Source organism: Nesoenas mayeri (genome assembly GCF_963082525.1).
Source record: "Nesoenas mayeri genome assembly, chromosome: 5".
NCBI lineage: Eukaryota > Metazoa > Chordata > Aves > Columbiformes > Columbidae > Nesoenas > Nesoenas mayeri.
The window spans coordinates 22,071,729-22,143,817 of record NC_137548.1 but is presented as its reverse complement, the minus strand read 5'-3'; the positions used below and the strand labels follow the sequence as shown (position 1 = coordinate 22,143,817).

At 39.1% G+C, this 72,089-nt stretch overlaps 1 protein-coding gene across 3 annotated transcripts; it reads right to left on the bottom strand.

Annotated features, from left to right (window-relative positions):
* Positions 1 to 21,369: 21,369 nt before the first annotated feature.
* SEL1L (SEL1L adaptor subunit of SYVN1 ubiquitin ligase) lies at positions 21,370 to 56,102 on the bottom strand. 3 transcript variants are annotated; one of them, XM_080345785.1, is made up of 21 exons: positions 55,912 to 56,102; positions 48,438 to 48,475; positions 47,866 to 48,088; positions 44,700 to 44,867; positions 43,979 to 44,084; positions 41,691 to 41,853; positions 39,982 to 40,035; positions 39,848 to 39,907; positions 39,170 to 39,251; positions 38,729 to 38,883; positions 37,912 to 37,968; positions 36,878 to 36,946; positions 35,519 to 35,596; positions 34,433 to 34,495; positions 33,591 to 33,678; positions 33,179 to 33,327; positions 32,446 to 32,611; positions 30,659 to 30,733; positions 29,395 to 29,567; positions 26,297 to 26,425; positions 21,370 to 25,381 (listed from the first exon to the last, which is right to left on the bottom strand). In XM_080345785.1, the coding sequence occupies exons 1-21, from the start codon at positions 56,000 to 56,002 to the stop codon at positions 25,178 to 25,180; spliced, it is 2,391 nt and encodes a 796-aa protein (XP_080201911.1). In that variant the 5' UTR covers positions 56,003 to 56,102; the 3' UTR covers positions 21,370 to 25,177. The 3 variants fall into 3 exon arrangements, with proteins under 3 accessions (XP_080201911.1, XP_080201912.1, XP_080201913.1); XM_080345786.1 differs by having other exon boundaries at positions 30,659 to 30,730; XM_080345787.1 differs by lacking the exons at positions 21,370 to 25,381; positions 26,297 to 26,425 and adding an exon at positions 28,034 to 28,076.
* Positions 56,103 to 72,089: the final 15,987 nt, after the last annotated feature.

Genomic DNA, 72,089 nt, shown 5'->3' with positions numbered 1-72,089 from the left:
AGGCCATGCCTTAGAAATACTTCATGGGTTCCAGATGCCACATAACGACAGCTAATCAGACAAGAGACTATTTAGAGCAATTAAAAACCTGATACTGAAGGAAAATTGTACAGCTTCTTCCTTCTCTTGCTTGTACTCCCAAGAGCTTGAGAAATTAGAAAGTCACTGTAGAAGAGTAGCAATACGGAAAAAGAATGGGAATATTTTTTTTTCTTACAATTAGAAGTAATGTATAACAGGCAGAAACTAATGGAGCATGCCAGACAAAATGTTTGGCAGTGATAGGTCACATCCCAGTCACACTGGGAAAGCAGAAGCACTATATTTCAGGACTCTAAATATAGCTTGCTGTGGGTCCACAATGCATTCACAGCGTAACTGAAGCCTCCAGTCATGTAATTGCATTAAAACTTGAAGGATTTTTTTCCCAAACTGCCAGCCTTCCAGTGAAAACTAGAATCTGAGGTAAAGATCAGACAAATACTTCTCTTACCACACTGCTTTAAAACTAAACTGGGAAAAGATCACAGGAAATAGGCAACAGGCCAATTTATTTAGCAGATCATTTGCACCTCTAAAATATGGGGTTTTTTTACAGTCAGTATTGCACAAGTAGGAGAAAAATAAGCAAAACCCTAATATAAGGGTTTGACTATCCAAGGGTTAGGCTAATTCGGAATCTCTTTACAGATCAGGTTTTTATTTGTTCAATGAAATTCTGTGGGTAACAGCAGTAGGCAATAAGAAATGTAAGTGCAGTAAGGAGGGATTGGTAGCATCCCCTTAGGAGAGCATAGGTGCATGGCCCTTACTGCTCTGCCTTGTCTTCCGAAGGCCTTCAGCAGGCAAAACCCCAGAACAGGACCCTGATCCCAGAGCCTCCACACCCAACCATTACATGTCACAGACTTTCTCCACTTCAGGATGGTGAATCTGTAATAGTCGCAACTATTGCACAGTGTAATGCTACAACAAGTGATGGTCCAAATCCATAGTACAGAGAGGGAACTGGGTTGAAAAACTGGTTTCTTCTTTTAAGTCTGAAAAAGTGAATCATACAAGAAACATGTGGTGCTCCCACTGAGCACCCTGGTTTACACATCTGATATCAATGCTTTCATATGTTCTTGCCTACACTGTGCATAGACAAACTAGCCAGATGTATTCCATTCAGCAAACCCTCCAAAAGCCATTGTACATTATTCGCTGTTGTGAGGATTATCAAGTCATCGTCTTCAAGTTACCTCGCTGATGCAAAAAACATAATGCTCTATTATTAATCACCCTTGAACCAACTATGTCATTGCAGCCCAACATCACTGAAGGCAGCAGCACTCAAGAGGCAAATACAGATCACAAAGCCCTGCCTGTACCTATCCTTCTTCCAGACTGGGATTAGTGACAAGTAAAACAGGGAAGTGAGTAAGTAATTGTAAATTTACTGGAATATTGTGCTGGATAAGAAACACTATTCTGGTAAATGCACATCCTGACTTGTATGACGTGCCATCCTGTTCTGCCAGGTACTAACATTCCAGCATTGCAACAAATTACTGCTTTACCAGTACTCACTGTTAAACTCAAAAACTGAACCTACCTCCATTAGTAAAAGGAGAGCCAGCATAATTCTTCCTGCACCTCAGGGCTGGTTTCAATTTCACAGCTCATGTGACAGTTTATGCTAAAAGTTAGGTGAAAAAAATGTAATTGAAAACGGTGAGTATAATTAGTTGCCATCAATCAGTATTGGTTTATCTCATTTTGGACTATGAAAGCTGGGGGGTGGGGGAAGCACTGAAGCCTCAAACACTAGCCACATTCAAGACCAGGCAGAAACTGGATTCTGCAGACAGAGATGCTTCACTGTAGGCTGTACGCCTACAGAGAGGATGGGCATTCATCTAGCTGAGCTGTGAGTGCGCACAGAATGGGAGAACAGATTCAGACTGAGGGAAAAACATAGAATCCAACTGTGAAAGCATCAGGAGACAAGGACCATTGAGGAACTGATGCAGTCCTGAAAGAAAGCAAAGAAGTTTTCCTGTGCTGACTGTTGGCTCAAAAGGGAAATAGGAACACTGAGCAAGAAAGCCATCTTCTGTTCAAGCCTCCTCTGTATTTCCATATAGCTAAAAACTATATACATAAATAACTTCTATATAGCTATACTGCTATGTAACATCTTTTGTAACTTCTAAGCTGTATCGGCATCACCTTTCCAAGGAACAGAGTTTAAAATAAGATTTTCACTATAGGGGAAATCCTGTTTGATGGTTATATATAAAAGCAGTCCTAAAACATGAGGCTGTCTCCCAGTTTAAGGAATTCCTGCTTGATTCTTTAAAGTGAGACAAAAAACAATACTCTGAAAGAGGTATCCCAGGGTACAAGTCTGTCCTGGCAGAAAATTCCTTGGATGATCCAACTGGTCTTTCCTCATTTCTAGTGTCTGGAGAGACAATTAAGATTATGCAACTTAGTGTGATGCTAGGACACTACAGCCCTTCAGGGCAACCCACAAATATCACATTTGCTGTCACTCTCTTATTTTAGACACTCTAAATATAGGCCCATTAGACTCGATGGTGCTGTTTATCTAGTGTGACTACCCCTGTTTCAAGAGAATGAAAATCAATTCTGGAAAAAAAAAGATGCTTGAGCAAAGACTGAATTTAAAGGGACTCAGTATTTTATATACTATTACAAAAAATTCCTATATATAAAGTAGAAACAAAGATCTTGACAAGTCAAATTCACACATAGTACAAAGTAGTGTTTACATCACTATAGCCTAATAAATTTATGTTTAATTGTGTTTTTCTAATTGTCAAAACATGAAATAACACATGGTATACTAGCATGATGTAGAATAGAGGGTATGAGAAAATCCTGCAATTTTTTATGTTGCTTGGGTTTGGGTTTATTGGGTTTTTTGGTTTGTTTTTACTAACACAAACTAATAAGCAGTGTTAGCAAAAATAAAACATGTTTCAGGGGAGAAAAAAAAGCTGCCATTTTGTAGTATCTCTGTCAGCAGGTCCATACTTAGACAGTAGGGTCCATTAGGTGACAGCAGAGGTATAATTCATTCCTTGGTGTTGTTTACTCACCTCTGGAAGTTCGCAGGGAACACAGCACAAGAGGTGGATTTCGTCTAGTGCAAAAGAGTAGAGCCTTTTGCTGACAATGAAGTTGAGAGTACTCTGTGCTCTGATTTCTAACTACCGATGCTTTGGCATTGTCTGGTTTGGCAAGCAGTGGCTGCTCATCCTTACAGCACTGCCCCTTTGATCGGCAGCTGTGCCTGTGCGACAGCAGGTGACCTGCTGCCTGCCAGAAGGAGAAGCCAAGACACAATGCCATCTATCTGCATGAGATCATGTAAGTGCCACAGGAGCACACGGTGAGAGGTGGATCCCTGTGGCATATGGAGGCAGCAAACCACTCATATTTTATTAGGCTCGGTATTTTGCTGAGGAAACTACAAGTGGATCCACTGCGAGTCTGAATACCAACAGGGGGAAGAAGGACCAGCTGCACCTCCTGCTCAACAGCATCAAATGTTTAATACCAGCCTTCTTGTATGGCTTCCGTGAGATGCTCATCTTTTAATCTGACCATGAAGTCCAGTAACAAAGCATTCAGGGTGTTGACAAATAGGTGCTATTATACACTGAAATTTATAGGAATCAGCTCCCACAGTGTGGCAGAGTCTCTGGCTTCACAGTGCTTAGAATGGCTCAAACAGTCATTGCACTGATGCATTTGTGAGGCTATCAGCCAGGATGCCTGGCTTGAGCCAGTGGTACACAAATGCAGTAGGTGTATGTACTTCTATGTGGTATACACAGCAACTAAACAAACTGCTATTTATAGGCACATGAAAAAATCTCCAGCTTTCACACAGAAATAGGAACGTGATTTGATCTTTCAAAATTCCATGTTTTGAGGATATAGAATAATCCACATGGCTACACCAAATCAATACTTTAAAAAAGAAAACAAAACAAAACAAAACCAACCAACCAAACAAAACCTACAGTGAGACATTTAACTATTCTTTCCTTCTCAGACAACTGACTCCTCAGTCAACTGACTCCTCAGTTTCAAATACCAGACATTTGTTTTATCATTAAACCACGTAAAGTTTAGCTGCATTAGGTGACCAGCCATTCTATATATCTAGAAGTATGTTCTACTTACCTACACTTCCAAATCATGCATGCAGGAGCTAAAAGATGAAAGTCACATGGTGACACAAGTGACATCACCAACACACTCAGCTCTCAACTGGACTTTGGTAACACAATATTTTGCCTCCCAAATATTTAGGCAAGAATTTCATTCATGTTACATTCCTGGGTGCTGTCTGACATTATGTAGCCCAAAGGTAATTTTCTTTAAAGGAAGGCATAGGGTCTGATTTATGACGTGGTTTGTGTTATCTGAGTGCTTTAGTAGAGCAACAGTGTAAAAAAAAAAAAAAGTACGTATGTATATATAAATATATAAAACCAACCCCAAACTCTCTCCACTCAAGCCCCTAGAAGTGACAGGATTACTGTTGCCTTGAAGACTCCGGGTTCTGGTCAGGAAAACAAAGCAGAATAATCTTAATGCAGACTTCACTCCATCAAGAAATCACTATAAAGCACTGCAGACATGGAGGTGGATGCTGGGCACTCAGATAATACTAGCAAGGCCTTTATTCATTAAAAGGTTTGGAATCTGCACGTTATCCTCTATGCAGTCCCTCTTAGGTGCCACCGCTGGCAGTGCGGGGTGTTTGGCAGCCCAGCTGCTTGCTGACCTTTCTCTGTTGTGGCCATGGAGGTAACGCAGCCAGATCCCCCCGCCTCCCCTCCCAACCTCCCGCAGACACCAGCAACCGTGGGCATTCCGCTCCTCAGCCCACAACACGTCTCAGCTGCACAGCATTATGATATGTGGAAATACCAGTTCCAGGCAACATCAACACAGTGCTGCAGCTCTCTTGCCAGCTCTGAGGAAGCTGAGTCCAGCCAACTTTTGGCAAAGGCTGCCCCACTCAGTGGACCAGTTTTGAAAGTGGGATGCAGACATGTAGATTTTAGAATATTTGAGATATTTACCTTCCTCTTTTATTGAGGCACAGACCCTCAAAGGGAAGAGGACTATCTGTTTCTGTCACCAGGACTGGCAGTGACTCACTGTGGCAGAACTGTAAATCTGACACCACCATAATTCACAAAGACACAAACAAAAGCTTGTTACAAGCTACTGAAAATTAGAAAAATGTCATTTTTTTAGGACAAAGTTCCTGGAAAAAAGGGATTAAAATTTGAAAGCTAGTGGCTGTTTCAGTGTCACAGAAGAGCCTCACGTGGCTGTTTAGAGCTGCAGCTCCCAAACGTCTGCAGCCACCCTCCATCAGTCTTAGCTCCAAGCGTTTTCATATTGGATTGAATATAGGGAGCATTCGCAATCTTTTCTGGTAAAGGGTGAATGCTGGTGCCAAACTCTGAATCCACATGAAGTGTGGTAAACTAATACAGCTGTCTCCATTCAGAGAGACTTGAACAATGAAACTGCAGAGGCTGGAGATGACTGACTTAGGAGGGGAAAGCCCAGATCTGCCCAATCTATTCTACCTCCATTTTACCCCCTTTGAGATTCTGGCAGTGAATACCCCCCCAAATTCCATACACCTATCAGCTGAGAACTTATTTCTTATGCTGAACTCATGTACCTTATAATTTGAGAACACACACTTGATGTTGCCACCATATATAATTTTTATATATGGGATGTAATTTTTAGCCAGGCAAGTATCTGAACTCTGGTGAACTGGAAACAGGAGCATTTCTGGTGGTAATTTTCTGTCCTCAGAAGCAGCTAGCAGTTAAACAGCAACTAATCATTAAACTTCATATGCCAAATTCTTCCCCACAGCTGTTCCATTGAAACTACTTCATAAGAAAATAAGCTGGCCTTGTGCTGTGGAGCTTGACCAGCTCAAGTTTCAGTTATGCAGCTAGTAATACTTTTTATCTTCAAAAACGCTTAGTGGTGCTTTTTCCACGTGTTTCCATCATCCGAACAACCACAAAACCAGCATGCAGTTCTATAAAATGGTACCTTCTGTTCACAAGAGGCCTCTGATTTTGAGGGAAAGAGAACAAAATTACTATATTGTATACCCACTGCCACACCACCCCCATTTTCAAAAGCAAATTAAAGATAATTCATTTCACAGCTGGCAAACCCAAGTGCCCACAGACAGAATTAGTTTCTATAAATATTCATATTTATAAATGCCAACTAAAACTTGGCCTAAAAGAGTGTAACAAAACAAGAAACACAGCTCAGCAAGAAGTCACAGTTTCTCTCCAACTCACCAGGCAGGTCTGCTGCCCATGAACCAGGAGCTCCGCTTTCCATCTCAGCCCCAGAGCACACTGCCTGCTCCTTGAATAGCAGGATAGTTTTGTACTACTAGAGCACCTTCATGGGAATCCGAAGCATTCAGCTGAGTTTTGTCCTCTGTTTCCAGCCAAAGGAACTGCGCTGAGACAGTTAAGTTACCTTAAATGCGATGTGATTCATCTTGCTTTATTAACTCTGGTCACCCAGAGTTAGACATGTGAGATAGTCACCTGATGCTCTGTTTACAGTCAATAGAAGGAACACAACACCTCCAGAGGATCCTTCCTCTGATCTATTTTAAAACGAGGTGAATTCCCTTCTAGAAAGCCGGTGGCAACTAACTTAGGCTTGCATGTCTTTTTCATGCCTAAATTAGGGCAACTGAATCATGGCCAAAAATAATATTGTACCAATACTCAATTTCCCCTTTCACTGATACACTGTCTCTGTGTAGATCAGTCCCGATTGCATGTGCACATACACACATTCACTTCCAGGACACTTTTCCAAGCTGCTTTTTGGCTCCTTCCTTCATCACTTCTAAGGCTGCTATTTGTTTCTTTCCAGGACTCTTTCCTAGGAGTTTCACCAAGTTTGTCTTTGCAGAGGGATATGTCTGCAATAAAGCTTAAAAGCCACATTTAATATCCAAGATAAATTACTTTGTAAAATAAAGCACATTAGTAGGGCCACAATTTGTCTATTTCACCTTCCCTGTCAGTATCAAACACAAAACTGCCTCACCCTGTAAAGAATGAATAAGAGGCACTTCAGCAGTGGTTTGATGCTCAGAGACTTATTTCTAATTTTGTATGAATGTGCTTGAGCGATATGAGATGAAACCACTAAGCACTGATTTTAAAGTAAGGGCACAACTCATCAAGATGTTCACGTAGCACGGCCACTTCAGTAAATAAAAGTGTAAAATTCAAGAAGGTGTTGTACTTATTTCTAGACATGTCACTGCAGTGGACTGATAAACTTCAGTATATCACTGCTGAGAAAGTATTTTCAACATTTTAGGAAATAATTTACTATCAGAAAATTACCTATTGAAGGATTTTCAGGATGAGTGAGGGCAAAAGCTCTGTAATTTTAAGGCTCCATTTCACCAACTGTATATCTACTGAATTGATGTTTGAGAAACCTATACATTTCAGTAACCATCTTCCGACAATACTATTTTCTACTAATAAAGCACTATTTGTTTCTATAGCTATCTAAGGGACACATCTTCTCTTAACTTTTTTAACATTAGGCTATCACATTTGTATTTTCCCCTCATAGTTTTCTGTAAATAGATACTTAGGATTATGTTATATTTAATTAACTGAAAACAAGTTGCTCCAGATGCTATATCCTAAGTTTAGACTATCAAGCACTGTAAAGCCCCATCAATAGGAGCAGAGCCATAGACTGAAATACTTGGCATTAAGGGCACAGCTTTCACACCACTTTTTTGTGGCTTTTTACTTCCAATTATCTCTAATCTGACCCTGTGGACTGAATTTGCATTAGCACTTGGAGCACAGTCAATGAGTGCCTGGAGGTCTGGCTCAAAGAAACCAAACAAAACCAGTTTATGTACTCTGCGATGCAAACTGAAGTGCAATAATTGCAGACGATCAGGACACTTATTTCAAAAGTGCATTCCTGTCCTAACTAATCCACTAACATATTTGCAGACATAGTTTTTCAGAAAATAAGGGAACACCAATGCTTGCCCCTGGTATCTCCACAGGACCACACTTTCCCAGGCTTTTTCAGTCTCGATCTTTGAAATTTTATGCCCTTAAATTATGGAAGAAATAGGACCTTTCACACTCGTCACCTTATTTGTACATCTAAAAAACAAACAGTGAAAACTGACCACAGAAGTCAATAGGGCATTTGTAACCCCTACCTGGGAAGCAATCTTATCCATACAGACACCTTCAGATGGATCTCTGGCCCTATTTGAGATCCTGTCAAAACTTTCACTGTCTATAAGAAGCAAATATTTAACCCCTAACGATTGCAGATGTATGAGCTGAGCTGTAAGGCTTCTAGTTGTACTTCAAAGGACTCAAATTCATCTGGTCACTATTACAGCCATAATCCTGAAGACAACACATGCTCATACCCAGCACATACAGAGATAGTCATTCCTTCCTTGAGGTTAACCGCTTGGAAGTTATTACATTCATTAGCAGAACTTGCAACTCTTTAAGAAACCATCCAGCATGGTTAGACTCCAAAGAAAATGCATTAAGAAATCAGAGGACAAAAAAAAAGAAAACTAGTTTTGCCATTGAGGACTTCACAGATTTTAATTTTTATAATGCAACTAATAGTGCAGACAGATTGCCCAAGGACTGCCTTCTTTCCTTGCTGACTGCAGAGACAGCTTAAGTCATTAGATTAGATACGTCCAACTTTAGGATGGCCAAGATCACATTAGAAGATTGCTTCTATCATTTGAATCCTTTTAGATCTATAGCTTATTTCCTGATTGTTTTTCCTTCTACTATCAAAGAGAAAGCTAACATACTATTGAAAAGCTTCTGACTGAGGCCAAAAAATTTACTTTCTGCCTGCCCTTAGGAACAGGGCTTTTCAACAATTTAAAATTCTCTTATTTTGTTAGCTGATTGGCAAAAAGCATTGACAGGTGCTCTGTACAAAGCCTAAGTGCAATACTTGGGTTAAAAGCTGCAGGAGGACATGGTACTAACAGAAGCAGAGTGTCAGAGCAGGAGATCTACAAGCTCTGAACTTGTAGCTGCTGCCACCTTGGCAACTGCCTCGCTGACTGGAAAAGCCATCTCTTCTACAAGGGCAACAGAAGCCTTGCAGAGCACATCATCTTGAGAGATTTGTAACACGCATAAATACCATTTCTCATCTTCATTTGCTGATGCCAGACTTGAGACAGCTGAAAATCAAGAACTCTATAAACATGATGTATTTAGCCCACTCACAATATGGTTTTAACCCCCACACAGTCTGGGTTTCTCAACCAGGCAACTGTACCAGCTGCCAGTTCTCAACAAGAAAGCTGGGAAGGCAGCAAACCAAGGGCTCAAGATGGGGACCTGGCCACTGCTGAGATGTAGCTGTTGCTTTTTAACCTTGTGTCCCTTGGGCTGTTGCCTAAACCAAACTCAGAGCAGGGTACTAATTATGCAACTGATGTAATGGGGTATCAAAGCAGCTCATGTAAAGGAGAGACATGCAGTTAAAGACCAAACTATGTTGTTAACTCATGAATCATAAGAGAGGATAACTAGTCAAAATTGCAATATAGTGCAACTTGTGAGAGAAAAAAAAAAATATCTGAACTTTTCTCTTATTGAGATGTTTAATGGTCATGCTCTTGACAGCATTAATATTATAAAAATAATTCAAAAGCTACAATTACAAAAGAGCAGCCATCACTAAACTTGCCAGCTGTATTCCTATATCTATGGAAAAAGGTAGTTTAGGTCTGCTTGGGAGTTATTGCTACTTGCTTTGTGCTTGAGATCTCCATAGGAATATAATGAAAAGCCTTTAATGGTATACGTAAACGTATACCTGAAAAAAACATGATATAACAGATTAAACGTAATTCTTAGCAAATACCACTTTATGTTGTAATCAATCAAAAATTTATTGGAGAAGAGGGAACCTAACCATTTGGAAACTACAGGCTTAGGAAAGTCCTATGCATTGCATAACCCATATAATATATCTCACTGGAGACCAGGAAACTGCTCTTCAGGCTTATTTGTGATAACACAAACTTCATTTGATAATATAAACCTGTTTATCTGGAAAATCTCAAGGCAAAGTCCAGATCTCACTTGTCTGTGTAACACAAGGTATGTTTCAGTCATCTTGGCAGAGAAAACAAAAAAGAAATCAGTCACATGCCACAATGAGTGAACATAAACATTTTGCAATCAACCGGTTGTTTGAAATTTACTTGCCCAAACTAGTAAGTTTATAAAAGACACGTTTCACAGAAGACAAGAATGGTTCATAGCTGATTCACAAGTAAGAAAGAAAATGTTTGCCAAATTTCTGCCTTGACAAATACTAAAAATGCCCCTCAAGCCAATAATGTGAAGTTTTTCTAAGGATAATTCCCAGCGAAAGGCCCAACTAAGTACAGGAAGATGTGAGCTGAAAAGCATCACCTGCTTTAGTCAGGCAATCGAGCATTTTTTTAAACTTGTTTCTCTCTGAAAAACTGAAGTCTCAAAAAGGATTAAACCACAGGACAAAAATCAGAAAAATTTATTATGGCCAATTAGTCAACACAACAACTAACGAAAAATGGAGCTACAGTACAGAAAGGATATTAAACACATGAGCTACACAAATGTGCAGGGAAGGGGCTGACTGGTCACATATCAACACAAAAATCCACGCTGCATGGAAACAGATAATTTGAGGTTTTTTTAACCTATAATTTATGTAGTGTATTCAAGCGAGACGACAGAAAGATGAGTGGTGATCTCTCTTTGCCTTTCAATATCTTAACCACAGAAAAACATTTCAAAATCAGCACAATTCGGCATATTCAAGAAAGGAAAAATCCAAAACATGAGTAATTGCACAGAGCAGCTGAGGGGTAGGTGGATACAAGCAGCTTCCACATGCTGCTGTTAATGACTCATTAACCCTTCCGCAGCCGCTGGTGCTCGCACGGGAACACAGCGTGCATTATCCCAGCTAACAGAGGAGCGCACTCATTTGGGAGGAGATGGCTGGGGGGTTGCTAGGATGCCTGTCACAACCAGCCGTCATTGTAAACATCCAGGAAGGAGGGTGTAAGGACCAAGGAGGGCCAGGTTGAAACATGGTCCCGGTGGTTCCGGCTGGGAGCGGTGCCAAGAGCCCCGGCCAGGGACTGGGGCTGGAGGACGGAGGGAAAACTTCAGCCCCGCTGGGGCTGCACCTGGGGACGACCCCTCGGGCCGAGCCGCAGAGAAGGAAAAGCTGCAGCGAACGCACCGAGGGGAAGGCAGCAGCTCCAGCTCCGCCAGCAGGACCACCTGCCTTGGGCTCCAGTTTCCCCGGCTCCGGTTTCTGGGTGTCCTCAGCCCGCCGCTGCGGTAGCGCTGCCCGCAGACGCGCTGCCCCTTCCCCAGCCGCCAGCGAGAGCGCGGGGACGCGCACCCTCCTCCCCGCGGGGGCCGAGCCGGGCGGCCCCGGGCACGCAGCTCTCCCCGGCCTGCGCTCGCTGCGGGCTGCGCGGCCGCCCCCCGGCTCCCGTCAGGTCTCGGACATACCTGCCGCCGGCGGCCCGGGCGCTCCGCGGGGCAACGGTGCCGCCGCCCGCGCTGGCGGACAGCGCGCTGAGGGGAGGGGAGGCGGCGGGGCGGCCCGGGCCCGCCCCCCCGGGGCAGCGGCAGCGCGGGGCCGCCGCCATTGGGCGCTCCCAGGCGGCGGGGGGGACCGCGGCGCCGCATTGGCCGGGGGCGCTCGGGCCGGGCCCGCCCCGCGGGGCCGCGCTGCTCCCGGTGCGAGCTGCAGCCGGCGGGGGCAGCTGGCGGTGCGGCCGCAGAGGGGACGGGGCGAGGGGCTGAAACACGCGGTTTTCTCTTTTCCCGGAATTCGCGCATTTAAATATCTTCATGGCCTGTTTTTAAATACGATTCAAAGTCAACGCACAACGCGGTTACCTACTTGAGGGGTAACCTCCTCTTACAGAAACGCAAAAGTAAATGTAAACGTGTAGGTAAAAAATGTAATACAATAAATCACTCTGATCAGGGTCATTCGGCTGGCATTCTTAAATGCATAAATGTGAGGAGTTATTTGTAACTGATGATTCTGATAACAATTAATAAGTGTCCCAATGCTTTTGTTAGACCGGGATGAATTTCAAAGATCAGCAAATATCCCCCCTTCCCCCGTTATGTATTAATCAGGACTGATAAAGCTAAATGCAATACCAATGAACCGACTTGTTTTTAAGCTCTTAAGTTGTAGTAGCATTACAGACATAATAATATAAATTAAAACATTAATCTTACTTCTGCCTTTAAAGATTTCAGATCGCAATTTGCATATTCAAATGTCTGTAGGAAGGCTTTCATTTCTAACCCTATACCACAACTGCAAGGCTGCTAACGAAAGGCAAGTTATGGAAAAGGAGGAGGCGCCCCACACTCAGCAAGGTGAGCGCTCTGGGTACCTGTGCACCCAGCAGCAGAGTCAGGGCTCTGCAGAGCTGAGGAACTGACAAGACACCAAAGAGCTTCCCAGAAAATGGAACCTTTCAAACTGAGAAATGTTAATTACCTTAACATTTGCATTAAATGTTATCATAGCGGCCGTAATTAGTATTTGGGACTCGCTAAATATATATATATATATATATTTTTTTTTACACAAGTTTAACTCTTCTGCAGGTGAACTAACAGTTTTTAAAGTGCTCTTGTGAAACACAGGGCAAATCTCAACTAAAAAGATAACCAGGCAATTATGAGAACTTACGTTACACTTGGCAGTTTGGCATATCTGGGTCACCTGATTTTGCCTTGAAGGAGCTTTCAAAGCAGTTTGGAGGTTTACCATGGGCAGACACTACTCTGCAGACATGCATTAAAACGTACATCGCCTCTCAAAGCAAAAAAACAAAGCCCCTGCGATGCAGGGCTGGGGGCGGGGAACGTCCTCCGGCACAAAGCGTTGACACGAGCGCCGGCTAGAGGTGGTGGGGAGAAAATACCACGGAAAACAACACACAACGCGAACATTTCCAAACAGCATTTGCCGATCATGCCTGCTCTTCTCCAGCAGTATAAAATACCCATTTCCCAAACAAAACTAGCCATGAAAAATATGTTTAGTTGCACATACTGCCCGTGGACCAAGGTGGATTTAGGCTGGTAGCCACGCTCATGTACATGTGTGAAGGTTAATCACAGCAAGGACATTGGCTAGCTCTGCTCAGGTACAACTGGTGTCTTTGTTTCTTCTCATAATTGATTTTTGAGCCTGAGGAACTCAGATTAGTTTTCTAATTATTTCCCTCTATCTTCAATAAATCCAGGATCCAGACGTCATTGACCTCTGATGTACTGGCCTGGGAGAGACCCTGACTAGAAAAAGACTCCAAGGCCATCAATCCTTTCCTGGTTTTGGTCAAGTCCTGAACACCCTTTTTTTTTTTTTTTCCCTTTTTCTTTTCCTCCATTGTTTTCTGAACAACAGCATCAGGCTCAGCCATTAGGGAGGAACTTTTCACAGCTGTACTATGAGCCTATAGTCAAAAAGGCAGCTACAAATGCAACCAAGAAGAGTCCAACAGTGGCAGTGTCTGCCATTGCCCTTGCTCAAGTCCACAGCATTAATTTCATCAATCAGGTTGTAATGGAGACTCAGCACCAGAAATATGTTATGTTTCCCTCCTTGCTGTCCTTTACTTGCCTTTAGAAGGTTTAAAGGTTGATGAAAAGGGTATTTCTTAATTTAAAACTTTATTAAAAGAAGAAGGCTTGCATATAACATATTGCTTTTTTAAGCACTTTTCCTTCTTAAATGTAGATGGATTAACAGGCTTAAGCTGGCTCTAGTACCAATTACTTTTTCAGATATTAAGTCAATTGAAGTTCCTGTATTTGATATTCATTTAAAATAAAGGGGGGGAGGGGAAAAGATGATTTAGAACATTTGATTCTCTTAAATTACTTATTCTATCAAAGTTACTACACCATCACCACAGCATTAGACAGCTCTGTTTATTACTGCTATTCTATTTGGGTTTGTAAGAGATTTTACTGTTTTGTTTCCAAGTTACTTTTACTAATAAGATTTCGAATGGAAGGACTGGCAAGTAACATACCTGTTACAGGTTCTTATGTTTTCCTAAGTGGGAGGACACTTTTGGTCAGTCCTGAAGTGGCCACACAGCTGCACTAGATGGCCAATTGCAACTGGATCTATTACATCAGAAAATAAATTACTCCATTTGAATAATTATACATTAAATTTCTGTTTGAAAATTGGTATTCATACGATAGAAACAGAACTCCTCTTCCCTCTAAATCGGGAGAAAAAAAAAATAAAGTCAAACATACTCCAGAGAGTCTGGTTTGCCTATTTCAAATAGTTTGGGTTTGAGGACCAAAGATTATGCCCTTCCATTTTCTAGAATATGACATAGTGTTGCACACTAACCATGAAAATACAGCATTCTATTGCTGGTATTACAACCTCTGTTGAAAATGTATTTATTATGAGATTCTACAGTGTTAGAACATGTGAGATCATAACTATAAACACATGTACCGAGTAACTAAAGCTAGAATGATCCCGATTCTAATTTATTTTGAACATACATATCACCTGATTTTTTGTTCTTTCAACTTGGGAAATAATTAGTTTTTAATATTAGGAAATATTAAATATTAATAAATATTAATGAATATTTATAATATTAATATTATGAAAAAATTATTCATGGAAAGAGTTGTCGGTCATTGGAAGAGGCTGCCCAGGGAAGTGGTGGAGTCACCATTCCTGGAGGTGTTTAAAAAGTGTTTAGATGAGGCTCTTAGGGACACAGTTCAGTGCTAGAGTTATGCATAGTTCAGTGCTAGTGTTAGAGGTTATGGCTGGACTTGATGATCCTGAGGGTCTCTTCTAACTGAAATTATTCTATTATTCTAATATTTCATTATAAAGATGATAATAATAATTCACTACATCTTGGAAAACTCTTAACTATGCTATTTCATTCCAATATAAACCAACACTGAGTCTCACGCAAGCTTTACTGCAGATCTAACTGAATTACACCAGGTAACAGAACGAAATATATTTCATTGTATTGATGAAGTGAGGAAGTGCCAGTGCAGCCTCTGGAGAGTGATTTTTAACCCTTAGTGGTTTTCTCAACAGAGGCCTAAATCAGAAGTGTACTAACACACTTTCAGGATTTTTTACCTATCCGGACTTGCTTCCATGACTAAGTCTGTATTTCACATATTCTTTGTACTGTATGACAAAGAGTGCGGCCTCAGAGGAGTGTTTGTTCATACATGCTGCTCAGCCCACAGGCTGATATTGTCACCACACAAAGAGCTGTAAGAGAAAATAAATGGGTTGTGCCAAAACTTGTTTGCTTCCCTACCTTGTGTACACGTGGATGCATGGGAGCAGTCTCTGCTCCAGCTGATACAGGCGAGCTGGGAAGGTCGTACTGCAGGAGAAGTTTGGGTATTTGTACATCTCAGCTATGGCAAGATTAGTTTAAAGCCAACAGCTCTGGGACAGAGGTGCTGTTTCCAGCATGGCAGGCCATCACCTTCTTTTCCCATCCACAGAAAGGGCATTTACTCCAAGGAAAGAAATTGCTCAGCTGTCCAGGAGCCTTTGTTTTGGCACGTAACAGAGAACCCAAGTAATCGGTAGCTGCAAAGCACGTTCTGCCTGCCATTTGAGCAAGTGAAGAGTTTGCAGAATAGCAGTGTAAAGAGTGTTACGGCTACTGGAGGAATTTGGAAGCATCAAATGCTTACTGTGAGAAGCAAAGGGAGAGTTACAGACTTAGCAAACATGTTCGTTTACATAATGTGAAAAATTTCTTTCCTGTAGATGGAAGAAAGGCTTTCTGATTTGGCATCTAAAAATCCTGAGGAGACAGTGGAAATGAATATTTTATTTTTCGTGTTTAGATAAGGAATAGTAGATTAAATTGATGTAGTCTATCTTGTGTTCTAGCACATCCCACAGTACCAAAGAGAGGACTAACGCGACACTAGAGTTGAAATGTTAAAAAAGGGGATTCTTTTCTGCCAATTTTCGGTATTTACCATAGAGTTTTTCAATTTTCAGCCAAAGTATTATTTGCAAACTCTTTACTCTGAAAGCTACATTTTATGATGCTGAAGTAGTATCACCAGAAACATTTAAAAGTATTTCCTATCAATATATCTTTTGGAACTGAACTAAGAATGACAGATGTAGTGAAGAGCAAACTTTTTGATGCCTGTAAACTGAAAAGTAATAATTAGGTCTCAAAACAAAGTAACAGAAAGAAATTTTACAGTGCAAAAAAATTTAAATATTTTTTTGTATCTCTATGGATCTTTTCAGTGAATATACAAGATACCAGAGTAGGCAAACATGGTTAATATACAGCATTTGCTAAAACGTTTGTCAGTTGAGAGATAATACATTAATGAAGAAACCCTTCTCTCTTGCTCTATTTAGGGAAGTTCCTACCTACTTGCATCCTGTGCCTTCTATGGAGCAGAAGATCAGATTTCTGGTAGGAAACTCAGTAAGGTTGTTTGTTTAGCAAAGGGGCAGGAAAAGCCAACACAGCTGCGTGCCGTGAGATCACCACGTTTATCTCACTGGGTCTGAATTCTCTTACTCCAGTCACCTCCCTTCTGTGCAATGTTTCCCAGATTTCAACAGTCATGTCAGACTCAAAAGTATTTGCAAAAGATATTAAAACCCTGAGTTATCCAATTATAGATGAACATTTGACTTTACACTTTAGATTCCACAATAAAATGTATACATGTTTTGGTGTGGCTGTTTATCCTAATGGACTGTCCATCCCTATAATCAATTTGATGGATGGACGGTTGTCCAAGAAGTATCCTTTTTAAAATCCAAAGTTACAAGCTGTAAACTGGAACATGCCACATACTGCTTTAGCTGATGTTAAAACTACCATAATAATGACTTTAAAGTGTATGAAGTGTCTTTGATTTTTTCCATACATCCATTTTTAATACTAGTAATGCAAGCAAGCTTCTCCTTTAAAACTGTTGTTTAGATCTGGGGAAACTTTACCAAAAAAATCCTAGGTAAAAGCACCTAAAATGACATTAACAGAATTTCAGTATATGGCAGAACCCAGAACCTTTTAAACTTTAGAAGGAGATTGGACAGAAACAAAAACTGTAAAATACAGAGTGCAAGTTATTTGCATAACTCAAATATTTAATCAGATGGTGTCACTACTGAAAAAGTGATTTTAGGAGAGATCTTTATCACCTGTTGCTGAACATCTGCACTTGCTTTAGTGGGAAAGAATTTGTACTCTTAAGAAAACCTGGATTTACCTTTGCTGAGTAGCCACTGTCCTGGAAGCTGTGCCTGTCTCATCCACATTTTATCTGTACACAATATTTCAAAAGAAATTGCAAGACAGAGCAGCATGAATAACAACGAAAAACTTGCTTTACAGGAAGCAGTTCAATTGTTTAAGGTTTTCTTTTCTGTGAATGAGTTTAGGCAGGGACCAGTTCCTTCAGGCTTTTGGTCTTCCTGATTTTTCTGAAATCAGCAGAAGCATTACAAAGAAACTATCTGTCTGGCACAGTGTGATGCAAATACATACTGCCCAGAATATTTAGTAAAACACTACCTTTCACCCCAGTGTTCTTGTACAGGGCTTACATGAAAATGCAATGACAAGCACAAGTTCTGACCAAAAGCAAAGAGAGTGAAGATTAGAGGAAGTATTTATTGGAAAGAGAGGAAACAATTAGAGAAGCTGAAGCAGTACACAAGCTAAGTTAAAATGCAAAAATTGAGGCTTAGATATACTTCATTTAGATTAAATTTGATTAGAGGAACATCAGTCTCAGAGTTTTTTAGTTATAAATGTGCATAAAGATTTCTATAGGGATACCTGTTCTAGGGCACTCTGCTCTTTGTTAGTTTACTTTTTTTTTTGTGATAGGAACTTGGAAACATGTTATATGAAAGAACCACATTAAAAATAATTAGAGGACACCGTATGGCTACAGATTATTCATTGTTTTGTGCTTTCTCCTCCACCACTAAGACTATTAAGTGCAGTTTTAACACTAAGAAAAGAGCTGAAATAACTTAATATCAGACAGAACAAGTGCCTCATCTGTGAGGAGAATCAACTCCTGACATGGTTAGAATCTGACCTTCATGTGGGTAGGTAAAGGCAGCTGAGTATTTGGATTTTTAGTGGAGTTGCTAGCAGAGAGTCAAGCTATACTCCAGTCACAAAAATCAGAGGCACAACAGGCAAATAAGAGGAGGGCAATGCTGGGAGAACCAACTGAAGTAAGATTTTTGTACAAAAATCTAAGGAAGAAAAAATTGGATCAAGTTGAGACAGAGAAGAGCAGTAAGAGACAATTTTTGGCTCATCTCTGGATGAGAAGCAAAGAGGAATAAAATATTTTCTAGACACAGAACAGTTCCACGCTTCATAGACCTCAGAAGCAATAAACGTTTGATTGGATTATAAATCTATCCAGACAAACCCCTGGGTGTTTTTGAAAAGCTTCTGCATTTCTTTTTTTAATAGGTGCCTTTTCATGAGGACAGACAATATAACTGGAAAAATATTTTGAGGTTTTTCTCCCCTCCCCCTTCAACCACAACATGGAAAACATGTTATTTTGACTTAATCCTGTAGGAGAGTGACGAGGCAGAGCTGGATGTGAGGGGCAAACAGCTGGATGCAAATAGTCCAGATGCACTGCTTTCCACCAGCAGGTTGATGGCTGTATTATACATATTACAAAAGCTTTAACAGTTCAGGGAAGGTAATTCTTTATCAGGTCTTTTCAAAAGCTACAGTGCTACTTAATTTTGGACTTTTGCTCTACAAGTATGAGAGAAATTAGAGTACTGAATTACTGCATTTTGATAAGTATTTCTGAAGCTCCTGCAACCAAACACTTAACTCCTTTCCCTCTCAATATTCTTGTGTGTACGGAAACATATTGATATACACATATACACAGGTATGTGTAGGTATGCACACACATCCACAAACAAACCCTCCCATAATGTGACAATGACTGCAAGTGTGGAAGTTACTCTCCTTATCTTTGACACCTGAAACATTTTTGCACAAGTTTAAATCAGTATCTGATTCCCCCTTGTGGCTGAAAACACGCACCCCAAGTACAAAGGCTTTTTTTGCAGCAAAAGCAATTAATCAGAAGCAATAAAAAAATTTAGTATGAATCTTGTACAGAAATGGAGGCACATTCATAAATAACAGATGTGAACTGGAACATCTCACTTTACAGCACAGTTTATGCCTGTAATGAGGAAGGTTATGAATATGTAAACAAACAACACGCATAGAAAAAATAAGGAAGGAAATATGGAAGATGCCTGACAGTAGAATTGGAGAAATAAAATTTAACTGTTTTGCAAAACAAAAAATTAATATTTTTCCAAGTTATTTTCAAGAACCTAGAATTGCAACCAGTGTTATGTGGAAAGCCCCAAAAGCTGGGTGACAAAGAAATAAAAATGTGAGTAACCTATCCCTTAAGTGGAGACCTGCCTGAAATGCTGCTGCGCTCAGAAAAGCTACCAGAATACCTGACATTGGAAGTGATACCTTTTGAGGTAAACACGTTCCGTCTGAGACCCACTACAGAATTCAGTTACTGGGCTGTGGAAGTTAAATCACATTTACCTCTTGCCACCTGAAATGTAACTACAGTGGTGCTCCATCTCCACTTATTTTTCTTTCTGAAAATGAAAATTAAGACTAGATGTTAAAGTATTCATTACCTGGATAGATGGTACACTGCCCTCTCTCAACTTCTGTGTATAACTTAGCTTTGAAAGAAGTAATTTGCAGTCTTCTGATTCTTTTTTGCATGAAGTAGACTAGAGTGACTTTTTTCCTGAATAATTCTTTATAAAAATATAGGAATTAAAGTCAGGCTTCAGAAATGCCATTAAGCTCACGATCCTTTAAATATGAGGAAGAACATTTTGACTTTATACTAAGTAACATTCTCTAATGAAACAGGTATTGTGAATTTGCAAACAATACTTTCTATCAATATTTGAATTTTAAATGAAGTGTGTTAGTCTAAGATTGAGGAGAATAAGGCAATATAAACACCAAAGAAAACCAACCAAGTTAGGAAACCAAAACAAATATACTAGTGTTCAAGGAACATTATATAAGAAAGAGCACTGAATGAACAAAAAAAACACGCCCAAAACAACCACCCCAAACCCCACAATCAGTTTTATACCTGGTACTCTATTCCCACCACAGAAAACAACTCTCTGTTGAGTATAGGCTAGAAGGAGAGTGAGGTATCTACACCTCTGACCCCACCTCCCTTGAGCAGATGAGCAATCGCATCTCAAGCCCCAGGCTCCAGTGGAAGGTAAGGGATGACCTCACTAAGCTCAGACTATGTCAGACCCAAACTGGTTTTAGTACCAGCAGTTAGTTCTGTTTCCTACCTGCAGCAAGGGCTATTGGCAGCAGCAGACAACATGGGAAGCCTCTAAATACTTCAGAAAACTACGTAACTTGGGCTGATGCCTGAGACAGTTCACCTTCCATAGCTGTTATCATTGCTCCCTCATTCCTTACTTTCCTTCCCCCTAATTACTTCCTTCCAAATTAACAAGCACATTCTAAAGCAAACCAACATAATACAAGGTGTTTCAAAAAGATCTAATTTGAAATCACTAGAGCTTTGAAATTTGGCCCGTCTTCTAGAAACATGCTGTACATTTTTGAGGGAGGACTTGGAGTCCCAACAGGTGGAGTCTGAAGGGATGAGAGGGTGGAAAAAGGCCTGAAAAGCAAGCAAACCTCTTAGCGTGGAGCAGTCCCTCCCCCAGCATCTGTTTCTAGTCATTGTATTATTCATGTGTCAGAATTGAAAATGCAATAGTAATCCCAAAGTTACTGGTCACTGTTCTCAAATCACACAGCAGATGCTATATACACTGTGAAGAAAGGGTCGCACATACACACACACTCTCAGGGCAAGTCTCTAGCACAGCTGCAGATATAATGCATAATTTTCTATTGCCCTTTCTATGCCCCTCCAAAATTAACAGATTTATTTTTTGAGAAGCAATAAAAGTGAAAGAAGTGTGAGTATCCTTATAGGAAGGAACACATGTAGCAGTGGCACGTATCAGTGCATACGACTAACAGCTGATATCCTCTGTTGTCATAACCACTGTGAACACTGAGGGTAACCACATAGGTGGTATCTTTATTTCACAAGATTAAAGATACAGTACAAAATGAATCTGTACATCTTTCTATTAACAGAATTTGTTTACACAGTTATATTACATTTGACCAGCCTTTATACTGATTTTAAATACAAAATAAATTTACAAAACTCCTACAACACCCTTTAAAGAACTGCAGCTGATAAAAACAAAGGGTTCCCCCCCTATAGCTCCTATTTGCCATATGCATTTGCAGTAGTTCAAATCAAACTAAATCTTTTTAGTTTAATATTCTCTGAAACAAAAATAGAATTTCAGTTCATTGTTGCCTTTCTAAAAAGGAAGCAACTTGCAAAGGTGAGTGTGATCCCCTTTTATAGGCCTAAACTAGCATATAATAGGTGGAAACTAGATAATGCATAGTCTTAAAAGTCCTTTCACAACCCATGTTTTAACAAGTAACATTTGATAAGTTTTTTCTTTAATAAGAGCAGCTGATTTATTATGGAAAATGACTAAAAGGTGAATAAAACTGTCTCATAAGAGTCTCCTTGGGATGTTTATATCAAAGGTCTTATCTCTATTACGTTGTCTCATCATGGACAATATAAGGCAAGGAAAATTATTTTAACAGACAGCTCTGGGACAAGTTTCACCAGCGTGATGAACAAGAATCCTGTTTTCTCAACAGCTTGGTGTTTCTTTTAACCAGCAAGAACAGCTAACGGGTTTGATTAATAATTTGAGATGCAGAACAATGTTTTCCCCCATATCTTTCCACAGTTTTCTTACATATAAAACTCCCACTGACACCACTTGCTGCTGTGTAGTCCCACTCCCCGTGCAGGGAGAGAAAAGCATGTGTCTGGGAAGGTCAAACAGGCAGGCTCTGGCCTACGGCAAAAAAAGAATACAATTTTTCCATTCAAAGCAGGCTGAATACACCCAGAAAGGCTTCTCTTAAATCAAGTTTCCCTTCTAAAACACTCCTGTGTATACACTGTAAGACAACCTGTGTGCTACCAAAAGGGAATAGTACTTAACTACAGTAAACTGAGCAATCCAGCTCCTTTAGGAAAAAAGCTGCTTGATAAGCTGAGTGTACAAGAAACATATTGCTAGTAAGAGTTAAATATACTTCCCTTAAAATACATGTTCCAGAACAGAGTAGCAAGGGATTGTCACAAAAAACTTAAGTCATGTTGTAGACAACTGATTTATAAAACATATTTGTTTCTTTAATCCCTGAGTTAACTCGCCATTACTAATGGTAAGTACCTTTTTACTACTACCACTTCATTCAAATGAATGTCATCTGAAAAAGTTAGTGGTAGTAATTTGGTGGAAGGGAAGAAAGCAGGAGAAAGACTTCCTCTTATTGCTTCTTCAAAAAGCAGTTCTTTAAAGTGAAATTACTTGCTGATCTTCAATCATTTTCTTCTGCTAATTTCTTGGATGTAAAAATGCATCAGGTTCAGTGAAAGTCAGCTATAAGACTGTCACATAGCAGCAATGATGAGAGATTCTCATGCAAATAGGATAGAGCTTTTAGAATTTAGTTCTAGTAGATCAAAAACCCAAAACATTTTAATAATACAGTAACAAAACTGTCAAACATCCTAAGAGACCAATACCAAGGAACCAATGGTATTTAACTGAAAAACATTTTCCATATAATCTTTAATTTATTCATGCCAAGCTAAAAAGAGCTATTAACTGACAGAGGCAAAAATACTTGAGAGGGAGCGTTCAGAAGTCACAGGTAGCTTAGAAATGCAGCTGGGGAGTGCTGTACATTTTAGACACTACATTTAAGTTCAATACTGTTCCATCCACTAATGATGATTAAGACTGAACAAGACATTCCTCTATCACATGCTGTAACCCTCCAAACTAAAATAAGACTTGTCTTCACATAACCGCCATAAGCATTTTGATGTACTGAGAAGTTCTACCTATATTTTAATACTAGTCATCCATGGTATTTCAGTTTACAAAAGAGTGGATTGCTTATCTTCTTTTCTAAACTACATATATATTGTGCAATGGTCTCCTTACAAATGTACCAAGTATGAAGCCACACCAGAATCTCAATTCTAAATAAAGTGTATTGATACATTGCTGCCAATCCACTGGAAAAAAAAACGCATGAAAGGAAGCCATTAACCCTTTAAACACAATAGCTTTTGTCAGAAAGCAGCTAAAGCCTCCTTTTTTGTATTTCATTCACCTTGAAGACAGTATAATCACAGGGTTTAATGCTAGTACAGAAACAAATATATGACTGCCATTGGTAAATAAGAATAAAAACTTCTGCATTTCTTGCCTCTCAGCTACTCCCCTGCTGCTTCCCACCCTCAGCCCCTGAAATTATAGTTCAGTGAAGACTGTGACTAAGTGAAGATTCCTCTAGCAGTCTAAAAATATCAGTCCACAGGTTGTATTCCTTAAACTCATTAAAAGGCATTTGCACTGGCCTGGCGGTATTGAGAAGCCATAAAACACTAGTCTTCTTTCTCTTTGGATTTTCTTGTTACAAGGTATCCTCAAGATGGCATAGCCAGAGATGCTGTTTTGACTTTCTCATGTGTGCCAGGTAAAGAGAGGCTGGCAGTAGCCAGAGCACTGCTGTAATCTAACATAGCATTTTTATCAGTCAGCCAAACCTTGGAGCAGCATCCCTGGCATAAGCCCATGTCCTTCTGTAAAGAGTGTGCATCTTTGGAGCCCTTTGCTGTAGATGCATTAAACAGTTACATGCGTGAGATGCCACATTTCAGCTGTATGAAGACCTTCTTGCAGTTCAGATCACTTACAGGATTGCTGAAAGTTAAATATAGAACTTCCACCTCTAAAAACAAACAAACAAAAAAGTAAGCTAACTCACTGAGATTTCTGGCTCTGTCCTTTCTTTAGTGTCCACAATAATACTGGTGCTTTCTGCAACATAGACTCAGCCTATTTATAAGAGCAAGTTTAAATAATTTAGGAACACTATCAATTTGTTTTAATGTCATGAAGTATTGTGAAATACATAGGCTTCAAAAAAAGTTTTAAAAGGATGTGAGATGTGGGCACTGTGTGGATAGTTTTCAACTGATGAGCTTTACAGACCCAATCTGTCCCAATCTGTCTCCTGGCCTACATAACTGTCTGCTGAGAACTCTCTAGTCTAAGCAGAATGGAGGAAAATACTTGAAACAAAAAAGCACAAATGGAGAGTGGCATGTTTGCTGGCTTAGTTTTACAGAGTTTATAAATAATCCATGTTAAACCATCCAAGACAGCATAAAAGACCAAAGTGTAAGAAGTACTAAGAAATAATGAAATAAGGATTGTAGAAATACTTGAGATGCAGATCAGAATATAGGTTTATACAGCTCTAGTCTTTTTAAACTTTAAATATAGTTCAGCTTCTTGGACTTAAATTGGCTGTAAAATCATTATTGATACTACTTTCATATAGGGCAGCTGCTATCAGGCAGGCAAAAACCAATGCCAGCCTTCCGCTCTCTCTAGGAGATGAAAAGGACTCTGAATAAAGAGGATCTAGATACAGCAGGCAACATTTTTGTAGTAGCACACTTGTGTTTCCATGAAAAAGCCATAGTGTTATTCCATTGGCACTGAAATAACATTCAAATCAGTTTCAAAATAATTTTCTTATCCCTGAAAAAGGCATCATTCTAAGCAGCTTTCAGACTTTTTTTTTTTTTTTTTCCAAACTTCTTTGCGCCTCTTTTGGGGGAGGGACTGTTGATCCAAAGTCCTAAATCACAATGAAAATTGTTCCACTCAGAAAAATCCAGTTCTTTCACTGAGGCTCTTGTTGCTATTGTGGCGGTTGATGCTCTGGTGGTGGTTCTTGTTGAGGCACAGCCGGCCGCAGCCCCGCTGCTCTGGGAATGGCCTGATGCTGCCTTTGTCTGTAAGCTATAATTGTTCCCAGAAGCAAGGCGATGATGGTCATAAGGTAAAGGTCCCACTCAGGCCCCAGCAGCTGGTCCATATCAATATGTGAGAATACCTCCCTTATCTAAGAAACAAAAGTCCACATCAGCATGTCAAAGAGCGAGAATGAGAAGTTACTTTGATTTTAAATTTAACATTTTCATGCACCAGTTTTAAAACTTCAGCAGCTCTTTTCCTCTCCGAGAAAATAGTAACATCAGTGACATTCTTAATTACCAGGAACTAAATGGCAATAAGACTAAGAGCCATGCTGCGTATGATCTGCTGTTCTATTTTCTATTCTAAAGTTCTTGATACATAGCTTTGTAGCTTTCATATACAGAGCATGACTTTACTGTTACTTTTGATGGAACTACTTTTTTATCAGACTTCCATTTGCATACACATTAGCCAACACATACTTTATGCTTTACTACTGTATCTGGTGGTACTACAGAGTCACTGTCAATTTAAAACGTGGAATATCCATGTTCTGTGTGCCAGCTTCTGTGAGTGCTGCGTGGGTATCTGCTCAATTGATTTAGAATAGTTTGACTGTCCACTCCTGAAAGTCTCCAGTCTCGAGACTATTAAATTTTGCCAAACTTAGTTGGATTGCCTGAGCTTGTGTTTTTGTGTTTGTTTTTTTGTTTTGTTTTTTTCTTTCCTGAACAGCAATTATGTCATTGTAATCATCTGCTTCACTTTGATAGCAGATGGCCATGGATAAGAACAGTCAAACAGGTCAGGGAAATTCTCATCAAGGGAAGAACAGCACAGAAGAGCAGTGGCTGTGCACATTTCAGTTTCACAGAACTGCACAAATAAGAAATAGGATTCATGGCTTCAGTAACTTTCTCAATACACACCAATACAAAACACAACTACCCTAAATTTTGAGAAGGCTCGAGTAAGATTTCTACTTAAGATTATAACTCAATGTTCTTTTGAAAATGGGAAGTACATTTGATGTTTTTCCTTTTAATTCTGCATTACTTACATTGATTTCTCGTACATACTGCAAGGAATAAATCACTCCAAGCTTGCAAAGTGCTAGGAAGACTGGAACCTGAGCATCTGGGCTTGCTTCGGCTGCCATGTCATAGAATCGTTTTGCAAGATGAATATCCTAATATTAAGAAAATACAAAGCTCAGTTTTGAAGAACTTGAAAAACTAACTATAAAATGTAGAGCTTTTTCTATAAGCATTGTATAATGTGATTTAAATACAAGGCTTTGGGCCAAGTTAACAAAAACTGTTCAGTAAAGCTTCCGCTTTTTTTTCTTTGTGATGTTCACCTTTGAGCAGACAAGTAAAGTGAAGCTTTGATCTGAGGATGAAGTTATCATAACTGGTTATAGAATTGAAGCTCAGAGTATTAATGCATTCAACCCACGCACTATAAACTAAGGAACTCTAGTACATTCTATCATTTCCAACACCACACCAAATACGAAAGCCTAAAAAAAATCCCAAAAAACCCACAAGAAGAATAGAGGATACATTTAGCTAAAGAGTTTACCTTTCCTTGTTTGTTTGGGCTTTTTTTGGCTCTGCCTCAGAAACAAATAGTGCAATGTTAGGATACTTGGATACAAACTGCCTGTGTTCACTCAGTGATGTGAAGAACAGGCCTGTGTAAGACTGACCTCTGGAATTGTTTCAAGTTGGACACTTTAAATAAGAGAAACCTCCAGGACCTCACGTCACGCATGTTTGTTATATAATTTTATCCTGACCGTGAAATATTGTAGAGATTTTCTACTCATTGATACAGCAAAGCTTAGTTCCATAACACATGTGAAAATAACAGTATGAAAACCAACACATAATGTGAATGAGATGTACTAGCTCACATTTTAGTATTTAAATTCAAACAACTCTGAATACTCTTTGAGCCTGGAAAGCCCGCCTTTTGTATAACTATTTAAAAGAGCTTCCTTACTCCCTTTGTACTGTGCTAGGAGCAGTGTAGAAGCAGATCCTAAATAATGGCTTATTTTCATTTCTAATTAGCAAGCACTTCATTCTGCTTATACTTTCTTCACTCTCAAATGACAGACAAGTCAGAACTGTAGGAGTCTGAGCTTTAACACACAAAATACACTGAAATACCACGCCAAGTCTGAAGATAAGACCATGAGAAAATTAATTTCGTCTTATTTTGAGCAGTATATGGAAACAGTCTTCACTCTGACATGTGCACTCAGGAACTGGACAACACAAAATCTATGAAAAGTGTATAACAGTGTAGATGTGTGAGATTTCTAAAGGGCCTTAATATTTGGCATTAGTCTGAAAACCATCTATGTAATTTATTCAATAACTAAAGAGCAAAACCTGTTTAGGAAAACAAATAAACAAACAAAACCCAAACAAAGAAACCAACAAAAACAAAGAACACCCTCCCCAAAAACAAACAAACAAACAAAAAACAACAACCCAATCCAAAACAAAACCAGTATAAATAGCACACTGTTTCAGGATTATCCAGAACGAGCAGTGACTCGAAGGGAAGTTGCGCAGGCCACCTTATTGGATCATTCTCCCTAACTTTGCAGTGCTTGCAATCTTAATAGCATGGGCACAGGTGGAGAGACAGTAAAAGTACATATGCCTTTTTTCAATAGACTAAATCTCCAATTCATTAGATATTATAGTGCTAAAATACGTCCCTTCCGCAGGCCTCTAGTTGAAGAGCATCACCTGCTCCATCAGGAAGCACGATTTTAACTGGCACTTATTTTCAGAGGTGCTCAAAATTCAGCAGTTTCCATTCTAGGAAAGGAAAACCAAATATTCTTTTGCTTTCTTCAAAACTCAGTCATAGGGTTTTTTTTGGAATATCCCAGCCCAGTCTCACTTTAGTCTTAGCTACTCAGTCCTAAATCTCCATCCTCTTCATCTTACAGTTGTAAAGTTTTAGAACACAGCCAGCAAAGACATGACATACCCAGCATTCCTAAGACTGGTTTTATACACTTTATACACTTCAGCATTGCTGCTTTTAGCTGCAGGCTCATTTTCACAAGTTAACTAGTTTTGAGAATTCAGTTAAAAAGAAAAAACAGCCCTAAAATAAAATTTGAAGATAATATTTAGAAATAATACTGTTCATGTACTGTATCGTCACTTCTACAGCTAGGTCAGGAAGTCATTTTCAGATGTTGATTTCTTGCTGCTGCAAAAGTAACGATTTTGACCTAAGACTTTTCTTTTGCTGTTCTGACCTTCTGCAAAGAATTCAGAGGAAAAGAAGCAAAAATTGATGTTTTAATAGACCAACAGAGTAATTAAAAGGTGCATACCTAGACAAAACCCAGTGTTGAAACTCACTGAAAATAAGGAAAATGAAACTATTTCTTACAGTTTCATGTAACTGAGAAGATATTAGTAAATTCATATATTAATTGCATGAATTAGTCATACATCAAGGTAAGGTAGGCTGCTCAAAATTAGTATGCAATTACTAATTAGATTATTTTGACATATACAAGAACATGTTGCTCTGGATTCTGTAAATTTTAGTTAACTCATGGACAGCAATACACCACAGGTTTCCTAAGGGAACCAGATATACTGGCTTCTTTTAAGCAATATAGTTTGTAAATCAAGTTGTGGCCTAGTCTAATTTGAAAAGCCACAGCTAATAATCACATTGTTGGTGGTGCTTGTAGTTTGTTACTTGAAGATGCACAGAACTTGCTTTCAAAATATTATGATATAGAAAACAAACTAACCAGTGTTTCAGAGGATGAGAACAATCTTATGCTAAAATACTCTGAACCTGGAACTGATTTGAATTAATTTCGCTACCCCTCAAAGTCTTGAAAGCATTACTCAAGCACATGGAACTCTTTTTGCAGTTTTCACAATTTTGGGCAAATAGCTCTCCCCCTGTTTGCACCTCATATCTTCACATAGCGAAGTGTGAAGTGGATGTACTTACCCATTTGCTATTAGAGAACATGGGAGACGTGTTAACTCCTGCTAAGCGGTTATATAGTGCCCAAAGTCCAGTAGTGGTTACGGACTTAAACTAACGCACAGTAAATGCACTGTAATGAAGCAGATTATTAGTCTACATCTTACGCACCTGCTTGATGCCCAGTCCCTTCTCATGCATGTAGCCCAGATTAAACATTGCTTGGGCACTGTGCTGTTGCTCTGATGCCAGTCGATAGTGAATAAATGCAGTTTCATAATCAACATCAGTACCAAAACCATAAAAATGATAATCTCCAAGTTTAATTCTTGCAACAGTATATCCTATAAATGAAGAAATAACAAAAAAAAGATCAAATAGCTAGGCAAAGAAAGCCTTCGAGTTTCATATGAAGATGCACTCAGGACTTTAGTAAGACTTTACAGTTTGCACAAACTGTTTCCCTTTTTCTCCTCTCTCAAATAAACAGCTTTTTTTCCTTTCTGTAATTGGGTTTAACTGACCAAAACACAACCTATTTCTATTTTCAGGAAAGTCCTTTTCCCAGTAACCCTACCAACATTTTTATTGCCATTGAGTGGCATTAGTGGAAAAGCTAACAAGTTTTTCATAGTGACTCATTACAGAAAAAGTTCTCAATTGTTATACAGTCATTAAGGGCTTCAGCTTTGTTTCTAAAACAAAGACACTGAAAACCTGAAAAATAAAGTATCTTCTTGTCATTTGGTAATTGAATACTTAAGCATTCCATCCTCCCAATTTCTGACTTTCTAGTAAAAGCCAAGTAGGTCTGAAGATTTTAGGCTCCATTTGCATGATACACTTGCTCTTAGGTAAAAAGCTAGTAGACAGACATTAAGGTAGATGTACCCATATGAAAGTTAGAGACCTCACACTGAGATACTATAGTTTTGCTTATTCTAGGAGAGGATCACAAGCACCAGATTTTAAGCTTGGGTTGGCTGGACATCAAGACTGCATTCTTCATCACTCAGCTTTGCTTACTTTGAATAGGAAATCACATTTCTTATAAATTATGACAAGTATCAAAATCCTAAAGGGCCCTTTGTATGTATTTTCCAACTTGATTTATTTTTTACAAAAGTCAGTGTAAACATTCCTAATGCTGTTTAACACTGCTCTATAATTCCATATGGAATGGCAAAAAAACCCACACAGCACATTTGTGTTTTAGACCTTTTAATCTTCAGGATCTCAGAATGGCTCAGAACTGCAAGTGTATTGCAATGACATTATAGCTAACAGTGGAACAAAGAACAACTACTACCCTATGTGGAATATAAATCATGAGATAACCTTTCCCTCCTTCCCCATTTCACTAAAAAAAACATGAAATCAAACATTAAGGTTCTACTGAAAATAAACTACTTGGAGTTGTGAGGTATGTACATACCTTGAGAAGCTGCTCTATTCCAGTGAAGCAAAGCTCGAGGATAGGTTTCATTTTCTCCTACTATGCTAGCTTCTTCTAGAGAAGAAAGTATTCACTTAAACAGGAGCATGGTATACACACACAAAACCACACACACACAAACACACACAAAACCACACACACACAAACACACACACAAAAATCTCATGCTTATATTCAGTCTGCTGAAATGAATTAATAACTTGAAGTAATCTGTGGTATAGCACAAACAAGATTCAACCTGTCTGAAATTTACAAAAACCCCTTTGATTTATATGGTCTTTCCATGTATCTGCCCACATAAGAGCTAGGAACAAACACCCTGAAATACTGCTTACCAAGTGCCTCTCTCATTCCTACTCTAGGAGACACTGAAGCACACTTGAGGAATGCCAGAAGATACAAGTCTTAAGAGCACACAATTTGAGCTCTGACAAAGGTGCACTCAAATACAAGGCTACAGTATCAGCTATTTTAGTTTGACCCTCTAAAACACAAGACTAGTCAAGTAAACTGAAACATTAAACTCCTTAATGAGCCAGAGACTGCATATGTTCTACAGCAGTGCTACAGCCACTTCAGAACAGAAGTTATTTTACTTGTCCATGTCATAAATTGAGGGTTGCTGAATTAGAGTTCAGACAGTTTCAAAGATTTGTAACTTTTTTCACTTGCAGTGTAAGTATGGTTTCAGTCATACTATCTCACAGTTGACATACAGATTTTCTGTATGAAGTGTGTAAAAGAATTTTAAATTCATCTCCAGTAAATATGCTGATATATCCGAGTAAAGAAAATCAGAATTTTAACCCAGGAAAAGATGCTATTTCTTTGCAAAAACACACTTCCAACCAAACCTGTCATTGCTGTAGCTCATTTAAATGTTAGTCACTAAAGCACCTTTGAAAAACATTAACTGGAAATTTAGATGTTAGATTAACCTATCAGCCACCAAAACCTGATTTTCATATTAAGTTATAATAGCCCTAAAGCTGGTAATGAGACACCCAGATATCTGGATTTGAGATCCAGAAAGTTTAAGATACAGGGTTTTGTAGTTTCTAGAAAGATCTGTCACTTGTATGTCCATTGTTTCCCTATGTCCTCAAACTCTAAGAGATCCAAGCTCATAGAATCATAGAACAGTTTGGACTGGAAGGCACCTTTATAGGTCATCTAATCCAATCCCCTCTGCAATGAGGAGGGACATAAAGTTCTAGCCACTTAGTTGGAATAAGAGACCTAGGACAAACTTTTTGAAATCTAACAGAATCAACTGCCTGGCTCTTTATCTGTCTTCAAAAGTAGTACCAGTAAAATTATCAAAAAATCTGGAAAAAAAAAAAAAGTGCTGAGAAAAGACATTACAACATAAAGAACCAAGAAAACTAAAGCTTGTATGCATAGTAAAGGCTAAAGATAAAACTAATGCAATCCCTACTTTATAGATTTAAAAATAAAATGTTAAGGCTGTGTTTAGGAAGTCCAGAGAAAAGAATTTTCAGCACTGTGCAAGTTTCTATAGCATTTTCTCGCTATCCCATTTTTAAATCCTGTAAGTCAGAATTTAAGAGTATTCCAACTTTCAGGCCAGAAAGCTATCCTTAGAGGTGAAAATTAAAACTGACTGCTTTCCAGTGTGAAGGACAAGAAAGGAGACAAGAGTATCACTGAAGTTTTAATTGAACAAGAGCTACGTAATTATACCTTCAAGCAATCTCGCATTCTACTAAATGTGCTACTATGGGCCAACTCCAGAAAAAACTTACTCTGATCAAGTATGAAAGCAGCATTGCTTTGTGCAACTTCATAGCCTTGCTCTGCCAAAAGAAGATACTGGACCACAGCAGAATTTGAATCACCATCTTTATAGCTGTTGTAGGCAGTCATGAGTCTTTCAGACCAACGTCCTCGTTCACAGACATTCTTAAATAACTGCAGAGGAAAGAATGGGAAGAAGACTGGTTGTCAGGAATTTAGGTTGAGAAATTGTCAGAAATGTAGGTTTTGCAGGAGGTAAACCTTTAACATTCAAACGCCTCTTCAAAATATTTACATTCCACAGGAAAAATGTAACAGACAGAACTCATTGCTTAAGACAGGCTTACTTTGAGATACAGCTTACTACACAGATACATGCCAAGATTCAGATGCTTACTCAGAATTGCTCTTAATATCAACTTTTTTGTTATGCTTAAACCCACATCTAAATGAAGAATACAGTACTTATAAAATACTGATGTTTACTTTGCATTACCTTCTTTTGATTTTTGTCAAGGTTAATAAAGCAATTACAAACTTGCCATATCAACATTAAAAAATTAATATTTTTCTCGTGAGCTGCAAAGGAGTTTGATAATGTATCATTTTTCCTTTTGATAGCTTTGGTGCTGTAGTCACCAGTGGATTTCAGTCAAGACAATTTCCTACATAAGCTGACATGGTTCTATCCAACATTTTGCAAGTCAGTATTATTTGACCTTGATAAATAGACAGCCTTACCTCAACAGCAGTGTGACAGGATCGCATCACTCCAGTGCCAGTAGCGTGCATCTGAGCCAGATTATAAAAAGCCAGAATGTGGCCACCCTGGGAGGCCAAGTTAAAGTACTTCAAAGCTTGTTTATAGTCTCTCTTGACTCCAATGCCATCTAAAAGAAAGAACAAGTCATTCCTACTCATTCCTCCTGAAAAGCAGAGTTGTATGAAATACAGTATGTACATACTCTTTAAAAAATATTAAAGAAATTGTGAAAGTGTTAGGAAAAAAGAAAACAGCATAAAATATAAATTCAATGCAGTAAGACCACACTACATGAGGTATTTATACATGTACTTCTAATGCCATCTAGTGCACAGTTACTAAAAGTGCAGATGCTTAGGCCCAGCAAATGATCATTTTGATGCCACTTACTGTAATACATGGAACCAAGCTGAAGTTGTCCATCAACCCAGCCCTGTTCCGCAGCCTTCTGGAAATATTTCAGCGCTAGCTCATAGTTCTGCAGGAAGATTTGGTCCAGTCATTACAGCCTTGCAATACACCACAATTTAAGTAAAAAAAACAGAATATGTGTCTGTCTACAGAAAAATTACAGTGAGATGTTCTAGTGCAAAAATATTCACCCGGTCAAAATTTGGAAACAAGAAATGAAATAGCCTACAATGACCCCAGGATGCCTTAAGTCTATAGCTATCTCAAGGCTGGAATCCACATGTAGCATTGCTATGAATAGTTATGCTTAACAGAATAGATGCCTTGTTCTGTTTCTAGAACAATGATTTAACTTATTTCCTCAACTTTGGGCTAATTCAACTTTTTAGTATCTCTTTGCATAGCTAAATATGAAACATTTGACAAAATAACTTCTTGTGGGAAAAGCAACAAGGCAAATGAACTAATTAAAAGTTTCAAAGTGTTTTTCCACTCTCACAAGAGACACAAAATGGGGACAGCTAGGATTTGTTTTATTTCACAAGAAGATTAGAGCCAAGTTCAAAACTCCTGCTAAAAATTCACACTGCTATGCATTTCTAATAGCTTCAGCAACATTTTCAAACTGATTAGAGGAAACTCAGTATGTTTCATAGCTGCTAACTCCATATTATATTACAGATTTCCTCCTGGAGTTTTCAGTGTAACAAAAAACTTCACAATTACGTCTTCTACAGTACTTCCCTCCAGAGAAGAACTTCGTTGACAACAAGAAGTTACACAATAACCTATGATTAAAAAGACGACTGTCAAAAGCTTACCACTGGAACACCTCTTCCATAGAGGTAAGCCATTCCTAATCCACTCTGTCCAACTGGATTACCCTGAAAACACAGGAAAACACTTCTGCAGAGACAGGCAAAACATATGGCTACGTCTTTCAAATTCAGTACATCTACCACCAGTAAAACAGTGCTTAAGATAGTTCTGCTTTCTAACTTTGTTCCTAGTAAGTAACAGTTATTTGAGGAGAAAACAGCATCTTTGGTAACTTGTATGCAGTAGCTACACAGGTGATCAGCAGGAAAAAAAAAAGCTTTAAACACTGGTTATGGAAGTCCACTGTGCACTTTCAAAATGCCATAGGAGATGCAGAACCCACACCCAGAGAAAGGTGGGGCTTTAAGAGTTTATTCATCTTTATTTTTCTCAAGTTTTAGATGTTCTGGATGCTACAGAAGTTCCCTAAACTACTAAAGGAACTTTGAGAATCTGTCTTAATTTAAGGGCAGATAGGTGGCTGTCCTGTGGGCTGCATTACTGATCCCTGCAACAGTATGGACTGCAGAATTCCTGCAATACCAGGACAGGCACTGGGCATATCAGAAACCTCAGTGAATGTACAAAGTGTGCAAATGGAGAGATCCTTTCTCTATGATAGGGGTGTAGAACAGCAATATAATTGTGGAATGCAAGAATCAAACACTCCAATGAGATGAGAAGTATAAAACCAAAAATATTATTTGTTCACTGACCACAAAACAGAACCAAAATACCATAGTATCAGTACATTGTAGATTTCTGTGACAAAACAACTTCAGATTAATGAAAATTAACGCTCAATAGAATTGCAGGCTATTTAGGTGGACAGTGTTTCATACTAATGCCAGCATTCATGAGAGTTAGACTCCTTGTGCTGAACACAGCTTCATGAAGCACCACAACCAGAACTGGAGGCAGTTTCAGACATCTCAGACAAGCAAGGTTTAACTATGGACTAATCTGGGACAGACGTTGGGAGTAGATATATGCACATGGAATTGCACACAAAGCGGCATTTGCAGCATTTCTGAGCTAATCATGTTTTTGGCGCACATGCGGTATTTCTAGCTTATTGATAGTCATACCATATCAGCAGCTTTTTTGAAATACTGAAGAGCTGTTTCGTTGCTCTGAGGTACAACATCGCTTCCTTCTGAGTACATCTAAAGGAGAAAGGCATTATTGAAAAAGAGCTGAAGAAGTCAGTTTAGCATGGAAACCACTAAGCATCGTCACTTGGCATATGAAAGGGAGTCTATCATACTATTAGACTATTCTGACTACTGCATTACTGAACAATCATTAAAGAAATTGCCCAGAAAGAGGAAACACATTTGTATGCTGTAAAAATCACACTCAAATGGTTTAACTTTCTAATGGAGAAAGAACTGCCTGTAAACTTAAAAGGTTTCCATCAAATAGCCTTCATTTTTTAGTTCTGCCAGTGTGCAGTGAAGAACATGTAATTGTGCCAAAATTTTGTGAGACTAGTGGAAGTCAGGCGATATTGGCAGTTAGAATACTTACTGAAAGCAAAGCAAAAATTGGTTACTAAACTCTTTTCACTTCAGCTTTTATTAGATACAAAACACTCAAGCAGTAGAGAAAGGAGGAACCTGCAACTTCTGTCAAGTGCCTTGACCAGCACATTATGCTATTTTTTCATGCCCTAAGAACATGAATTTTGCATCCTCTACTGCAGTGACAGCTTGAAAAAGATGAGTTAAAGCTGTTGCTTATTGCAGCCTAACCTTAGAGGGTGCTCAAACGGAGTAATAAGGATTTAGCTCCTCAGAGGGTGAGGGTAACCTGCAACCCAGATCTCAGTCAAGTGACCTAAATACCTTTCTAAGCATTAACACATTAACATCACCAATAGCTGCTTGTCAGTCATGTTTTAGATTCAAAAAAGGACTTAAATCTGAAAAAACTGATACAATGGCCCACCTTGCAGATAGACTCAGGCTTTGTTTCAAAGCAGATGCAGACATATGAGCAACCCCAGCCCAGATGCCTCTATACATAATAAGAATACAAATGTCTTTCCCCTTTCCCTCCTGAACTTAGTATTTCCCACTAGGCAAAATTTTGACAAGTCTAGCTTTTCCTCACCACTTTACAGAAGAGGACAGTGGCTTACTCTGAGTCTTGAACTCCATCACAGAAAAATGACATTTAGGAATTTAACCCTTTAATTTAAAAAAAATGTAGTTCAAGCACTATTTAGAAAAAAATAAGAGTTCCTAAAGTGAGGGAGCAAGATTAGACATAATAGACTATGACACTCAAGTCTTGCAGGACAATTCAAAACAGTAGCAAACCAGAAGTATTTAGATTCCAGCATTGATGTTTTAGACTGCCTGATGTTAGAAAGGCGGAAATACTTGCTATTTTCCCTTGCAAGGCAGTAAATTTGCTTACTTTTGTGAGTGTTCATATCTTACCTTTCCTAAAAAGGCCATGGCATGTGAATTGCCAGCATTAGCTGCTTGATTGAAGTACTCAAATGCTCGCTGTAGGGAAAAAAACAAGTATTCAGTCACTATGACTGTGATTTGAGTACCTTTTCTTGCAAATGGTGCAGACCTGAGTAGGTAGTTTGCCAAGTTACCAGGTTCTTCTGGACATAAGAGTTATCAATCCCACCTAATTTAATATATGTGACAGGGTTCCCCACTTGTAATTGGAATATTGAGCAGCAATGCCCTTCAACAGTGTATTCCAACAAGCAGAGAAAGAAACCCAAAACTACAACTGCTACTATGCACAAGCTACACAAGTAAATCTTACACTTCCTTGTTGTACCTTCAAATTCTGTTCAGCAGAGGCGAGATCTGCTAGTTCCTGTTTCAGTTTCACACAGATCTTGGGTATACTCATCTGACCACTTTATATAATCTCTGAAACCTTATAGAGCAGTCACTTTAAGATATTTCAAATATGATGACCATTAGGTAATTTCTGGTTGGCAGCTGAGTCTGAAAAAATCCTCAGCTCTCCATTTTTTCAACACATACTTCAAGAAGAGGTTAGCTATTCTAACTCTATAAGCAGTAACTACGTTGGCTAACATCATCATAAGTTCTATTTTCTATGCATATTTAATATCCTTAGTATTCAAAGTTACACTTCTTGCAAGCCACATGAACCAGACTATCGCCCCTAAGGCACACACAGTGCATCATGAAGATTCTGCTACGTGTACCAAAGTTCAGACGGTTTCAAGCACTACTTAATGAAAACCTGGTCTTTGGGTTTGACTTCTTCATTTCTAAGATGATTAGTCTTAAACTAACTGTGTAAGAAAATCAGCTCCATGTACTGGTCACATAAAGATTAAGTTTTATTGAACACAACTGTTGAAGTCATTAAATACTTTACAGTGCTACTTAAACACTTTTGCTTCACTGTGGTCTCAGCTTTACTTTCTCCCCCTCTGTCAAGTATAATATGCATCAGAGATATACCCAAAGGCTACCTGATGATTTTGCTCTACTCCTCTTCCACCATGCAAATGCAATTGTCCAAGGCCAACCTAAAAATAAATTTAACATTGCAAATAAGTCACTTTTCTCTAAGGACTTTCTTTTTCTAGTAATACAGATATCGGTGAGCTAATTACATGCACAAAGATAGACCATATCAAAGATGCCACAAAGTCTCAAGGCACAGATTTGCTTCAATAACTACAGTACAGTCCTATTTTTTCACATTAGTCTAAGTAGAAATTTATCCTAGATAAGTGACGTGACCGTTCTAGATACAAAATAATAACTGTTCATTTGAATTCTGCCTACTTAAATCTTAACTCATGTACGACCAAGTTGACTTGTGATACTTTGCCTATATTAGTACTCTCCCCTCCTGCACTGTGTGTAGAAGAGGTCCAGCCTGCAGCATGCAGAAGTCATAGAAGAGCAGAAGCAGTGAGAAATTGAGGTTGCTTGTCAGGGCTAGTTCTTTTGATCAAGTCTTCCTACACAACATCTAACGCTTTCCTTAAACTAGTCTGTCTGGTTTCTAGTGAAAACCAAGATCCTCTTGCATAAGATACTAAAATGGTAAAGTTTTGGACTTATTTTCCCACAAAAAATTGCATTTTCGGTCTAAGTTCTACCATAAACACACTAAAATATGAGCCTCTTCTCATAAAACTTGACTGGGAAATAGCAACCAGGTTGACTTAAGAGGAAGAGAAAACTAAAGCTCCAACGTCTTTCAATATCAGAGATAGACCCAAAGCCGTTCCTTTAATTCTTGAATGTCTGCATGCCATCAGGTGAACTTAATCTTACCTGTGCTTGTACATCTCCTTTCTCTGCTAAAAACTGATAATACTGAATCAAATCTTCTTCTAGCATCCCACTTGCCATTCCTGGATTTTCTACTTCATCTGCTAAGCGAATTCGCTGAACCACTGTGCCACCAGTCAAAGAAATGTCACTAGCAACTGGAAAACAGATAAATTTTCAGACAGTTTAGTTCAATATTACACTGCAGCTGAGTAAACACAGATCTCTACAGAGCTTCAAACTGTTACTCAGAATGAATTAAAGACATCTCAGAGGACAGATAAAAATAGCATATCATGATTCAGAGCCACACAGATAAATAAAGAATTCTTGCTATTAAACAGGTTTTATACTACTAGGTGATAGTACTTCTAGTATCTGCTAGTTGAATGATATAGAAATACACAAAAAGTCAAGAACATTAGACTAGTAAAAAGTTTTTACCATGATTAGCTACGAGACGGTAGTGAGTGAGAGCAGATTCACAACTTTGAAGGACTCCTATCCCAGCCCAGTACCGGTAACCCTAAAAAGGAAAATGTAAACATATGGGACTATTGGTTATTTGACAATATACACTTACCAGGTTATGAACTTCTTTTACATCATGTGAGAAAGACTTCATGAGACAATAGACAAAACAAAGGCCACAAGTCCATTGTGTCTGCATGAAAAGCAACTGACTGATACCATTAAAGGTTAAGTGTAGCAAATATACTTCAGAAAAAGCAAATAAGCAGAATGATGCTTATGGGTGAAAACCTAAAGCCTTTTACTTACATACGTTGCACTTTGTCTTAAATCTCACAATACAGCATTTTCTGTAAAGCTCTCTGGCTTTCACCGTTCTCGTTAGGCTATAAAAATTAAAAGTCTGACACTTCTCCTTTAAGGCAAGAAATGTAAACATGGTCCATCTAAACTCACCATTGTATACAGCTTAAAATGAGCAGACTTTTCCTAAGTTAACAGTGAATAATGGGGAAGATACTTGCCCAGCCAATGCATGCATGATGATCTAATATTTGGACAGTGTATTCACATGAATGCAAATCTTACATTAAAAATTTAAGAGTACAAGACAGTTCTTGCATGTGTAGCGTTATTAATTATCTTACTTACCAAGATCATATGGGCGATCAGATTTCCTCCTAAAGCTCCAAAGGTGTAATACACCAGGGCCTTAAAACAAAATTATTGGTTATTTAACATCCAAGATAAAATACAGGAGCACACACTGAAGATTTCTAAGTTACCTTAGCTTGACTAGAATTGACTCCTAGACCAGATGCATATAGAAATCCAAGAGCCTAGAGAGAAAAAAAAAAAAAGCTTTTTGAAAGATCCAGGATCAGTTTTCCTGGAATGCATTCGTATAAAGAAGTCAAACAGCAATTCAAAGATGAAAAGAATATGGCAACCTTCACCTTTACCTTCACTTTGGTACATCCTATACTAGGCCCTTCCCTGCACCTTTTAAAGGATGAAGTTTCTAAATTATTCACTTGCCTAGGACACTGACATAAATACATCTCACCAGAATTCAGTCTAGTTGATCAAATGCAAGGAAGAAACTACTACTTCCCTGAATGCCAAAAGTAGATCTAAGGGTCCTGAACAGTAAAAGTAACCCAGTTAATTGACCCTCAAGTGAAGATCAGCAACACCTGTCAGGTTATTCATGTGTCCTATTTGTCTAATACACCAGTTCAAACATACAGGAACCATGACCTTCTCTACAAGAGTCTTACCATTTGATTTACTGTCTAACAGATCCTATGAATTTACAATTTTGCATCAGTTCTGCCATGAGTTAGTTGCATTTATGACTATAAGCAGTTAGAATGCACAGAGCTGTTTGGCTGAGGGTTTTTTCAAAAGTTATTTTTATTCTTAAAAATTACACAATTACTGCTCTATCTATAATACCTGTTACAGCTGTGTGGCTCAGAGGACAAACTAGCACAGAAGATATATAACGGTATCTGTGTTTCACAGTGTTCTAAGACTATTCTATGCAATTCTGAGAGCACACACATGCAAAACAAAAAAATCACCTCATACAGATAGTATTGAATCCTAGACCAATAAAAGCCATGATCTTCATTGATATAAAAGTTTCAAGAAAAGATGTTTCTGCTGTTCCTGCTGTCCATGGTGAATTAGCACTCCAACATTAAACAGGGAACAGCAAGAGACTTGGCAGCCAAAGAGCTAAAAGAAACCTCATAATTCCTAAAGAAGCTGACACTTGCAAAACAAAAGAGAGAACTAAACAATAAGTATATGCAGATATTGAGACATTAAAATTGATAACACCTATATTTTATGAACATGTGAACAATTCTGAGCAATTCTATAATGTTCAAAGACACATGGAGAAAGTGAGTCCCATCCCACTGAACAGTTTTTGAGATTCCTAAGAGTTACAATCTTCCTAGATTATAAACTTTTGTGTGTATATATCTACTTATCTCAAAGATAAAACTGCAGAGGAAAAGCCACAGCATCCCACACAAACTAAAAAAAACCCACAGAGTTTCAGAAAAGATTTGTTGGCTGTAGTCACCTTTATCTAGCCATTTTATGACTTATACATCCAATCTGGTCAGTCATACAATGGATTAGAAATTCAATGAAAAGACCACCATGCATTTGGGGAACAATCTTCAAATTTAAAAAGGTAAAGACAACGAGTAGTCAGGATTAGGAAGTGTTTGGGCAAGCATTAGTAAAACACATTTCCTGAATCAGAGCCTGAACCAAAAGTTTTACATTAAGTTTAAAAACAACTTAAAAAACCAGCACTCTGCTGTCTTTTTTAACCAAGCAACAGATACCACTTACTGCTTTGATTATTTTCTGGATGCAAGAACAATCTATGAAGCCACCTTAAAATAAGTATAATCTATAAAACAATTTATAAACTTACAGAAACCTCTGCAGAATCTAAGGACATACATACCATTTGTCCTTTAGGAGAACCTTCTTCTGTTAGTTTTTCAAATAGCTCTTTTGATGACTGGATGTTCTGCTTCAGGTAATCCCCAAACAACAAAGCATAAGACACTTTCTCCATTGCCTTGGTATGATTCATGTCAGCTGCTTTCAGAAGATATTGATATGCTCTTAAAAGAAAACAATTTCTTAGTCACCTTGAGGCAAAGAAGGAGATTCATAAACCTGAAGATTTTGGGGAGGTATTTTGTTCCTTTGTTTTAGCCTCCGTTTTCTACAAATGCATCTACCTACAGTTCCAGCTCTGAACTGTCAACCTATGCTACAGCTGATATGATTTACCTAATAGACAAACTGGATTTTAATGTTCATTCTACTCCATATGCAAAGCAGTATGCATTTCCTCCCCTGTAAGATATAGGAAAAATTTAAGGTCAAATGATCACATTTTTGTAGCAACAATTTTAAGTCCTATACTAGGTATCCAGTAGGAGCACTAAGACAGCTGCATAGATCACAACAGAAAAAAAAGAAGCCTGAAAAAGACTACAGAGTTTCTTTGATTTGTTGAGTACAAAATTATTCTAATGAAAACACTAAGTGTTGGGCCCAAGACAACTGCATACATGATTAATTTTGTGATGAAACAGTCATGCTAACTATGAGAGAGTTCTCTTGAAACTCCCCTTTACTTCAGCCTCAGAACTTACAGAAGTCCTCCAAAGTAATTTGATTTCACAGCAAACCTTAAAACTGTAACCTTAAACATCACAACACAGTACCGTCAAGCATGCTTCAGCTTGATTTCCCATGGACCTTTGATAGCATTCCAAGATTTTTCTTTGCTTCTCCTGCTTTCTATTCTCAGACTTGTTTTCTTTCTTTAGGACAGCTGAGGCATATCTGGTTCCTCACATAATTTCATTGTCTAAGAAAGTACGAAATGTTCAAGAGAACTAACTTCTGGGTCTGGAGTGTCTTTCTTATGAGTAAAGATTGGGAGAGCTTGGTCTGTTCAGCCTGGAGAAGACAAGGCTGAGAGGGTCCTTATTTATGCTTATAAACACCTCCAGGGTGCGTGTCAAGAAGATGGGACCAGACTCTTTTCAATGGTGCCCAATAACAGGATGACAAGCAACGGGCACAGACTGAAGCACAGGAAGTTCTATCTAAACATGAGGAGAAATTTCTTTACTTTGAGGGTGCCAGAGCACTGGAACAGGCTGCCCAGAAAGGCTGTGGAGTCTCCTTCTCTGGAGACATTCAAAACCTGCCTGGACATGTTCCTGTGTGATCTGCTCTGGGTGAACCTGCTTTAGCAGGTGGGTTGGACTAGATGATCTCCAGAGGTCCCTTCCAACCCCAATCTTTCTGTGATTCCGTGATTGTTTTACAATACCTACACTATTTTATACGAAAGAATACTAGCCAGAGTCCAACAGATACTGCCTGCCACTGTCTTTGCTAAGGTGTGATGTGTTACACCTCTGTCTGTGCTTCAGCTTCGCTGATACACAAAGTAGAAATGCACTCCCTTATCTCCACCATCAAGTTTAACACAGTAACGTGTTCACGTAACGATCAGCAGTTTGAAGTCACCACTTACTGATGAAATTGTCAACATAAGTATCAAGAAGTTCTAAATTAACACAGCTATTCTTAATTACAGTAAGCTGACAACATCAGTAACTGCATGTATACAGAGCAGAAAGCAAACAGATCAGAATGAACACAACAGTAATTTCATTCTTTCTCTTTTTTAGTTTTTGTCTACAAGTATTACCCTTCTCTCTCATACCATGGTAATTATTAGAATTTTGACAATTTTTTGAGATTAAGTTTAATACTATTTTTATAGTGACCGAAAACATGAGAAAGCAGGAACAAAAACAAAGGACAGGAAATGAGGATATTTCCCAGTTAATCTTTGAAGCAGAGTGAGAGCCAGACTGCTAGAAACATCTGAAAAAGGACAATTACCTTGTATCACATTCTTATTTTTTTCTGGGCAGTTGACACATATAAATCATAGCCAGTGAACTGCAGCACCACCTTGCCTTAAGTCAAGGTTTTGACAACATCCACTCTTTAGAAATTAATCATAGACAATTTTTAGTGGATTCAAAGGAAAGCAGGCATAAATGCTTTTTATAAATACCCTGAATTACTATTTGTTTTCAGTACTATCACTGCATGCAAAGTCCCAGGGCAACTAACTAACTTATGTTGTTTTCAGTTAGGCCAGTGACCAGCCATATCAACATTCTCTTGTGGGGGTGTAGGCGGTAGACTTACTCTTTCTTCTGAGCCTTTTTACTGCTTTCATTAAGGATTTTCATTCCAGTCTGATAAACATCCTCAGCTTCTTGCATTTGCCTTCTCTTATTAGACTGCTCTTCAGCTACAGAAAAAACAAAAGTACATTAAGAGCTCCAACTCAATCACACAACTCGAGACTATTTTTTCAAAATTCCCATTGATTCTAAAGGGAAAATATAGCAAGAAATATGTTTCTGAAGACCAATAAATAGCCCAAGTGACTACAAAAAGCTGTCTAAAGGAGGTGTTGGATATCTCGGTAGACTGTTTCTTCTCATGTGATGTTTCTCATGTAGGAGTTTGCTGTCAAAATATTCTTTTCATTGCTTCAAAGCAAACTGTGCAAGGAAGAAAGGTTCCTCCCTCAGAAGGACCTTTCCTTGAGAGGGGTTGCCTTTGTGCAATAAATCAGTAAGCTTAATGGAAAAACACTGTCAAATCTCCTTACTGCTACAGCCTTAGAAAGTGAGAGCTTTACAGATGCCTCTACTTTAAGATTTCCCAGATAGCTTTGGAAGTGGAATTTGCATTATAATACTGAGAATTTTGCCTTTATAATTACTGATATCACCATATAAAGTGGCCATTAATATGTAACAGGAAATTCTAGACCCTGGAATAAAGGGCATTAAGAGGACTGAAAACACTAGCTTAAGAAAGTCTGCCTTGGACAAGAACAAGCCATCAGGTTACTTACTTTCACAGAAGCCCCACTTCTGATCTTTCTTGTAGTCATAGGTTGTTGCGCACCACAGCCTGCCATCCTCCCTCCCGTCTGCAGTGCACTCCGCATATTCCTTCTCCAGGAACAGGAAGGGGAAGTGACAAGGTTCCCCATCTGCAGTGCCGCCAATGGCTGTCAGAACTGAAAATACATACCTAGGAATTAGACTGCCTTCCTTTATTCCACAAATTACAGGCATCTACTACATACAGGAAAGCACTCCCATGTTGGTTTTAGTTTCTATGTACCACATTTAATCAAGTTTTCCATAAAATTTCTAATTTACAAAAGTCTGAAACAGCAATTACTTTTCTAAATAGCACTTGAAAAAATATTACTCCTATTTTTAATTATGAAATGAAAGAGAAGGTATGCAATTTCTTATATTCCTTAGTTCTAAGCAAATAAAATATTTTTGTCTAGATTGGAGAAGCCAAATCTCGGTTACATTTTTATAGCCTACAAACAGCCCTTCCTTTAACTTTATCTTCTCTGCATTCCCATCCTCATGCTAAAGACTACACTCAAAGTACATTCCAGTGCATATATTTATTTTAGGCCCAGAGTTACACGTAATCGTGACAGAACCACTCACATCACCAAATGTGATACCGAAAGTACTTGAATACCAGCAGAGTACACTTAGAACATACAACTGTAAGAAAGACTTAAATGAAATCACTATGAGTCCAGTCATTTTCTATTGTTGCATATGTTTCTATTGAAAACTTTCACTTTGCCAAAATATTTCAGTTGCATTCAAAATTACTTTGAGCAGCATGATTTATAATTTCTCATGCACTAGAACTTCAAAGGTTATCAATTCCAATATTGTAATATCTTTATTTAAAGTCAGTCTTCTATGAAGACTAAGAATTATCTTCATTTTTTGAAAATGAAATTATTTCAATTAGCCTTCTATAAAAGTTTTTCTCATTCATTAAGCTAAATCCAACAGTTGGTTTTAGCTTCATTTCAAAACATTTGCAAAGTCATGCAATTGAGAATGTCAATTATACCATGTTTTTTGAAGTTCAGTTCATAATTTTGTCATTATAGAGAAAGCTAGTTCTTTTTTCTAGGTTATATAATTGTAAGGTCTAGAGACCATACTAATTTAAAAATTCCATGTTTATTTTCTGAAGCATAAGGAAATCTCCAAGATTAGTTAGACTGTTCAAATTGTTCTTCATAATTTGATTCCTTGGCAGAAGTTCTATCAGCTCCCCTCCCCGCCCCCTGTTAATTATCCCATAACACACAAGAAAAAACATTATTTTCAGAAATTGCATTTTAAAATAATGTCTCCAGTTGTAATAAGCCCAGAATAATTTTAGACATCTGTTAACTATGGAGCAATGCACAAACTCAGGCTAAGGGTACATATCACTACAAGTGATGGGACCCATCACTGTCATTTGAACAAACTCCAGGACCAGACTATTAACAATACCTGAGAAACTGAAGTTTTACTTGTATTGTTCAGTACTTTGTCACTGTATTGAAAGCAACTGGACACAAACCATTTACATGGTGCTCTGCATGACTTAGCTGTACACTAAAGTTAGGAAACCACTCTGCCCTAGTCCCCATCCTTGCCTTTTTTAATTCTGAATTCAGCTACAATGCTGTTCGTTCCCTGCAAATAGTAAAATATACTAACCCCTAAAGCAACACAACAGCAATGCGATCACAGGATAAAATTCTCACAGTTATTTTTCATGTACTTACAGAATGATAAATGCAAACTGAGGCAAATAATTTACTCTGAAGATAAATTACTTTTTGTCAAACTGAGTGTGCAAGCAGCAATACACCTCTTTTACCATGTCCAAATAAAGTATATGGTATTTTATAATTATATTTTTTCCTTATTTACTTATATGTCATTTCACACTTTATGCAGCAGGAAACCCACATATACATCACTTATAAGTATAGGTTACATTACTGTAAGATTCCTCCAAATAGGAAAACAAATGCGGCAGGAATTGCCAGCTCTGTATAAACTCATGGGCAGTTTTCAGTAAAAACTGTTAGTATGGACCTTGACAGTTAGCGCTGCTTTGACAGGTGCAGCTAAAAACATCAGTTGTAAGGGAGCAAGCCCTGTGGCAACACCTTTCTGATGTGAGATTAAAAGCATCTTAAAGTTTACCTTTGAAACAGCCTGCACTGGCCAAATATGGTGCTTAGCTCACTGTTTTCTGGCAGCAAGCCATCTAGTGGATTTTATCTACCTTTTTCCCCATGCAGCACCACACTTATGACAGCAATTCTTAATCCCATTACTGAGTTTCTACACCCTACAGTAGTTCTGCATTAATAAGGAAGGCCTACTAGAAAACACTGAAACTCCTTTCGTTTAAGATTCAAACCTGAGTTGAGAAGATAGACAAATACTATTATCAACTTTACTATTTTTTCAGTAAAGTTGAAGATTTACTTTTTATGGACAAGTGAAAAAGAAAAATCTTTGCTGCATGGGCTGGAGTACTCAACTATACCATCTAATTACCATCTATTACTAACTGCAAGTCAAAAAGAATTATATTTATATTTTTATTAGTAGAAAAAATAAACACTAGCATTTCCTGGGAATTTAGACACAAGGACATAAGGTTTTACCTATATTAAAAATCTTACTGAAATTTACACACAATTTAGATGTTGCCTTAAGGCTCCCAATGCCATCCTAGAAAGCTTATCTTTGCATCACAATTTTTTCCTTCTCTGTCAATTGACTCCCCAACCATCAGGTTGAACCACTGATGCAATTTCTCCTTCTAGGGCAGGTATACAGACACACAGCATGGTCTGTGTGCTTGAGTCTTATTTGAAGGAATCACAGCTTTCTCCATTTGATATCTGAAGTCTTCCAAGATGATGGAAACAACAAGAATGATGAACTATCCTTTAAAATGCATCTAAAAGTAACCACTCAGATTTCAATCACAATATATTTGAAAACTTTTTGATGCTACTTTCTAATGGAAAAAGCAGCAATTACCATTCGATTCCAGAAAGATTAAAACACTAGTTATTTCATATGTTCAAAATTAATGTTTGTGTTCATTTACATGCCAAAGTTACTCAGATGCATCTTTCTTGCCACTTGTTCATAAGTGTGAGCAGTTACCTGGACTCTGTATTTCTGCTTCTTCCAAGTCCTTACTTAATAGATTCGACATTTCTAGAGAGTTCAACTCATCCAGTGAAATCTCTTTTTCCTCCTCTTGACTATGAAAGTTCTCTTCATCCTCCGACTGAGAGTCTGTTTTCCCTGATTCAAGGAAGATCTGACCTGCTACCACTCGAGTTCCTGTGGAATGGTCCTTTACCTGGTCCTCTGCAGATAAAGTCTGAAGGAAAGCAGCCAGATAATTTAGAAAGTTAGAAACTGAACAGTGGTACCTGGCAAAAGAAACATTACTTTTAAAAGATATGATCAATCAACATACAAAGTTTAAAGAACAGAATCAAATGTAAGTTGAGCTACCTCTATCAGCTCTCATTGACTCTATCCCTTTCAGTATCTGAAAAATAATACTTTTCAAATACCTAACAGAACATTAACTCTTTTGATGCACAGAAGAAATTGAGACAGCACTACAGAACACTTCAAAACAGTAATCAATTCATAGTTCTGAATTTCAGACCTTTGCTCCCATTCTACAAGAAAAAAGAATGACTAGAAAATAATTTCCTCACCTTTGACTCCAGTGATTCATCTTGATTTCCCTCTTCATCTACAAGAGATGTTGTAAGTCAGTAAAAAGCTTTTTCATAAGTAATTTTCACAAAAATAAAAAAAGGTTTAGCTATAATATTGTACCATGGCTCTGTAATATTCTAGTGTACTAAATTGACTCATGCACTTCAGAAGGACCTTGTTAGTGTTGCCAGGAAGAATCAAATGTTTCACAGATGATCCTGTTCTTCCTTAAATTATGCCATCACAACTATGTGTCCAATACTGGAAAGAACTGTACATTTTTTTTTATAAACCTAAATCAACCTTCTAGATTAGAATACAGTCTGAACTGTTCCAGTCAAACTAAACTACTTTAAAAGGTATGCATCAAGTCAAAAGGGTCCAGACACAAGGAAGAAATATTTTATGATGAGGATGGCGAAACACTGGCCCAGGTTGCCCAGAGAGGGGGTAGATGCCCGATCCCTGGAGACATTCAAGGCCAGGGACAGAGCTCTGAGCAAGCTATCTAGCTGAAAATGTCCCTGCTCACTGTAGGAGGTTGGACAAGATGAGCTTTGAAGATCCCTTCCAACTCAAAATATGCGATGATTCTATGGAATCCAAGGTTTTTAGTCACCAAATCAGCTTTCTTATTATAAACAGCTTCAGTAGCAACCAGAAAGTTGCATTAATATCACCTCACTTAAAATTAAACATTGTTATTTAGAGAATGCCAACTCATTTTGCCTAACCAGCACATTAGAACCTTTGTATAGAGGCCTGTCTTCAGAACCATGAAAAATTAGTCAAGACACTGTCCAAGAGAGCTGCAGGCTTTAACTGTTGTCTTTCTTATCTGAATGGAACACGATATAATATTTGATCAGAAAGACTGGAAAGAGAAGAAATGGTAAAGATGAAAGGCTATTTGACAGAGACCTAACTGAACAGAGATGAAAATGATGTAGATGATAATCAGAAAAGCTAATTTATGACAGTTCTACCACTGTTTTATAGAACTGTGTCTCTTTTATTTTCTTCATCCCTGTAACTTAAATGGGCTACTCACTGTGCTTCGAACAACTTGGTTTCCACAATAATCTCGACTGAAAGCCTCTAGAATTACCACAGATGAAGTGTGACTGTTTCCAGGCATTAGTACCTGATACCACCTCATGTGGTAAACGAAAACCTCTCACATTTGAAAGAAGAAGCCCCAGACCTCCCTCTCTCTGGTACACAACTCTCTTAAACTGAAATAAAAGCTCAAAATATGTCACTAAGCAAAGGTGACTAAGCAAAGCTACCACTAACTTGCACTACATTTAGAAATCCTCCCCTTCCAAGACTGGGGCACGTGATGCTCTATAGCAGAGGAGAGATGTTGACAGGCTAGAGACCTGCACTACAACTAGAAAAGGTACCTAAACTGACAGAAGTTACTGCCCTGTACATGAGATACACCCATGTAGTATGTTATGGTTAGCTACTTAAAGCTACTTGCACAAATACTAAATGCCAAGAGAACTCACCAAAAGTTTACAGAACTCTGCTGACATCCTGTAAGCATTTGGCAGCTAAACTTGCATACTTCTGTGCTCATGCAAGTGAAGTGTTTTACCAGAGATAAATAACCTCTGAAGCGACAAACTACAAGCATGACACTTCATCAGCTTCATGTTTTGAAGACTATTACTATAACAGAGCAACTGTTGAAAAGGGCTAACCTTGGAAACCAGATTCTAGAAAGTGATTTCCATGTCATTATTTGAAGTACAACTTTTGATTACAACGAGTAAAAGATAAGGATCAACTTTAAGTATAATTAAAAAAATCAAGAAAAAAATGCTAAGACTTACAAGTGAAGCTGCAAAACAAAGGTGACAACAAGTTTGACAGTGAAACTGAGAGAAATAGATAATAGTTTGTCGATCATACAGAGGACGTAAAACTCAAAAAGTTTAACTGCCAGAAGACACAGGATTAAAAGGGATCTAGGACAGTCGGTGTCAGTAAGCAGCTGTACCCTAGAAGTCCGAAAATGAAAGCATATAAAGCCCTTCTGAAAAACTAGGGGAGACAGCAAGGAGCACTCCAGATGAAACAGACCCTGCAAGAAGAAACCAAGACACCACGGGAACAAACACCAATTTGGAAAAAACACCAAAAGAGGAATGAGAAAAAAAACAAGGCTACCTGCATTTTTGGCAGAGATCACAGTGGTTATAACCTTGAGGAATCTAACAGATACAGCTGATTGTCATAATCTGTAAGAAGTTCTACCACCAAACTTCAGAACACCATACAACAGTTGGATTTTAAATACAGTAAAAGTACATATGCGTATAGGATACTTGCTCATCCTTTCTGTTCAGAAACTACAAGACAAATTTGAAGTTACCATGTTTCCTACAAATTACATTCTAATGTCCTAAATAATTTTGACCTAAAACGAAATTCCAGCTCTACAGCTTCAAACTCTAGAGCTTATAAAGAGATTCAGACATGCTTCTGGGGTTGCAGAAAATGAAGGCTGGGTTAACCTACCCAGGAGCTTGTATGCTGCTATTTACACAAAGCACTTACACAGTGGCTGTTACTGCATTAACAAACTTCATGTTATTTTTAACAGATACACCAGCTAGGATGTTTTTGTCTGCTTAAAATCAGCCTATATGCCTGACACCACCAGACCACTCTAGCTTTTTACTACAGGTCTTACTGATTTCAATTTGTGGAAGGTTGACTTCACAACAAAAGACCACACAAGCTCAAATATAAATAGGGCATGCTATCTGTGCATACATATGAAAGAACAATCTTATTGTAACTCCATATGCAAAGCAAAAGGTTTAGTAAATTGAAAGGCAGGAGACATCTGAGCAACATAAGGGAGAGCTCTTTAAATGTTTGCTCTTCTTCCTTGAAAGTAAATAAACCTATTTCATTTCTATTGCATCATTTACAGTCTCTCTTAAGGAACTCGCTTTGTTATTAAGAAGTTGTGCTGGAACAATTGTTTTCAAAACAACACTAAAGCAACAACAAAATATTAGTTTAACTGTTCTTAGCTCTGGGACTTTCTTCTAAGGCAGATGAGGTTGCAGTGACGACTGATAATGTGACTATAGAAGGGATCACTTACAACCTTGTTATTCCACAGAACTGCTGACTAATATGCACCTGCTACTCATAGAAGCGTATGTACTTCTAAGAAACAGCTAAGAAAAACTATACTTAAAGTGTTAATGAAAGATCTATGGAAGGTCACAGTTTGACCTACAAGCAGTTTATTAGTCAAGGCTCAACTACTGAACAAAGTCACAGATGTTATGTTTGTGCACCTGCTACAGAGATTAAAGCTGAAAGTTTACTTTGTTTTTCCAAAGTTAAATTTAAAAAAGTAACATTTTTGTTTTGTTTTACATTTGTATCTCTTACCAAGGTTGCTCAATTCTATAAACCCCTTCTGAAAAGGCCAATTGGAAATTAATACTATTATTTGTTAAGCAAATTAGGGAGATGCAATAATATATTAGAAGGAAAAAGGCAAAAATACTTGTGGCTGAAACAGGCACCTGACAATATCGTACAGAATGCTTCGCTTCAAAACAGTGCTGAGCTGTAGTCATGGCCAGGTGCTCTCATGACCAGCTCAGACTCTAGAGTACTTCATACAGCTAAATGCTTGTTTTAACCATCCACAACTTCCTATATAATTAAAATCAACTTTAAAATGTATTCATTTTTGACCAGTGTTCAGTCTATTTAAATATAGCAAAAGTACTCTGGCAGCCCGAGAGATAAAAAGATCCTACCATATGCTGGATAAAGATCCTACCTTTTTGTGAGAATTACCATTTTCAAGAGAGAAGGGTTGAAACAAGAAGAGCTAGGCAGTGTTATTCAGCAAGAAAAATGTCATTAGCTTGAGGGACCTCAACGGTTCCAAAGCTTTCCTATATTAGAAGAACAAATCAATGGATGGCCTATAAAGCTAAAGGACTACTACCAGGCAAGAAATACTATTAGTTTCACCATTAGAATGGTCACTAACCTTTGGGAAACAGCCAAAATTTCAGTAAACACAAGCAGCTGGCCATCTCCCAAAGCTACAACAAAAGCCCTGTCTGATCCCTGAAGTCAGTTTCCTTCCAGTTTTTACCAAGCTCTTCAAGCTTCAAACACTATCACAACAAAGCAAACAGTAAAAGCACGCATGCTCTAGAGCTGTGATCCGAAAGTGGGGTGTGCACCTCCCAGGGGCTGCCAGCCAACACACTAGGGGGCCAGGAAGAAAATACTTTTTATACCATTAACAAATAAGACATTTCTTAATACAGTGTTTATTTTACCTTTATCTTGCTATTTTTTCATTTCTGTTTTTGAACATGTTTTATGATGTGCATGTTAGTACAGTAGTACATACTGTATTTTTTAATAAGGTAAACATTGAAGATGCATGCTTAAATTTTTTTTTTATTGAGAAGGGTGCACAAACCAAAAAGGATTGGCAATGACCGCTTTAGAGCATCCATCAGAGATTTTCTATGGCATTTTTAGTTATTTCTCTCAATGTTCTTTTGCACAAGTGGCTAGTTAGGCTTTGAAAAAGAATGCAAAACCTGTTTATTCTATTCTTGCAGGAAAAAAGGAAATCTTAAGTAAAAAATTACCTCGGATTGCTTCTCATCAATTTTTCAATTGTTAAATTCAGCACAGGAACAGACTCCATAGCACAGATGCTATTCCTATTACATGAACTTCTAAAACATGCAGTGAGTTAAGCAAAATCCTTAAGTGGCATCTATTCAGCAAGACTAGTTTCAAAGTATCTTTGGCAGCAAATAAACTGTTCCCAGCTACAATCTGTGCAGTGTATTCATTTTAGCGCAACTACAAGATTAAGATATAGGTCAATCCTCACTGTGAATACAAATATTTTTTCCAGTCTCATTGCAATTGCTGGCTGTTTTCAAAAATTACTCTCCAGCAGTTCCTCTGTAGGAATGGAGATCTCCTACCAGGCAACAAGTTTACGGAATGTTTTTCAGTTAGGTAAGTAAGACCAGATGGGTCAGGGAAAGCCATTGAATTCTGTCTTTTGAGAAAATAGGTACAGAAGTTTCCTACAATATGACTGTGCTAATTTGTCCTAGCAGTTACTGAGACAGCAGGAAAACCTCTGCCTATCACTGAAGTTCGACATGGAAGGTGCAGGATAGTCAGAGAAAGAATCACTTTGTTTCTTCAGGAACAATGGGATCATTTCTATCTCTTAGTCTGTGAACAAGGGGAAAAAAATTCCCAGGAATCAAATAATATCGGTAATCGGAAAAAAAAAAAAAAAAAGACTTTTTTCAATATTCTTACTGAATGATCAATAGAAAAAGCAGAAGGCCATCGCTGCTGTGATAAGCAGAAGATAGCCAGCTTCGACTGGAACACACTTATGTTTTTTTACCTGCTTTTGCCAATTCTTCATGGACTCTTCAATACTCTTTCCCCAGCCCCCAATGTTCAACTTCTTCATAATCAGTATTAATGATATATCTTTTAAAAAATAGTGCCTGTTTCATTAGGCCTGAGTTTGCTTGCATTCACCTCAAGTTTTCAATAAATTGATTTAAGTAGAGTTTATGACCAGAGTTAGGGTTTAAAGCCATAGTTAAAAGACTCACTATCAGAAAGAAAAAAAAACAACAAAAAACGCATTAAAATAATCTTCTGAAGTCATTAAATGTAATACTTTAACCGTTTTTAACTCATCCTTTTTAAAACCCCTCCCTTCAATGTACTCACATTCCAGATGACTGTTTCCAGACCAGACATTAGGAATGAACAAGTATTCAAGGAACTATTTAATAAATAATCTCCAGGCTTCTACAAGACTCTACCAGAGAAAGTGTTAGTGTTACTGCAGGAAATGCAAACATCGATGAAGTGAAGACAATTAATTTTCTTTCAGAATGATAACTGACAAAAAACTGGAGCAAGAAAGGTCTTCCTCTTATAGTCTGCTGCCAAAAGCTGGACTCCAAACACTCTGTCCTAATTAGTTCTGGATATTCATGAACAGTTTTACCTCACAGTAGTGATTTAAGTTTGGCAACAGCTCTTAATCCTTCATGTACTTTACTGTGTGCTTTCTTGGGCCTGCTAAATGCATTAGCTCAATTGATTCTAAACATATAGTTTTTAAAGGCTGAATTAAGCTTTTAGAACTTCATATTCACAAACACAACTTTGTGATAGTGGAAAAGCAGTCAAGACAGAAGAGCTGACAGCTAGCACAGCCATAGATGCACATGTGAACAGCCTTTAATTCTGTCACCTAACTTCCATGTGCGCAACAGATGGTTCATCTAGCACCGATAGTCTCATCTCATCTTTGCTTTTTTCTTTATATATATATACTATCAGTGAAAACACATCATTCAAAGTCTGGATACATCACTCTGGCTTCATAAAACTTGTATGTGTCTTTTTTACACTTTGGGAAGTGTCCTGCTGGCTTATAACATTACATACAAAGCTCATATAACTGTGCTTGATATCTATATCTGAACTCCAGTAACATAACTTTAAATTTCAATTTCCTACTGCACACAAGAAAACAAACCCCAAACCACAGCACTTACTTCTAGCCAAAATGTTAAGTTACTTGCCTGAAGTACCATTGATAGCCTAAAAGCACATCCCCAATAGTACCAGAAAAGGCTTTCCATCAAAGATACGCTTTCTGGCTTTAGAAATACTATATAAATAAATGCATCACACATTCCCCCCACCCACCCACGGTGGAAAGAAGGGTGTGGGAGGTAGAAACCCCAGGAAAGGAAGCAGATGACATGTGAGAAGCACACAAAACCCAGGCCACATAACAACAAAAGACACAGGGGAAAAAAAGTATTAGAGCAACATAGCGTAGGAACCAAAAATGCTCTACATATGTTTGTGTGACAAAACTGTCCTGATAACACTAACATCGGCGTTATCAGCTCATCAGCAAGAAAATGCATAGTAGGGAAGAAAAAAGTCTCATTTCACGTTTGAGCAGAGCAAGAATTACAAAGTAGGCTCCTGATGAGTTATTCAAGGGCAGAAGCTAAACTAAACTATGTCTTCACCCCCTTCAGGCCTACCGAACAGCCCCAGTGGGGCGAAGCCAGCAGGCACAGGGTAAGCCCGCCGCCCCCGCTGTACCGGCCACGCAGCTGACAGGAGCCCGGCTCCCCCCGCCCTCCGCTCCGCCGCCTCAGCCCCCAGCCGGGACGGAGCTGCCCCCAAACACCCCAGGGCCCCGGACAGGACACAGGGTCCCCTCCCCCATTGCCGCCGCCTCCGCGACCCGCTGCGGGCGCCACGACCCCCTCAGACACCGCGGCGGCTGCAACACGTCCCCACCCCGCAGCAGGCCATGGGGGGCGCGGCCGCCGCAGAGCTCAGGCCCAGCGGGGCGCGGAGAGGTGGAGCCCCGGTGCTTACCGGCCGCGGCCAGTACTCCGGCCCAGAGCGCCGCCAGGCACAGCGCCAGCCCGAGGTGCAGCGCCAGCCTGAGGCGCGCCCGCCGCCCCATCCCGCCGGGCTCCTAAGGGGCCGCCACAGCCGAGGGGCTCCGGGTCCGGCTTCCGCGCCCCGCCCACCGCCGCGCCGCCACCAATCCGGAGGCCACGCTGACGGCCAGCTACCGAGCGCTGGGCGCAGCACACGCAATCCCCAGAGGAATAGCTCGCTCTACATGGCCCGCTCCCATTGGCTCGAGGGAGATACGGATGGTCGGTCACGCCCTCTCCTTGACCAATAGTATCGCAAAAGGAAAGAACGTGCCTCAGCGAGCACCGGCCACGCGCCACGGCCTTCCGAAATAACAGCGCTGATTGGCTCGCGCCCCAATGCCTACAACACCCATAATGCCTTGCGAGGGATGCGGCTGGCCGCCACGGGCTCGTCAAGGACTACGTCACCCACAATCCCCCGCGGCAAAGTGCGCAGGCGCGGGCGGAGGTGGGGCCGCCTGCCGGCCCAGCCGTGTGGTGCTTGGGCCGGGAGCCTCTCCGCGCTCGGACACAGCTGGGCGGCCGGCCGGGCTCAGCTGCAGAGTTGCAGCGCTGCCTTTCCGAGGCGGCGGCTCCGTGCTACGGGGCCCATATTGTGGGCGAGTGGCTTTTGGGTGGCCGTTGGTAGCGGTCGGAAACGTGGGGGCGAGGCAGCCGTGGGCGGTGAGGGCCGGGTAGTGTCATCTCCAAAAACGCCGCTTCACGGGGCCGTGGGGCTGTCGTGAGGAGCCGGGCGGGACAGCCATTCGCGGGCTGTACCTGACTCGTCCTCGGCTCTGGGTGGGTCTGTCGGCCGCGGGACCGGCTGCAGATTTCGTGACACAGGGCAGGGCGAAAGGCAGCGCCGTAGCTCCAGCCTCTCTCACGGAGCACCTGGAAAGGGCAGTTTAAAGGTTTACCTTAATTTACTATATCTTATTTGTCTTACGATGTTTTTATCCTCCGTCAATAGGTTTCCCTATCAATCTTTTTTTTTTTTTTTTTTTTTTCCTTCCCAGTAGAAAAATTGAGTTTATGACTTTAATTTGCTTCTAAAAGCGATAGGAAGCCCTGCTTCAGACAACAAACTTACAGGCAGCTGAGCACAAATGAGTAGGTGCATGGGAAGCAGCAGTAAACTGCAGACCTGCCTAAACCAACACAGCTAAAGCACGTGGAACTTGTGAAGGATGTAATTAGTTGAACATTTCCTTCAAAAAGGTGTAATCCCTGGGAAGAGACTGAGGACTGTGGGACACCACTCTTTGGTTCTTGTAAGAATCACAGCTGTTGGACAATTAAAAGCAACAAGAAATGAGGAAGGGCAACCTGTGTCCTGACCTGTAGTAGACTGAACCATGGCTGGATAATGAACGTCACTGTGTCACAGGACCACGCTGTTACATGGTGCTGTGCTGAATTATAAAAGGGATTTGTCACACACTGTCTAAAGAGTGTTAAGCTGTCTTGTACTTAGAGCTCTACAGTTGTGGTCTCTGCAGGGAGTGAGTAGCCACCAGAGGCCATGGTTGTTCTGTGGGAGAGCACAACAGGATCCGTGGGATGTGGTGGTGGGGGGTTTCTGCCTGCTGGTACCAGATCTATGGGCAGGGCAATGCCTGTGCTGCTTCAGCTGGGGGGTTTCTGAGTAGCATGAGCTTGCACCGATTTAATAAGTGGTTCTAAGTCTAATTAGGAGAATACTAAGTACCAGTCAATTATTTTGTAGCTACGGTACAGCTGTAACAGCATCCCTCAACTTAGGCAAAACCAAGCCTTGCTATAGCATAGGAGCACTATTGTTTCAGTACAGGCCTGAAGACATTTCTCCGGAGCGCGTCCCTGCACTTAGATGAGGACTGAGTTTAACTTCTGTCCTAAGTAGAGCAGCATTACAGCCTGATTACATGGGAGCTTTGCTGCAGCCCCAGGTCTGCATGGCTGAGGCTCTGGGACAGGTGCAAGGGTGTCTCAGGGTGCTGGGACCAACCACGGGTGCTGCGGTACCACAGCGCTGTGGCATTGCCCGTGTTCCTCTGACCGCAGGGTGTGAGGTGCTGAGGCAGGTTGCACAGAACCCTGGTGGTTTTTCCAGTCCTGGAGGTGTTTGAGACTTGAGTGAATAAATATGCCTGCAGCCTGACCTAACTAGCCCTTCTGTGAGCTGGGGTTGGACTAGGTGACCTCAGGAGGTCGCTTCTAGCCAAATTTATTCCACATCTAAAGCTGTGTGTTGGGGGAGTTGAGTGAAACAGAGGAACAAGAGGCAAAATGTAGTGGGGGAAGGAGATTTTCTTTTCTTCTGAAATAATCACCTTCCAAAGAAAAAAATCAGATCATGTTGCAGGGTGAGTTAGTTCCAATTAATTTAGTATATGCTGTACTCATAAGAATGTGGTGAATTTATTGTTGCCTTTCCATTTATGAGTGCAGCAGCCATAAAATTCCCATTAGTTTTCCTAATCACTTTTGCATTTTTTTCTATGAAGCTTTGAGTGGAAGCTTAAGTATTTTTGCTGTGTTCCTCCTCTGTTCTATGCCAAAATGTGGTGATCTTTCATGCACCACTCCGAGTGATCAGACAAATAGTAAGCGCCCAAATTGCATCCTTTGTGTCTTAGGTATGGTTAGGTTTATTTTGTCGAAGTGTGATCTAATCTAAATTTTCAAGAGGTATTTGAATTGGGCTTATTTAAGTACTGCCTCATACTTCCATGGCATGGTGTAATGTTACTCATTTTCCAGGTAGGAGAATAGAAATGTGTGAGTTAAGTTTTGAATAGTTTAGTGATATGCACTCTACTTTCTGAGTATTTCTCATACTTTCTTACTTCTGTCTTTGTAGTTTGATCATATGAATTTCTCCATTGTAGCAACACTGCATTTTAATTTGATTGAAGAGCAATTTCCCAAAAATCATCCTTGCAGAATGTTCTCGTACATTTTTTCAGCTCTTTAATATCAGTGCGGGCTCCAATATCCATGCCTAGACCCAGGCCCTTACACAATATGCAGGGCCTTCCCTGCTTACCAGGTAGTCTGGCTTGGTGTTCTGTAGCAAAACAGGTGCACACTCATGCACTGTTCTCACCAGCACTCTTGAATCCCTCAAATATCAGATCAACAGCTGGTGATCTAATCTCCATGTGTGGGCCCTGTGTCCCTCCCCTGTTACTGACTCAGACATGGAATCTTTCAGATATGGGTCTTCTACTTCTTCAGGTTTGCTAGCCAAGTATGTGTATACACAATTAAATTCCCTAGGGAAATATAAACAGTCAGGTCTCCCCAGCTGCTGTCACTTAGACTTATGGGCCCTGTCAGCTGCAGTCCCTGCTCCAGTTGCTGACACTTAAACCCCAGCAGCATACATGCTCCTCCCAATGGTGCAGGATCCCTTCCCCAGCTGCTGGCACCCAGCTCTCTGTTGTCTTCTTGTCTCTCTATTGTTGGCACCTGGGTCTACAGGCCTGGTAACCCATGGTCTGTTCTCCAGCTGCTGGCAATTGGACACTGTAGCACTTGCATAGGATAGAGTGAGATTACGAAGACAACATCAGTAACAGGGTTTAATGATCAGATAGGATACATTGTGTTGATCAGGTGTAGGGCTCATGTTTGTTCCTCTGTATCCATCCTTCTCGCTCACTTCCCTTGCCATTGTCACTTTCCATAAAGATTCTGTAACTTTTACTTAGCCTCACAAGTTCTTCCTATCATTCCATGTTTTTCGTACACTCTTGCAAACCCTCTCAAATATCCCATAATACTCACAAAAATCTTAATTTCCCCCCCTACTGCCACCCCTCACCCCAAACTGTGCCTGAGTAGTTCCTTTTAACAGCCCATCAGTTGGTGACTGAAGAGTTCTGGTCCTTGCCTACCTTATTACTTGCTCATTAACATTTATGTGTCTGTTTGCTCTATTGCTTTCTCACTTTCCTTGTTGCTTATAATTTCTGTTACACTGAATAGTCCATAACCAGATAACTTAATGAACCAGATGCTCTCACATTTTATGTACTTTTACAGTGCCATACAGAAAAACTCTTGTTTGTTTAAGGTTCTGGAATCATGATGCTTTTTTTATTGGTACTGATTTTACCTCTGCCATGGAGTTACTGCTATCACTTGCTTTTTTTTGTACTGCTCATTTCCTCAAGGGAAGAGCTCCAGTTATCTTCAGTGACATTTCCTGTAGGATTTAATGAAACCTGAGTATTACATGCTTACCAGAGTTGTAATGTTGCAGTCCCAGGGGCATGAGTTGCTTGTATAGATTTCATATGTCTCTGAATTGTGCTAAGAGCTTCAGCTCTCTGCCTGGTGTGGAACCCTTCCGGCAAGAATGGTTGGTGTGTTTGCACTAAAAATAATATTGTCCACTTGGTGGTGTGCTCAAGGTCCTGTCTTCAGATGACAATGAGCAGCAAACACAAATGAGTTTGCAGTGTGTTACAGTATAACAAATGCCAACCTACTCTAGAGATAAAGTGTAGTGACATCAGTGTACAAATCTCCTGAAAACATAGTATTTATCATTAAAAAATATTTTTATTATTGAAGTAATGTGGTATAAAATCAGTAGAATTCCATTCTAGCCCCTAAGTTTCAGAGAATGGACAAAATATTTAGAAGAAATGTAGTCTAACAGTTAAGGGTCTATAATTAGATATTGCAAGAGATAGACTGCTCCCTTTCTGCACTGGTGCACATACATGTGAATTTAGGTATATTAGAGTGTCTTTGATGTGATTTCCTGAGAGGTGTCTCGTGAGTTGCAGTGTAGGTGCAGAATTAAAACTATTGCTGTCTGTGACTTTAAAGATTTGTATACATTGCACTTTACTTGCACTTTCTATGCTGACTCAAAGCCCAGGACTGAAGCAAGAGCTCTGGTCACATGGTGATCAGATGAAGATGCACACAGGATATTCCCTATGGCAGTAGGATTGGGTCTTAATTGGGAAACATCTGCAGAGCTATGGTTCTGGGGAGAATGCAAAGCCAGACAAAGAAGAGTGCATCTCTGAGAATGCCATATTTTGCTATATTGACTGTCCCATATCCTTCCGTGAACTCTTGGTTATCTAATTTGTGTTTACAGAAGTATTGTGGCAACACTGTTATTTCTCGGTCTTTTTCAGAGTTAGCTCATAAGTGTGTTTATTTACTATTCATAATGCTTTGCATAGAAAATTTGAGTCATTCAGCAAGAAAACCAGAAAACAATCACAAGGTTTAAACTATCAATCATAAATAAATAATCTTAGCACTCTTGCAGGGTGCAATTCGTTCAGAAAAATGACTCAACAAACACTTGCAAATAATGAACATGCTTTGGAGAGTAATTTTTTTCTGAAGTTATTTAGGAACAGGAAATGGTAAAAACTGATCGGCTGCATATATTTAGAAACTTGTATGTAGAAAAAACTTACATCTAAAAGAGCCTAAGACTTGATAGAGTAAGAGGTCAATATTCAGGGTAGATGTCAGCCCACCCAGAGTTGCTTGAATTGTGTCATCAGAGAACTAACTTGGAGTGTAAAAAGTGGGACTAGTAGGAGTTTGGAATTGAGGTGTCTGAGTTGGGCTCCGCTCCTCAGGAATGGGATAGCAGCACAAGTTTTGTAAAGAGATATTCATAAGAGTTTTGAGGAGAACTTCCCCATTGCAGGATCAGGCAGTTGTCATGCCTTCATTCTGTAGGTACCATGAGTGAGGTGGTATAACTAGATGTGTGCCCATGGGGCAGATTGGACCACTGGACTTTGAAGAAGGCAAGATGAAAGTCATTGGTTGCTGCCTAGATGTGCAGCCATATTTTATTGCTTCCAGCAAAGCCTGCACCTTTCTTACCTTGCCACCAAATGGTATCATCACATTGATTCCCACCAAGTTTCTTCTGCCAGCAATTTAATTGTCTTTCTCATGTCCATCCCCTGATGTGCTAATAAGCTGACTTGCTTACAGTATTCAGGTATGATTCTGGTGGTAAAAGCACATGGTAGGAAGCAGGGGAGTAAAATTAGGTGGAATGTTGTGCTTTTTTATCTCTGTTTTGGCTGTGAAAATCTGTGTTCAGTTTACTAAAAACCATTAAAAAGAGATTTCTCTGATCAAGTATCTGAGACTTGAAGAAAAGCTGGACTATTGTCCTAGGGGGAAATGGTTTAGTGATCAGATGTCTAGTGAGGAAATAATAGAAGAGTATCAAACCTATTTTATTTTAAATATATTTTCTTTGGTGAAAAGGCTGTTTTCTCTAATGGTTTAGCTGCTCCTGCTTATGGTTTAACTGTAGATACAAATGTAAGCTGCAAAGTGAGAGGGTCTTGCATTCAGTGTGTGAGTGAACTGTGGTTGAGTTTATATGGACTTTGACATTCATGAATTCATATGATCTAATACAGGGATATGGGACTTCATTTTCACTGCATGCTGCTCATATGCTTGAGAGACAATTTTACATACTTTTCAATCAAAAAAGTCTCATGGGAGGGAAATAGCAGGCTTAAGGACAAAAGAGAAATCAGTAACTGAACAGGGAGATGAATAAAGGAAACAGGAAAATGAAAGCTATAATAGAAGTGTTTGGGAAGAGAATGTGGTTGAAGAATGATTGCAGGAGCTGGAACAATGTAGGGGGAGATCTCTGTAAAAAGCTCTTACAGGAGGGACTGCTCAGCTGTTCCCATGTGCAGATTTGTGGCATTGGTGGGAGAGGTACAGAAGATTTACACAAGCTTTACCTTTCCACTGCTTGGTATCAGTAAGTGTGTGAAAGACTCCTGTGTTGCGTGGCTTGGCTGTAGCCATGCAAAAACTCTTGAATCATCTTTGATATGAATACATCAGTAGTTTTGTGTTCAGCAACACTAAGGTAGATTGAACATTCAGAATTTCTAGGGAAAGACTAGACTATAAAAGGGAATATATTCCAAATCTTTACATGGTTCTGTTCACTGTATCTTAAGAAGGCTATAATAGGACTTAATAGAAGGTACATAGGCACTGAGGATGTTCAGAAAGATGGACCAGATTCACTGTGAGAGGAAACTATAATAAATGGACTGGAACTTTTTGTCTTGGGAAAGAGGCAGTTAAAAAAAAAAATCGTTAAAGATTTATGAAATCGTGAGTAGTATGGGGGAGATACCTAGAGAATGATTACTTGTCACGATTTCTAGCATATGAGTTCGGCAGGTATCCAAAGGAATGATAAGCAGGTTTAAAACTAGAGGAGAGAGTCCTTTTTTTACCCTTTTGTTACCCAATGTGGAATGAAGTTTAATGGAAAGTTTTTTTCCCTTGAGTTTTTGTGACAAAGTATGAAGAAGGTTGTAAAGAGTATGTATGTTGTTGGTGATTAAACCTGATGACCTGGATCTGGTCTTCACCATAAATAGTACATGCTTCTCTGACCATAGAAATCTGGAAATGAGCAAGAGCTGTTCTGTTTCTGATACTTTGCTCCTTAGGCGTTTTGTGCAAGCCATTGCTGAGGACTGGGTATTAACCTCAGTGAACAGCTGACCTTGCACAGTACAGTTCTCAGTATATTCATATATTCCCAGTGTGTTAGTCTGTTCCAGACAGTTCTTCTTGACAGGTAAGAATTCTAATGCTGTAGAGGCATATGCACAAAAAGTTGGACAAGAGGCCAAAATAAATAGTGACGTGTGTGATCCTAGGTGTGAGTGTAGAGCCTGCTGATGATTTCTGTTCTTAACTTAAAGTTTTTAATTGCCATTGATTTTTTTCAAGGGATCCAAGAGGCAGCAGTTCAGCAGAGGGTGAAAACAGGTTAGGTAGTTCAACTAACAACATGCAGCGAAGATGCACAGTCTTTCTGTAAGTCTGCTATAAAAAGACAAGGGAAGAGAGGCCTGCCATAATTTCAGCTGGCTACGAAGTGAGCTTTCAGTAGTTGATTGAGTAGGACTTCTCCAACTCATAAGCCTTTAGGATGACGTGGAAATTAATCATAGCAGTGGAAGCAGGGAAATAGGTATATTAAATGAAATAAATTCGGGTTCTGACAACTGTTTTATCTATTTATTCCTATCATACAGTTTCCTTGGATACTATGTGATTTAAGTAAAATGGAGTTTGTCATTGGCTGCAGGGATGATTTCCCCATTAAACTGCATCAATATTTTGGGGTGTTTTCACACAACGCTATTTGTATGCTGTCCTTAAAAGCAAGAGAGAAAACCACTAAATGTTTTAGTGAAACACTAGGTGAAGCTGGGCCTTGGAGGTTAGGGGGGCTGAAAGTAGTCACAAGTAATGTATAAACTGTCTGAAAGAGAATTGAAGTACCACGAACTTGAGGATAATGCAAGCCTCCAGTAATCCTGGCCTGTTGATAGTCAGTGCTGTAACGGCTGTATTTCTCGGTAAATATTGGTCTTAATGGCTTGGAATTGGCAAATTTATTGAGGTTGATAGTGGTGTGCTCATGCAGAACTTCAGTAACTCTGCAAATGGTAACTGCGCTCTGCATTATAACTATCTCCTGAACAATAAAAACTGAAAGAGTAACTTGGTAGTAGGATATAGTAGTGTCTGCTGATCCATGCTGTGGGTGGGCCATACCACAGGGGCAAAGTTTCTATTTCAGATTATTGCAGTTGATAATGTTTTCATAACATATGGATCCCAAACATAAACAAAGCTGGGTATGTATGCTTATGATTTTTTCCTTGAGACACACTTAAGGGTTGTTTTTTTTTTTTCTTGGTGGAGGAGGAGTTCAGATCCTGTGTGGAATGCTCAAAGTGGCTTTTGGTGAGATAAGGTGCAAAAAATGCATGACCATACTTTAAAAGTTATGATACTTTAAAAACATAATTGTTGTATCATCTTTACTTGCTTTTTTTCCCTGTGGAATGATTCATAATGTTTTCAAGCTTTGCTCTACAGCTGCTGTGGTTAGAAACTTAAAAAAAAAAAAAAAGATTAAAATGCTAATATCAAAGACCTCCATCGGCTGAAGATTTACCATACACAATTAATTGCTACAGATTGTTATATTTAGGAATGAGTTGGTATCCCGAATCTCAACTTCTAGTGAAAAAAAGGAAAGTTTGATTTAAATTCTTCGTCTCAGGTTTCTGATATTATTCATAATTTTTTGCTAGTGAAAGCAATAAAATTTGCCAGATTACTAATGCTGGGGAATAATGATGTCCTGCATATTCTTACAGAAGGTGTGTATGACCTTAACTGGCGAAGCAGATTTAGTTGGAGGAAGTGAAATTAATTGTCTGTTATCAGTAATGCTTCTTACAACTGCCGATTGCATCACTAAGTTTAGAAGGATCTGCTGTGCTCCTGATTTCCCCTGCATTCTGCAGAGATTTTTTTCTTATTCTGATATATTGAAACGTATGTCTTCCTACATCTTGGTCTCAAAATAGTCTTATTAGGCACAGAGCAGATCCTTGTAAGGTATGTGTTAACTCATTAGTGCCAAGTGCCCTGTCTGCCACCCCACAATCTGGAGAATTTATGAATTCATGCCTCAGCAAAAAAAATCTGGTATCGCTGGATAAAGTATGGAAACATGCATTTTGCTTTCATTTAATGGACTTCCATTGGTGTCTGAGTAAGGTAAACAACACGCAGAGGCTTTTGCCTACTGTAGAATCACAACTGTATCTCCTGCAGAGCAAATGGGTGACAACATGAAAGTGTACATGTTGCTGGTCCATTTTAAGGGGCTGTAATTTCTGTAACAATCATGTCACTTTTGACTGAATCAGAGAACTGTGCCAATGAATCAGGTGCATTTTATATATTCAACAGATTCAGACAAAGCCAGCTGAGATCTGGAAGACACATACTTGTACCAGTATAACACTTGTTCAGCTTCCTAAGTGTGGCCTTCAGTGAGGTTGTTCTAATATGGTTACACAACTTCAGCTTATAAGTGACTCATATTTCTGTTTTTCAAAAAACAGTATTAGCTACTATGTCTGTAAGAGACAGTGGAGAAATAAATTTGAATTAATTTTGCTTATTGCTGTGTGCCATCTCATAAACTTTTGAGACTTGTTAAAGGACACAGAGGTGTCACAAGTAACTTCAGAGTTACGGTGCTCAGGTTAAGGTATCACCAGTCAGCAATTATTTCAGATGAGTTATTCATCTCTTGCTCCAGGAGTTTGTGCTTGCGTATAGATTCAGCAGGACAAGCACCTGTCAGTTCATGCCATGGATAGACAGGTGATTCTCAGAGTGGGAAGGAGTACAGGCTGCACTTCAGATTAGTGTTTGGTGTTTATTTTTTTTTTAATTTTTTTTCCTCTTCTCCCTCCTCTAGTGTGATTGTGAGGTTTAAATGTTTGGTGTATCAGTCTTTTCTGACGCAGTAACGTTTCCTGAGGACAGTTGTATTGGTCATGAGATGACTTCTGTCATGGTCTTGGTTTTTGTCTGCTGAGGTGCACTGTAACACACAGCACATAAACAGTTGTGATGGAGCTCAGTGTTGACGTTACAGACTTCAGTACGCTCAGCTATAAACTGCCTGCATGAGAGATCCAAACACCCATTTGTTGTGCAGGAGGAGTGTTACAGTTTAGGTTTAAGAGCAATTTTCACTTCAGCAGAAAGCTTCTTTATTGCTGCTTCTGCCATATATGTCACTTTGAGATTAGTAATTGGGCATCTTTCCTCAGCAGTGCCTGTTCTAAACATTGAAGCAAAACCTTCACGATTTAGAGAAACCCATTTGGAGTGTAAATTGGATTTGTCCTGAGTTATAGGAGTGTCCTTTCTACTGAAGTTCTCAAATTTCCTGTTAGGTACTAACCTAAGATGTCCAATACCAGATACCTCAAAGGTAATGAAAGCTGTGAAAGCTGGACACAGAAAATAACGATTTGAAGATGCTTTCTGTTATATTATGTGGTATATGTTTTGCAAACCCCTTCTCCCGCGGCTCCGCATTCCTGCCTGTGGCGGGCGAAGCCGCTGGCCCCTCTCGGCGCAGGCAGCAGCGGCGCTCAGCCGCTAGATGGCGCTGCCGGCTTGGCGCGCTGTGCCCGCCGCGGTCCGCGGGTGGGTGCCCGGCTGGCGGTTGCGCGGCCGTTCGGGGCACCGAGAAATGGCTGCACGGAGTGGGCGGGTCCGCAGGTCACCTCGCCTGCGAGGTTTCTGTTGTCGATTATACTCGTTTTGGGTGAACACCGCTACTGTTAAGAGACTGCGGAGTGCTGTGAGCTGCAGCACGGGTGCTGCTACTGCGTGATCCCAAAAATAACAGGCAAAGCTTTTCTTGTTGAGTCCACTATTTGAGAAGTTTTGCCTCAATCTCTCAAGACTTTCACTGCTCAACTGTGAAATGGCATTAGTAACGCATCCTTCTTTAATGAACAACAACTTGCTCATGGAGCAATATTGAGATATTTCAATAATAAGGCTATTTAAATCTCTAGCTAATGTGAAAAATGCAGTTGTGATTCATGCTAAGGTGTTTAATGTTTACAGATATAACCAAATGAGGCACGGGCTCTGAACCTGGAAAAAGGAAAAAGGTGGTTAAGTTCCATGTAAAAAATTATGAAACTTGTTTATGAAGTTATATTGACAGAGGGAACTAACATTTTAAGGGTTAACTAAACATATAATGGGTGCCTACTAACGAACTAACACTCTAAGGCTTAGCCACACAATAAATGCTTAGTTTAGAGCGTTATGTTAAGAAGAACAGAACCCCATCCAATGCCAAGATAAGAAGTTTTACTGCACCTAGCTGTAAACTTGAGGAGACAAGATAACGAAGATTTACAGCAAAAGGGGGCGCCAGTCTGGTTTCAATCGACTTGGCAGCTTGGGTCCCAGTCAATTCAACATAATGAGCCAAAGGTAAAAAGTTCACTGTGACGAAGCTGAAGGAGCCTTCATCCAAAGACCCCCAAAGACCCCTCCTCAAATTAATCAAGTGGCACTGCACAGGCGCAACAAGGGAGGGTCTATGGAAATGGTTATCTGAGACTCATTTTAATCAGAAGCGGGGGAAGGTTATGAATATGTATAGGCGTTCCTGGGGTCATTTTGAATATGTAATACCTTACTGTATTTAAGCACACTTCTTATTGTTTAAAGGTGTGCGTGTTGGGCAGAGCGAATCCCCCATGCACCCAGCGCTGTTTTGCTTATGCTCTAATGAACACGTGTTTAAGGAATACAAGGAATTGGATTAAACGTTGTTTATCCATAGAAAAAGCGTAAGTTATTTATTTCACTAATAAAGTAAATGCAAGGCAAAACTAACTTCAGTACAGTAAAGAAATGTGTAGCATCATTGTGCATAATCTCACCAAGTGGTGGAATAGCTGTTTTATTCATAATGAAGTCAAATATGATTCAGAGACCTAGACATTTCAAACTTGAAACATGTTTGGAGTGTCTTTATCTTGCTTCTGCGACTGGGAAGTATTTGTATCAAAGACATGGGGAATAGTTTATGCTTTCGGGGCTCTACAATTTTTCTTTACTTTTTTTTTTTTTTTTTTTTTTTTTTTTAAATATCCAGATGGGACTGACTTCATTTGGTAACTCCATTTTCACTTTTGAATTCTGAGCAACTTATGTCTCAAAAGAATTTGATTTTGAAAAAGCATACTTTTCTGACTTGGGACTGAAAACCAGATGAACGTGTAGTTTTTATATAACATATTCTAGACTAACTGCTGCTAAGGCTTGCTGTCTAATTCAAAACTGGTCTTTCAGGATTGCTGGAGATGTAGCTGAAGCTTGATGTTATGTGTTCATCCAGTTTCAGTTTTGTAATGATTAGTGTTTGTTTTTATCTCAAGTTTTATCTCTTTCTGGTTGTTTATTGACTGCTGAAGTGAACCAGCATATTGTGAAGGCAGAAATGGATCAGCATCTAACCTACACTGTACCTGCTGAAGGAAACTTGCTAGGTTTATTTCTTTAAAAGAAGAGATCTATCTACCTTGAAAGACCTGTTTGTGCTGCTTTTTTCCTTATGGAAAATGTAGTATGGTGTTTGAAATTAAGAGAACTGTATGAACACTTGTTGACTATTTTTTTCCCAATATGGCTCTAGTATGTGTTCAGATGCTGCAAAGAACTGATTTGACACCTAGCACTGCCTAACACTGCCTGTTGCAGCTGTGTCTGATATCAGCTTGTGTGTTACATTTGGAGTAGAATTTTGGATTACTGAGATTTGGCTGATAGATGTTTTAGAGGAAAGATGGAGGAGGAGAAGAAAGATCTACATAATTTAGGTGGTCAGTTCTCCCTTTCATAGGGAGGAATTCCTTCAGAGTTTCTTGCACTAGTAAGTGGGTAGATGAGCAATGAAACATAGAATTGATTAGCATATGCAGATATATAATTCTTCACTAAGCATGCAAAAGTGTTGGATTCTAAATTGAACAAACAGCAAGGGAGTGAATAAGACAACACAATGTTACAGTTTTACAGAGACTTTATTTGTGAATGATGTACATCATGTGTATATTTGTGGACAGTTGCATATGCAGGTGTTTTACATTATTTTTTTTCTCTAAGGAGAAAGAGAAAGAAAAAGATACTTTGACTTTAAAGAGAATAAATAAAATCTAATCTCAAGATTACAGTGTCTTAGGGCATAAATATTACAATAATACATTTTAAAAACAGAGAAATGGGCCTGGAAACAGCCCTAAATATTTAGGGCTGTATAATTAAATGTCTGCAACTGCTGTTTTTCAAACATGTCCTATCCTTTTCTACATTTAGTGGACTAGAGCCACTGCAGTTTGTTTTCTCTACCATGCTGAAAGTTTGTGCCTGAAAAATAGTGTGGTCTGATTACTTGCTTAAAACTAAAATTTTCCCAAATCTTGTGGAGGAACAACTCAGCTGGAGGATTTGTTTTTTTAGTTAGTATGGAGTTAATGAGCTGAGCCTTGACTTCATGCTTGAAATGAGAATTGCTTTTGTGCAATGTCCTGACCAGCTAACCTGTATGCTTAACATCTACATTCTGAGGCCCAGTATTATGAGTTAATGGGTAACCTCATTAGATCAAGAGCCTTATCCTTCCTTTCAGTCTGACTTGTAGATCAGGAAGCTCTTAGCTTCATAATCAGACATTGGTCAAAACTACTGAACAGATACCCATTTCTTCCTAATGTCTTCCTGGTAAGTAGAATGCCATTGCTATTATACTTAAAAGTAGCTTAAAGCAAGGGCAGAACTGCAAGCATAGCAGGAGCGTTGTGTTAAGTGGTACATACACAATTAGGGTGTCATAAACCTAGTACTCCTGCCTCGTTTATATAACTCACAGGAAATGTCAAAATTACCTGTTTGTTCCAGTCTTCCATTGTGGATGGAGACATATGTATATATATATAAACTCGACAGATATTTAGTCCAAGATTAACAATGGTGGTAGTTAGAACAAGGTACTTGGACACACAGGTTCCTGTGGTATCCATGGACACATCATATAGACCACAATTTCCAAAAGTAGGCTGTTATAATTCTTAGCCTAGCCAATGCATAGATTCATAAAAATAATTGTCTTGACATTCAAAGATCCTGAGTACCTTCAGTTCTCAATGTGAATATAGTCATCTGGTTATAGGACACCTAATTTGAAAATGTCAGTTATATTCACCTCCCCATCTGTAAAATATTAATTAGGTTAAGATTAATACATTTGAAAGAGATTTGTGATCCTTGGGTAATCTCACTTTTTAGCTTTAGAAAAGTAGGTGTTGCTGTCATTTTTTTTTTTCCGTCATGCTGGTGTGTTTATTTATGCTTTTTGTCAAGAAAAAAAAGGAATAACTGATATCTAGCTATGTAAAATAGAATATTGTTTATGTGAATTACAAGTAACAGACTGCTCATTTCTGTTAGGACTGCTAAAAATCTTAGTTTGAGATTAAATTAGTGAGACAGATTTTTCAGGACAGAAAGCATCAAGTTAGAAATCACTGTGACAGTTTGCATTGTGCCAATGAAAGCTTGTGCCTTGGAGGTTTAGTAATGGGATATAGTACCTTTTAAGTAGAGGTCACTAGGCTGAATCCAGCTCAGGAAAATTTAGTCATTTGGTGTATTTGGTTTAGAGGCCTATGCAAAAAGAGTGTTAGGTCAGTGTAACTATGTTTTTTTATTGTCTACAACCCCAGTTTTGTTGTTTTCCTTAGCTGTGTATACATTACCAACAATAATTTTTCTTAACTTCTGTAAACAGGCAATAAAATGTAATACGAAAAACATCTTTCTAGCTGATAGCAAGGTAGAGAAGGACTGAAGATATAACGGAAATTGATGACCTTCTCACTCAGATAGCTGATATCATTAATACAGGATTAAGGCCGGGGGTTTAATTCTGCAAGAACTTAATTATTTTGATCTTCTGAAGCAAACTTTGGACTCTGTGAACTCTTATGCCACATGAATAGTCTTCTGGAAGTGCATGGCTTCACTTGTATGTAAAAACAAAATGTGGTGAGTGCTTTACTGGGACAGATTTTATTAAAAGAAGCCCATTATGAGGAAGATCTTTGTTAGATCAGCAGCAATTACAGAGTATGCTCTGATTTCAACCCCACTCCAGGGATCCATGGTATTTGATGAGTGGTAACCTCATTCTGAGATACCACTATCCTTCTTGTACTCTTCCACGTGTATTTTTTTCTTCTACTACTGGATGGACCTTTTATCTTGTCTGTTCTCCAATGTCAAATTACAGCAAACTTATTTCCTGTTACAGCGTCTAGGATTCGAACAGTGTTTAGACCTTGCTTTCTACTTTGTATCTTTAGTTTGGTCTCACAGAAAACAGAGAAATACATCATTATGAAGCAATCTGATTTGCACAGAATACCCAGTTTTCTTAAGGAGCATTGTATCTAACACTGGTTTTTAGTGTATGCGGAATTGTATTATCCCAGGGAATCACAACCTTGATGGGAAAAGGATGTATTTCCATTGGGAGTTGTTGTAGGAGGAAAAACCAAGCAAATTCTAGTGCACTCACTGATTTGCATGACGTTTTGAATCAGATGGGAAATGTGGCTTGCATGTTACTGGTTTTGAATATATACATCTAGCACTCTAGTAGTTTATGTGCTGTGCCCT

What these genes read in the sequence shown, in the direction of transcription:
- SEL1L (XM_080345785.1), bottom strand. Translation starts at nt 56,002, where the DNA reads ATGGGGCGGCGGGCGCGCCTCAGGCTGGCGCTGCACCTCGGGCTGGCG. An exon ending in CCGTCTCGTAGCTAATCATG is followed by an intron (nt 38,884 to 39,169) that starts GTAAAAACTTTT and finishes TCTGTTTTCCAG; the next exon opens with TTGCTAGTGACATTTCTTTG. An exon ending in TCAAAAAAGCTGCTGATATG is followed by an intron (nt 34,496 to 35,518) that starts GTATGACTATCA and finishes CTGTGTTTTCAG; the next exon opens with GGTAATCCAGTTGGACAGAG.